This window comes from Psittacula echo, assembly GCF_963264785.1.
Source record: "Psittacula echo genome assembly, chromosome: 11".
In the NCBI taxonomy this organism is placed as follows: Eukaryota; Metazoa; Chordata; class Aves; order Psittaciformes; family Psittacidae; genus Psittacula; species Psittacula echo.
Window position 1 is genome coordinate 12,682,469 of NC_137746.1, and position 72,089 is coordinate 12,754,557.

At 38.4% G+C, this 72,089-nt stretch overlaps 1 protein-coding gene across 1 annotated transcript; it reads left to right on the top strand.

The window, feature by feature from the left end:
* Window positions 1-11,898: 11,898 nt before the first annotated feature.
* Window positions 11,899-29,306, top strand: GABRA6 (gamma-aminobutyric acid type A receptor subunit alpha6; the record flags this gene model as incomplete). Its single annotated transcript, XM_080626925.1, has 10 exons — window positions 11,899-11,936; window positions 12,136-12,254; window positions 12,527-12,594; window positions 13,723-13,943; window positions 14,049-14,131; window positions 14,739-14,882; window positions 15,294-15,446; window positions 19,852-20,111; window positions 25,275-25,532; window positions 29,256-29,306. The coding sequence occupies 10 exons, from the start codon at window positions 11,899-11,901 to the stop codon at window positions 29,304-29,306; spliced, it is 1,395 nt and encodes a 464-aa protein (XP_080483051.1).
* Window positions 29,307-72,089: the final 42,783 nt, after the last annotated feature.

Consider the following 72,089-nt stretch of genomic DNA (forward strand, 5'->3'; position numbering starts at 1 on the left):
ATGTATTATTACATATATGAAAAGATAGCAGAGCTGATTAAGATTATGAATTTATATGGCTATATATAAAAATATATTACCTACTGTACGAGAGCTAATAAACACAAAGCTGCCAAGATAGTGGAGAAAATGGAAACGTTTTAGGTGATCCAAATACATACTTTCAGATGGATTTAATTTTAAGTTGATGAGTTATTTCACAATTACCAAACTTGAATGAGGCTAAAATTACCGATGGTGAGCTGGAAGGAAATGAACATACTGAAGGTTTGATGGCAAGCATTCGAAGAAATCTGCTAAACTATAACCTGACTTGATTGGAAAAATATGAAATAGTATGTCCATGCTTATAATTCCTCCCCTATTTTTCTTACTATATGTGACATAACACAGCTATTGACTTATACTTTCTTTCTCCAAGGTTCAAAGTAGCAACCAAACTCTTTCAGTCACTGTGTACCTGAAGTCTAGAGTTCACTGCCATCCCTTCATGTTGTTCAGAAAACTCAAGAAGCTGTATTACATCTCTCCCTCCATAAATCTATACATAAGAACCAATGTTTAGGATAGAATTTCAGAATCCTTGTCTGATTTTATTTGCAAGAGTCCTAATGATTATAATAGAAGATGGCAGAGTTCACTAAGCAAGATGAACAGGGCTGGAATATTTGCTTGGAATAGCATCTATATATGAAGAAGTATCAGAAATTCACCTCAATCCAGCTGTTGACATTGTGTTTATATATTTATCTCTCTATACCAAAACTGAAAGAAAAATACTTTCATTAGAAGTATTAGCAACTTGAGAACCCTCTGATACTTAATCTATTATAACAAAATTATTCTAGAATATATTTCATTCTTTCACCATCTATCATGTCAAAGAAAATCTGGCAAGTAACTGAAGCAAAGAGTTTCTCTATTTTTTCTCTCTCTGTGTCTTTCATTTCAGCCCCTGCCAGATCCCCTTTCTAGTAAAAGCTATAAATATCTAGAAAGCACTTACTCTAATTAGTGTTTCTGTATTTTAGAACCAGTGACAAATTACTTATTCCAAGATGCTCATCTGAGAAATATGATTTTATCTATTGTAAAAATAGGAGTAAAGAATAGTATATACAGTACCATAAATCTTTGAAGATGGTAAAAATCTGCAATAAATTATAATTTTGAATGCTGTTGCAGTAAAGAGACAGATGATACAAAATTCCTAAGAACTGTGAAACTCTTGAACAGCAAATGATTAAAATATTAATAGATTATATGCTTTTTCTGTGTAATGCATCATAAAGTAATTTAGGTTAAATATGTAGCAAATAACATGAGCAATCTAATGATCTTTTTGATGCACATAATTTTCTATACAAATAATTCTGCATTAAGTTTTTGAAATAAATGTGCATCTTTAAATTCTTTTGTTAGTCATGATTTTATTAGGAAAGAGTACTTATAGTATTTACTGAAAGCAATTTATGTTTCTATTGTGGTATTTGGCTTTTTTTATCCCTACAGCTCATGCTGTTGTTTTGGGTAGTTTTTAAAAAATATTTACATGTAAATAATGCTTTTTATGCTAGGAGAAGGTGCAAAAATAGACATGAACTTGTGTCCTAAAACCGTTTTATCACAGAATCAACTAGGCTGGAAAAGACCTTTAAGATGAGAGTCCAACCTTTACCCCAAGAATGGCAAGTCCACCACTAAACCACGTCACTAAGGGCCTCATCTACGTCTTTTTTGAACGCTTCCAGGGACGATGACTCCACCACTGCCTTGGACAGCCTGTTCCAACGCCTGATCGCCCTTTCAGTGAAGAAATCTTTCCTTATATCCAGTCTAAACCTCCCCTGGTGCAGCTTGAGGCCATTAACTCTTGACCTATGACTTGCTACTTGGAAGAAGAGATCAGACACCTCCTGGCTCCATCCTCCTTTCAGGTAGTTGCAGAGAGCAAGAAGGTCTCCCGTGAGTCTTCTTCAGACTAAACAACCCCAGTTCCCTCAGCTGTTTCTCATAAGACTTGTGCTCCATGCACTTCACCAGCTCCATTGCCCTTCTCTGGCCCCACTCCAGCATAGTAGTTGATAGTATAGATGGATAGTTAGTGAGGGGCCCAGAACTGAACACAGGATTTGAAGCGCAGCCTCACCAGTGCCAAGGATAGGGAATGATCACTGCCCTGGCCCTGCTGGCCATACAATTTCTGGTACAGGACAGGATGCCATTGCCCACTTTGGCTGCCTGGGCACAAGCTGCTCATGTTTAGCTCAGTCAGTCAGTACCCCCAGGTCCTTTTCTGCCAGGCAGCTTTCCAGTCACTCTTCCTCAAGCCTCTAGTGTTGCATGGGGTTGTTGTGACACAAGTGCAGGACCTTGGCAGTTAGTCTTGTTGAACCTCATACAATTGGCTACAGCCCATTGATCCAGCCTGTTCAGATCCCTCTGCAGAGCTCCCTACACTTCCAACACTCCCATCACTCAACTCGGGTTCAAAATTTGCTGAGGATGCAGTCAATTCCTTCAAGATTGTCAGTAAAGATATCAACACTGGTCCTAATACCTAACCTTGAGGGACACCACTAGTGACTGGTTACCAACTAGAGGTGACACCATTTACCACCACTTTTTGGGCTCAGCCATCCAGTCAGTTTTTTTACCCAATGAAGAATCCACCTATTCAGGCCATGAACAGCCACTTAATTATAGGCTTCATGTGAAGTCTTCAAATACATGTGTCAATTGACCGAGATAGCTAGCTCCTCTTTATAGTACGGCAGTTAGGGACAATCATTACAGAAATATGCAGCAAAATAACTAAAAGTTTTATGTTCTCTGAAAGGCTTAACAACGGTTGTTAGAAAAGAAATAAGTGCAGCACATTGGAAGTTATTATATAGTGATTTAACTGCAACATAACAAAGGTCATATAGATTTTTGCAGTATGAGAAATTAGTGCATTCATTTGCTAGTCCAAAATGTTTGCAGACAGGTAAGCAAAATATTTGAGTATAAAATACCTCAGAAGGAGATTTACAAAGACAGGTTACATTTTTCAAGGCTTTTGGAAGGTCAGCCTCTTACAATATGGTAAATTTGATGATACTTCAACACAAGATAGATGCACAATAACAAGTACATTTCAATACTATTGCAAAATAATATGCAGGTTACGTGAATACAAAGGTTGAAAGAGAGAAAAAGCTGCTAGCTCCATGGGTAAAATCTGTGATCTGTCATTTGTAATGTTCTTAATGTGCTGGGAAAATTGAGACTAAAACTTTTTTCTTATGCTTTTTACTAATACAATTCATTAAACACACACCTTAGTGGTTTCTATAATGCGACCATAAAATCTTTCGCAACAGCTTCAGGCAACTGTTGAGAATGAACCTAATTAAGGAACACTTAACCTGCTTATCTTTAAGCAGTCAACAAGAGGAAAGAGTCACATGTCAAACAGGGTATTCTATGCAATCATACAAAATCATCTCCAACACAGGAGGTGAAAGAAATTTCAATATTGAGAAACAAAGGAAAACAAGGAGAAACTCATAAGGAGTAGAAAAAAATCCACCAGTAATAATTTGAGAAATCTTACTTCTTCCTCACCATCACCTTTTTTCTTTGGAAGAGTTAAAACTGACAGTTATGATTACATGAAAATTATTTGCCACAATATAAGGGACAATTAAAAGCTTTTCATTTCATGTATTGATCTTAATACATTTCTTACAAACGATGCTCTATAATAGTTAATATTTAAAAGATGGTTTAACTTCTGACTGCCAAACAGCTTCCATGAGGTGCTTGCTTTCTGTTTAACTGAGTATGCAGCTAATAGCACCCTCTCAAATGTACAGAGATACAAGCACACACCTTTGCAACTCATGCATTTAAATTATGTATTTCAATTATATAACAGTTTGTGAGAGAATATATAAACCAGAGACAAATATAAATGAATTAATTTTACTAAAGTGCTTAGGTCAGTATCTACAGGGAAGTGACATAAATCCAATCTTTGATCACAGTCAAGGAGTGTGAGCTAGAGAGGATATTACTGGTTATCAATGTATTCCACAGTTACTCTAAAGCGAATCATTAATGCTTTTAGTAGAATAAAATACATATTTAAGACATCCTGCATCTAACATGTATTGATCTTATTCAGAGCTACTGCAATAAATCAACACTTCTATATCAGGTTGTTAATTAACATACATTCCAAAACCAGTGAAATGTAAGATTCTGGGAGAAAAACATGGATTCTCTAGACACATAAAAGCAAGATAGAAGTTTAAGTGACTCTGAATAAGAGGCAAACAAGGTCTCTTTCCCCTCCATGCCTTTTGTTGTATTTCACTCTTGGGTAAAAGCAAACGAATAAACCTGTCTGAAAATTAAATAAGTACATTTTTTCACCTTCCTTTAGCTCTCAGATGAGTTGAAGGTTTTTAATCATACTTTTGCAAGAAAAATTAAGTATAGAAATATCCATATCGGAGAACTAAGTTTCGCTTAATTTAGAAAGTTAGCTTTATACAAAAAATCACATGAAACCAGATTAAATTTGACTCTAATTCTCCACAATAAAATAAACCTCATTAAGTAATATTTGGTAAAGAATTATTAAATACACATCTGAAAAGGGAGTTTATTCCTTTAGGTTGATTTTTAAATGTGTATTCCTGAGGAAACATGCTCAAGGAGAGAATATTAATCAGCACATTACAATCTTCTGAATTACTTGTGTATTGTGCAGCCTTATGTATTCTTATCCAGGCAGCTTTATATCAAAGACAACAATATTGAACGTGACTATGCTCTGCCTGTAAATCCTTCTTAGTCTACCATCTACAACAACTGAACAGAAAGCCATCTACTACCACACAACTAATAAAAGCACAGCATAGATTTACTGAGCTTTATTTCATTGTGCATTTGGGCGGAGCATTTTCTCTAGATAATGTAGAAAAGGACTGACCTACAAAAAAAGCAGAAATCCTGAGACCTAAGAATCTGTGTTCACTGATCCTTCAAAGATGAAGAAGAATGGCAGACTAGAAACCATGACTGTCTCAGCTCTTGTTCACTGTAAAAACAGAGCCACCACCGTTACTATTATATAATCACAGGGATTACTAGTACCTAATAGTGTTGAATTCATTAGGCTTCACACTAATTCAGATGCAGCAAACCTGAAATTGCCAGGACCTCCTACCGCAGGTGCTGTTGCTGGAGAAAGGTTTGCTCTCAACTGGAGCTTACACCTTACACCTGTGCTGGAAACACACTCAAACAATCATAGGACCAATGTTCAGCTGACAGTCACATACAGAGACCTTTCTTCTTCTAAATTAGGGCTGGGACACTTGCCAATGTAATCAAGATGGCCAAGTTTATGCAATATTCAGAAAAATATAGAATATAAAGTAGAACCTGTTTTGCTCCTACCATGACTGTCCTGAGACACAAGATACTATTTTCTTCCTGATATTAACACCTATTTGTTAGTTGTGAATGGCTTTGTAAATATTGCTTATATTGAAATAATAATGGATGATAAACACCAAGGACAGTTAACAATAACCTAGTGAACCAGATTTTTGTTTTCCTTATAGCACCACTGAAGCATGAGAAACCATCCTCTTTTAACACAGGCTTGTCTTTCAAACACACACTACTGAAATAGCATAAGAAAATTGGGAACCTGACTACATAAATGAGATGATCTGGAGACCCAACAAGGTTTCAAAAAGTGAAACATTTCTTCCCTTATTCACTTACAGGATGATCACTCAGTCATCAGCTGATGGTGCTTAAAAAAAGGTGAAACACGTGGAAGCACAGGATGACACAGACTGTTACGTTGTATTGCTATCACTCTCTCTCTGCCACTAAGAATGGGAAACAGTTGCTGCCATGAACTAAGAGCCCTCTTGACAGTCGATATTCAAAGGTGGCTGGTACGGCAGATGGCAAAAATGCTGACAAAAGATAAGGTTTTTCAAGTACTGAGGCAAGGGAGAGTTACACAGCTTACTTCTGTGTGGTTTCTACCATCTCTGTTTTGCAGCTTTTCACCTCTATGCAGCAGGGAAGGAGCCTATGAGCTTCAGTTTGGTTTAGGTTATTTGTAGATGGCATGTGTACGTAGAGAGAGCCATCAGCTTCCATGGAATGATTCAAGGATGCTTCACATTTCCCAGAAAGCTTGAATCCTTACGATGACTGATAGAAATCACTAAAAAATAACCCCCAAAAAAGAAACCACACAATACTTTTATTGATTTGTACACCACAGAGTCAGTTCTATTTGTACTTCAAAATGTCATTTATATACCTGCACAGTAGGTGGAACAAGTACTAACAACTGAACAGCAGTCTGTCCTATGTCCTTCAAAAATGTCTAATGAAGGATTTGTTTAATTAGCTGCCCAGTAGGTCTGCCAAAAGCAAGTTTCCTTCCTTTACTGAAGTGTTTATGCTAGTCTGCACATTGAATAATGTCAAAAAATCAACCTGAAATTTTGATCCATATGTTATAGTTTCTGACTGGTTTTGATTTTTGGTTTTCCTAGACATAAAATCAAACTCAAGTTCAAACTCCTATGTATACAGACTAAAATATTTAAGTATTTAATATGTAACAATAAGAATGTACATTTGTATATGTGTTTGTGGGTGCATAACTCATATTTGTACATATCAATTAGAAACCAACTTTTCCCTGTGGTCAAGCTCTGTACAGAACATGGGTGAGTAGCACAAAGTCACCTTTATTACTGTGTGCTGCCTCCATTCTGAGAGCTACTCTGTCCTGTGCCAGCTCCCGTGTTGCAAGGTACCAGTGAGGCAATCTGTGAGCAGATGACTCATCCACACTGCTCACAGTGGCAAGGTGGGGTGAGCAGCATAGGTACCAATATATGAATATACTGTCCCTGAAGATTTCTGAAGGTAGAGGAAATATGCTGGAAGGGTAAACAGGATAAACACTGTCCCGTGACAGAAAGATGACCATGAAGGTATAGCAACCTGGCGTGCATCTCCTGTACACAGAATTGTACAGGGATAAAAGTATTTTACCTATATCTCTGCTGTAAATCCCCCACAGAATTAATTTCATCAGTGGGAAATAAGTACAGATAGTAAAAAAAAAAACAACAAAAACAACCAAAAACAAAAACCCACCAAAAAACCTAAAAAACCCAAAACCAAACGAAGCAAACAACCGAAACCCTGGAATTCAAATTTTTTCATTAGATTAAAGAAAGTTTCTATAGGTCACTCTAATTAATTTAGTAATCAGATCCACATCATAAAAGCTTATTTCTTCTTATCTGGTATGTAGATGCTGAGGAAAAAGAAATTGGGGGGTGAGGGGGAAATCTGTCAGGAGCTGAACTATTAGCATGTATCAGAGTAACTACAAATACAAGAGATTTAATTGCAGTCTTGTAGCCTTTGTGCCAAATTTGTCACATTTTAACTTGCTATTTGCCACAGAACTTCTATTTTCATTTCAAAATTCCTGTTTCAAGAAGTAAACAAACACCTTTCTCGAGAAGTTTTCAGCTGCTGGAAAAGTCATCTAATTTTCAGCAATAGTATTCCCAAATTAATCAGAAATACCATCTTTCATCAAAGTGCTAATGACATCCTACAAGGTGATAAAATTAGCAGCTGGAAAGTGTAATCTTGCCACCACACTTCTCAAATTGCCATTCACTTTTTCCAAGCTGTTGTCCAGTTCATGCCACTTTCTCATTCAATTTTCAAATTGTTTGTTTACTTAAATGCCCAAAGCATATGTTGCTGACAAGTTTTTTGTCAGATAAACATTTTCATTATTCTCATGAGGTTTTGTCTCACAAGAAACTTCTCTTGTCTCCATGATCACTATTCCTTTACAAAGCTTGTTCAGATCACTTACTTATAAAATGTTGATTTCCAAATAATTTTCTCAGCTATGTTTACTGGCCTGATAACCACAGTCTCATTAAAACTTGCTGGTAGTTTGATCTTCTCTGATAAAGGAATTGTGTGTTTGATACTGCAAGCATTTATCTTCATAATTAGAAAACAAATACAAGAGTACAAAACTTCTTGGTTCAAAGAACTCCAAAACTGCTGAGAAAGGGAATATATCTGTTTCAGCCTTGAAAATTTCAAATCCACAAAAAGAAAACATGACTTACGTAGCTTATGAACTAGATGATTTATCGGTTTTTGAACTGAAAGTTCAAGATAAACTAGCTTTAAAAAATCTATCCAAAGCCTATTTCAGCTCATGAAACCATTTAGCTCTGTGACAGACAGTAAAGTCCCTTCTACTGCCTTTACCATGGTTTTAGCTGGTTTAGCTGGTTTTAGCATTTTAGAAAGCAGTGCTGGAATATTTTGAATGGCTTTGAGACTTTTTTTATTTTTGCCATCTCTGACTCTTCTCTGCAAATTCCTTACAAATAATAGTCATGTAATTTTCCTGCAGGGAAATTCCAGACTGCAATTATGCAGCTCATTCAAACACTGCAGTCCACTTGTCTGTTCAAGTTCTCTGCCTTGCCATCTGAGATCCGTTCTGCCATACGAGAACTGCTGAGAGGTGTTAGCTCAGAGGTGAGCTAACAGTAGACAACTAAGGGAGTCCGGGAAGCATTCAAGCTGATGCACATGTATGCTTTCCTCTAGCTTCTTCAATACACACATTAAGCTGGATTTGCTTTAAACTTATATTGATTCCCTGCATTTGGACTCACACCCAGCTCCCAAACTGCAACTTGCATTCCTTTATTTATGGCATTAATTAATTAACTTCAACAGCAGTATAACAACAGAGCAAAGCCCAGTGCTGTGAAGCAGTCCAAAAGCTAGCTCAGGGACTGAAATGGAATAGATGTGTAGCACAGAATCCCTTGCTAATTTACTTTGCTACTGCTGTAAACTATCCTCTTCAGGATGCAAGCTGGCATCAAGAGATGTGCACTGTGGTCCTTACAGTAGCGATACTAAGTTTGGATAACTAAACATGCCGCTGTTAGACCTCACATTTCTGATGGCTGGGATTCAACACAACTGTCCAGTTTGAGGACAAGTGTCACAGTATATATTTTCTTTTTGAAGGCAAGCAGCGAATTGCTTATCTGTTAAAATCATCCCTTTAGCTTGCCTTTCCTTGAGTGAAAGGATAAACTGAGTACAGTGAATTCCTAGAACATTTAAATTCATATAGTGGTTCAGTTCTCACTTTTCTTTCTTTGTTTTCTCCACAGAGCACCTATCTTTCAGTCTAAGTAAGTGATGAAGTAGGCTTCCACTGATGGGCATATATCTAAACGCAAATTTCTTAAACCCTGTACTTACATAGATGCTTTATCTATAAGACAATCACAAATGTCCCAGAACAGCTTCCATGCTGCAGGTCCAACTTGGTCCAAAAAAGTAAATGTATTAATCTCCCCAGATTTCCAGGGGGAAAGCCCCAACTATTCCATTTCTCTGACTCACATCCTAGTCTACTCTTAGTGAATGAAACAGACTGTCTTTTTACACAAGAGAAGTCTAATTTGGAGCAGGTGGCTATTGAACAAATGGCAGTTGTAAATTACGTGATTAACAGAAAATGTGTTCTTGTCTAATTCACAACAAAGAAAAGTGAAGTAAAGGAATTTAGGAGTGGTTGGTGGCCCAATGTAACATTGGGCATCTAATGCTCAGGAGATGCTTATTAAAAGAAGCTGCTAAAATAAACCTTTTAAAAGAAGACAAACAGGATGGGTGCAGTTAAGATGAGAGATGCTGACTAGACAAAGCATCTGCTTAATTTTAAAAAGTTTGCTCCTTTTGTACATTTTCTGAATGAAATTAAAATACTCTTGCTAACATTATGCCAGGAATTCTTTTTCCTTTCATTTGAAAAGAAAAGGGACATTATTCCAGGAAGAGATATAAGGCAAGCTACAGAACACTGATGTCTTAGAGGGGAACAAAGTGATCCAGTGGAAGCAGAAAAAGAAAAAAAAAACCAGAACTTTAAAATGTTTTTATCTATTTAATACTAATGGAAGCATATTTGCAAAAATGGGTATTAGTGGTGTTTATATGCTAACTGTAGTTTAAATGTTCTGAGAAGACTGGTGCACACAAAAGCCTCAAACATCTCAGTAAAATCAAACATATTTGAAAAATGGGGTAAAGTTTCAAACTAGCAGGTTTTAAGTCAGGAGCAGATAAAAGAACATAACCCCCAGAAGGTTCTTATTTGCTGATTTCCTTTTTCTACTGTTCCCTTTTCTAGCTAGTGTTTCATACAAGCCTTTGATTTTTTCGTGAATGCCGCACTATTGTCTGTGAATAAATTCATGCAGATAAATGGTTCCAAGTATCCACAGAAATACAGAACACTACTAGCTCATGATGAAGTCACAGAGATCACATCTGTGTATTCATAAAGCACCAAAGCCTCTCAAGAATTTGGGTTCACCACTGTTCGAAGGCAGAGCCAGCACTTTGGTTGTGTGCAACCAGCCCATCTATGTGGATTATATGATGCTAGAGCCCACGACAACAGGGAAAGGGACTCAGTGACAGAGGATAGCCTGTATTTTTAATCACATTCTTATATTCTGTTGGTTTTGTAGCATCACGACCTCTCTTAAACACAAAACCTGGGCACAGAACCCCAGTGCTGGACTTCAGCAAGTCCTACTACTGAATAAATACATGATTCTCCTAGTTTCATGCAAATACTTACTTTCCATTGCTGGATAATTAAATGTATGTGCTTAGAAGCTCGTAATGCAAATGGGGTTTATGCAACTAAATTTTATGAAAACAATTAATTTCCTTTGGTCTAGTTATGTGTTCTTCTGCATTACCATAAAGACAATTGACCAAATAGCTTTGTTTACAGTGCAGCAAAATGACATATGTGCTACATCATTCATTGGCTTTATAAGAAGTAATAAGGTCACAGGAAAAGCTGGAGCAGCCTGAACTTCTTTTCCTTCAAGACTGACTACATTAACACACTTACTGAAGGAAGGAACAGTAATGATCCAGTCAGTACTTATCAGGACAAAATTAGTAATGATCTACAATCCCAGTGGTTTAAAAGTAAGGAGCTCGAATTCTAACAAAAGTCCTAGTAATGCCCTGCTTTAAAGTCCGAGTGAAATCTGTGTATGTAACCTTCCAAAACAGCTTAGCATTAAAAAAATAAAAAAAACCCCAAAAATCCAAAAACCTGAACCAGAACCAACTTTCAATGGTCAGTGTTCATGTATTAATGTTTAGATATTCAAACACTCTGTACATTTCTGAAGGATTGATCATGAGAAGCTATGTTGAGAAAGGTCAATAAAAACAGTAAACTGGAAAGTGTAGGTTGTTTTTGGTTTTGTTTTGTTTTTCCCCAAAGTTCTAATGATGCAGAAGCTGCATAATAATCTCCCTGTGAACCATAAACATAATAAAAGCTGAGGCCATTTCAAACATAATCTCTATCAGCAAGATGCCAGCGCTTTTCCAGATTTCCTAACGGGTCCCTGCTAATTCCATGCCAAAACTAGCAGTGGATTTCTTCCTTTTAATCTCCCCTAATGCCTTATTCGATTATTGTCACTGCTCTCCGGCCACGCACCGTCCCTTCAGACCAGAGCTCCCCACCGGAGCAGTCAGAGGAGGCTGGAGCCAAAGGACACCAGCGGCTACAGACTCCCCACCTCCTCATCCGGGCAGAGGGCGGCCGAGGGCCACGGGGAAGGGCCTAAACTACCTCACTCTGGGCATCCCCGCCCGGTGGAGCCCCTGGCCGGGAAAGGAAGGATGAGCCCCGGCACTTGCTCCAGCTGACGAGTCTGAGGGCATCTGAGAGTCCTGGCACATACCTGAGGTATGGCTCTGCTCATCGCCTGGGTATGCCTCGCTGTGAGGTGAGTGAGCTTCCCCCGAACCCCCTGAGGCTCCCTCAAGCCCCGCCGCAGGCTGCAGGAGCGGGAGGGGGGAAATGGTGGCGCCCTCTCCCACCTCAGCTCTCCAAGAGGGCCGGGCCCCCGACGGTCCCACGCAGGGCGGAAGGGCTGAGTCGCGGGAACGGAGGGGTCTGACTGCGGGACTCGCCTCTCCCCGCAGTTCAGCGCCGGCGCTGGGGGACCAGGGCGGCGGGGGGGACCTCTACTTGGAAAACATCACTCGGATCCTCGACAAGCTGCTGGACGGCTACGACAACAGGCTGCGGCCGGGGTTCGGAGGTACAGGGAAACTCCCGTCCCCTCGGGGAGCCAGGGAGCGCACGGCTCGGGGAGGGGGGCACGAGCGGGTGGCCCGAGCTGCCGAGGGGAGGAGGGTCCCGTCCCGTCCAGTCCAGCACCCTGCAGGAGGGAGGCAGTGCGACCCAACAGCGGGCGGCAGAAGAGGACAGAGCCCCGCCAGCCCCGAGCCCGCCTTCTCTTGCTGGTGGTCCCGGATCCGCGGTGCCTCGAGGGGCCCCGCTCCACGCCCAGAGTGTCTCCGTGTCTCGCAGGCGCTGTGACTGAAGTCAAAACGGACATCTACGTGACCAGCTTTGGGCCGGTGTCCGACGTGGAGATGGTAAGGGCCCCACTTGCCGCCCCTGCTCCCCTTTCCCGGGATTCATTATAGTGCCATCTGAGTTGACCGTCATTAAAGCAGATTACGAGGCTTAATCTTCCTGACAATCTCTCAGGCCCAACAGAGTGGTTTGTCTGGAACTGCATATAGATATATCCCCAGCAGAGTCAGCCAGGGCAGCCCATGGCCCAGGCCTAAGCACAGAATGCAGCACTAGCCCCAGGTGAGAGCACTGACGGGAGGTCAAAGATGCCTCTTTAACCTCATTAAGAAGATTGTAAGCATCTGTGGCCCAACACATAGGTTTGCCTGACACCATCAAGTCTGCATGGTAGGAAACAACCTGACATGTAGCTGCAGGGGCACAGTGCGGTGTCTGAAATAGTTGTCTCTTGTCATGCTGGGTGTCCCCAAAGTCAGGTAGCTGCAGACATGGGTTAAGTCTGTCAATTACAGCAGCAGCACCCCCCCTTGCAATCCAGCTTGCAGGCTAGGAACTATGGGCATCAAGATAAAACCAAAAGCTTTTTCCACCTCTCTTCATCAGTCAATCTACGGGAAGGCATAACTTTGCCACCTTACAAAATTTGCTTTCAGCCAAAGTTTAGCTTCATTTCCTAATTGACTTTAGAGAACTCCTTGGACTAATATTAACCTGACACCATAATCTTACTGTGATGTGACTCATATGAGTCCTTTCTTTGTCAATATCCAAAGAAACAAGCAGAAGCACTGAGCATGTCTTTTTGTTCCTAGCAATTAAACATTAATTGGTTTTGCACTTTGAATGGATACTAAATTAGACATTTGTATTTTCTTAGACCTCAGTCACTTTGAAATAAATTATTATTTCTGAGAGGACAATGATTTTTTTTTCCTTACTCATATAAAATTATTTGTTCACTCATTAATTTTTAGCAATTATTTAAATAAAAAGAAATTAGGGTATTTTTTTTAGGCTTTTTTTTTTTTTAATAGCTACTTAATGGTAATAGGATTAAGTGTTTAAGTAGTAAATGAAATGCCGTTGGCACGTGTGGTGGGTTCTTTCATGGAGTTACTGTATATACAGTAACTTGGGACTGCTGACCCCCACACATAAGTCAACCACCTATTTATTTTCCATAGGAATACACAATGGACGTCTTCTTTCGGCAGACATGGACTGATGAGAGGTTGAAGTTTAGTGGGCCAACTGAAATTTTGAGATTGAACAATTTAATGGTCAGTAAAATTTGGACACCAGACACGTTTTTTAGAAATGGAAAAAAATCAATTGCTCATAATATGACAACTCCTAACAAACTTTTCAGAATTATGCAGAATGGAACTATTCTTTACACAATGAGGTGAGAGCCTGTTCTTTCACTTTTGATTGACCCTTCTTTTTGAGTCTTTCAGCAGTGTTCCCACATACCACTTTTTTCATTGTCATCTACTATAATGTATTCTAGACTAACCATTAATGCTGATTGTCCTATGCGGTTGGTGAACTTCCCTATGGATGGACATGCTTGTCCATTGAAGTTTGGAAGCTGTAAGTTTTTCTATATCTTTCAGTTTTTTTATAGTAATACATTTGGTCTACCTGTATGTGAGAAGATTAGAAATGAGATCCTAGAACACTACTTAATGACATGATACAGCTGAGATATTTTATTATATTTTTTTATACTAGAACCTTACTTTCTCTTCTGAGACTCAGACTATTCATAAGGACATGGATTTATTCACTGAAGGGTGACTGTTGTAGAATAGTTTATTGTTATTATTCTTACATATCTAGTTGTCAAAGTGGATCCTTCAGCAAGTCCTAAAAGCTGTGATACATTTACTACACTTAGTTTTGCAAATATTTAGTTGATCTGTGGTAACTGATTTTGAAAATATTTAGTCGAGCTGTGGTAATCTATGCATGTCCTTCATAGCAAATTCAGAAAGAAAAGCTGGTGTCTATGTGGCCCCACCTCAGCCATTCTCTTATTGTTGATTTTTTTTTGCATTTTGTCATTAATGAGGCTGGGAAATTGTTGGAGCAGGATACATGTTGCTGTAGGTATTCAAGTCACAAACAGGATCAGGTATTTTTTCAATTGTTTATAAATTACATGATTAATAATTTAATTTCCCCCTCTATAATTCAGATGCTTATCCAAAAAGTGAAATAATTTATACATGGAAAAAAGGACCCCTGCATTCAGTAGAAGTACCACAGGAGTCTTCCAGTCTCCTTCAATATGACCTCATAGGACAAACTGTATCTAGTGAAACAATTAAATCTAACACAGGTAAGATGTAGCCATGTGAGAACTACTGAAATTATAAACATCTTGAAAATAAATTGCAGTTCTTTTTCATGTAGAACTGAATTAGTTTAAATATCATTTGCCATTTTAAAAACTAAAATACTTGCCATTGCCTCTTTAAAGATTTTCCATACAGTCTCTTTAAACATACAATTTTTCTTGCAATTCTTCAGAATTTCCCCTGCCTCCCTGCCCCAGTAAAAGCAGTACATAAAATGAATATTATTCTCCCCTGTTTTCATAAGGTCAGTTACCTTTTTTTAATCAGCTTATTTTTATTATGCACCAGAAAGCCTGTAAGTGCTTTCCTCAGGACATAGCATGTTGGGTTTAAGCCAATAATGCTTACTTATATGTTGCCAAAATAATGCTGACATACTTGTCTCTTAACAGGTGAATATGTAATCATGACAGTTTATTTCCACTTACAAAGGAAGATGGGCTACTTCATGATACAGATATATACTCCATGCATTATGACAGTCGTTCTTTCTCAGGTGTCTTTCTGGATTAATAAGGAGTCTGTTCCAGCCAGAACAGTTTTTGGTATGCTGCGTTAAGGTCTTTGAACAGCCCAGCATCACATATACCATTCATTCATTACTTTCATTGCTTGTTTATTTTAGGCGAATATTCACTTCAGCTGCTCTATTTCCATCTTCAAAGGAAAATAGGCTACTATCTCATTCAGACATACATTCCATGCATCATGACTGTAGTCCTGTCTCAAGTTGTGTTTTGGATCAACAAAGAATCTGTTCCAGCGAGAACCGTGGCTGGTATTTGTGTTTTGTTCTTTTATCATTCACTTCATTCACTGTATGGAATCCATTGCATCAAACGGCCACTGTAGTCCAATGGGGACTGGAAAAGACAACTAGTAGGTTTCAGTAAACAAAAGTAAATACTAAAATTAAACCAAATAATATTCAACCTGCCCACAAGGGTCAAAATTCTTTACTCAGAATTTTTGGTTAACCAGACTTGTTTGTGGTGTTTTTCTTCTCCTCAACGTATTTTCTGTATGCAGGAAAGGACAATTCCAGAGCAAATGTCAGCCTCTCAATTTTTTAAAGTGGTATTTTTCTATTGATTTATTAGCTTCTGAAACCAATCTGAGTTAAAGCTTTAGGAAAAAAATAAACTACATGGGGTGGAACTAACCTCATCTGACATAAGGTACCTCATCTAGCACTCTGAAGTGCTCTCTTTCCCTTGTCTACAAAGTTATCTAAACAACTAGCAAGGAATTTAGATGAATAAAGTAAGGTGAGATGAATCCTGTTCCTAGCACAGGATGGAGTTGTAATGTGAAAGGCATGTCCACATTGCAAAATCTTTGCAATGGTTTGAATTAATGCTCCCAAAGCTGTGAGTTTTGTCTCCTTAATTTTTACTGTGTGCTCTGCTGTTAAATTGCACAAACCCTGCCAGTTGCAATATTGATAGGCTCTGCAACTGCACTCGTTAAGAGGTAACTTCCACTAACTGAACTGTTGTTTCCAGAAAAACTATGAGAAAAATACTAAGCAAAAGTAATAAAACTTGCCAAAAACTTCATGAGTCCACTATTCATACACAAGCATTTTGCAACCCTATGGTCTCTTAACATAGTATTTGTTTTTAAAAAATTCCCTTTATGAGGCTTGTCTTCAGTAACAAAAAGGCAGCTATATGTTCCCTAAGCATAAATGATACATGTCTCATAATTAAAAACAAGTTATAATTGTAGTTAGCAAGCTACGGATTTTTTACTATTTTATTTCAATTGGTTGGCATTTCCTACTTGCATGGAATGGTATTCATAAAAATATTGCAGACTTTTAGGAATGTGAAGTGAGCACAACTTCCTCAGGTGCCTCTGAGGGAAGATCAACACTTGTTCTTGAAATTCTCATTAGGAGCTAGGATACAGTTTGGGATCATTAAGCACTTAAAAGTATTATTATCTGGCAATTGGGATTTCTTTAAATGCTTAAAAATATAAAAATATCAGGCAATAGATTTTCCAGGATTTTTTTTTGCAGTCGAAGCATAAAATATATAGGAGGTTTGTACACCAAACATGACGCCACCTGATTTCGCTTTATATTGCACCTCTGGACTTTACAGTTACATCCTCTCCATTTTGAGTAAAACATATTTGTTACCTAGTGGGCAACGGAAGTCAGTTCTATATGCTTAAGTAATGTGCAAATAAGTCTTTAGCTGATTCAGAAATAAAGACATAGATACCCCAAACACTGGAATAACAGCTCTTAGATACCATACTGAAGAGTAAATATAGAATTAGAAACAGATTATATTTTATGAAAATAGTAAAACAGACACCTGTCTTGGTATTGTGAAAAATTAGTCATGTTGGCATTTTTGGAGAATATTTCAATCCTTGCTCCGTTCTTATTTCTCCCAGGCACAGTCTGAATTTATAGTCCTTACTAATTCAAAATCCCATGGATTCTGAATAGCTTCATCTGAGGAAAAGAGGACAAATTCCGTATAACAAAAAAAAGGCTTCCAGTACCCAGAAGAAAAAAAAAACAATAAACACCAGGTTTAAAATGGAGAAGTCAGTACCCTTTCTGCATTATATTGCAATTACTTGAATTATAAATTTTCAGTTTTACTTCTAAGTTCCCAAACTTTGAGAGAAGAGAAATTAATAGTAGAAGAATAACAACTATGTGCAAAAACCATTTTTCAGACCAAATTAATTTAGCAACAATATTTACCTCCAAAATGGATGCCAATTATCCTTTGCAGGATGCCAATTATCCTTTGCAGGTAATATTACAACAAATACTCTGAACATTTTTGCAAAGATAAATTAATGATCTACTCTTTACAGACCTGCAAGTGAAAAATGCGAGCTAGAAATACTTGAAGATGCACTCCTGTGTTCTTTATAATTGTGTCCTTGGAAACAACAGCAGATTGCTGGTATTAAGTTCCTTATTTAATATGGAGCTATGTATGTAGCTACACATACACATATATATGTATATACATGTGTGAAGTTTTATGAAGCATGGCATTATCAAAGATAACTTAGAATAAGAAGCATGGTTACTGGAGGTCTAATTTTAAGTATGCTTTGACTCCAAATAACAATGGCTATTATTTCACATTTTTATGTGTCTTTATCTAACCTTTTTTGTTGCTAGCAAAAAGTTCATCTGTTATTTTGCGGAAAGATAGTAGTCAGCTTCTACCTTCCCAGCAGGTCACCCTGGGAATTTTAAATTAGTATCTAGTCTCAGATAGCAAAGGTGTTTGGGGTTTTTTTGTTGTTTCATTTTTTAGCAGGAAAAGATAGTGTATTTCAATATTCGCATTATGTAACAGATTCTTCAAAACTTACCAAGAAGTGTTCAAAGTTGAAAGACAAGGGTAAACAATCATCAGTTACACAGTTTACGAACTGTAATTTAGCATTCAGTTTGATAAAGTAGTTTTCCACAGTGCAGAGCATTTCATCAATATTCACTCCACATTGAGAGAAGTCTTATCTATATCTGCAATAGAATACGAGTCCTATTCCTAAGTTTAAATTCCCACTGCAGTAAGTTTTTATTCAGACACAGAATATATAATTTTTATTACTAACTAGCATATGGACAGATTCTAATCTAATCACACATCATATTGAAAAGTTAATTCTGGACCTTTGAAATTGAAATATATCTCGGCACACTTGTATTCATATTATAAAACGAGCCTGGCAGATTTGGGAGAAGTAGAGATCCTACGTATTTTTATACCATTTCCTATTTGCATTTCATTAAAACATGTTAAGTAATGACATTGGGATGTAGTTAACCTCAGACAGCTGGCAAGCTACATCATGTGAAACAGTTGCAAAAAATCCTCTGAAAATAATCAAGTCACCCTGTCTTGATGCTGCAATATGCAATGACACTGCATCCTTTCCACTGAGCATCGTTCATAGCATATTGATTCATCATCACAACATGGCATTATAACATCTTTTACTTTCCCACCTACCCGTTCCCAATTGCAGAAAAAAAGCAGAAGAGGCTATTCTCCACCTTAATGCCTTTAAATACCAGCAGTTTTCACATTCTAGCAGGCATAATTATAAGTAAACATGAGTCACAGAGGCTTATATGTTAATGAGTTTGTTCTTGCGCTTTTTGCTTGTATCAAGCAGCAGTGAGAAGTGGGTATAGTTCCTACATTATTAATGTTATACACTTCAAAACAGAGAGAATAAATTCATGAATTTACTTGAAGAACACTATGAGGCCCATGAGCAACAAGACCAGCTTTGTGAAAACAGATAGGCAGCTCTAGAGAAGTAGGTTTTCTGTCCTTCCATATTTGTAACTACGGAGGCTTTCAAATCAAGGTACTGTTAGTGAATCTTAAATAAAGTATCCAGTGATGAAAGACAACAGCACGGAGGACCAAACTCTTGTTTTTTTTGAATATTTGGACCATAGCCTACCACTGATTTTTAATGCAGAATTTGATTGATTCAGTGAAGGTTCTGTAAGCCACAATCTGTCTTGTGCAACAACAGGAGAAAAGAGGGGATGATTTTTGGGAAATGACAGTCTGTTAATTTAGATTTCTGCAAAACAGTCCACTTACTAACCCCTCAAGTAAAGTGTCTTTCATAGTTTGAGCCTGCATTTTGATATACATGTTTATCACAAGTCTAAGAAGCTGCACCGTGTAGTAAGTAGTTATCTTAATTTTCAGTCTGCTCAATGTACTAAAGTTTGTTCAGAACTTTTAGATGCTTAAGACAGTGAATTATTGAAGAGTACAAAAAGCAGTCTTGTTGGTTAGCTGCTACGTAGAATGACAGCTAAAACCAAAAAGGAGTTGTTGGATTTATTTATTTTTTTTTTTTTTAATATATATGAATTTAAGAGTAGCAGGGTTGAAGCAAAGTTCTAATGCCCCCATTTTCTTTCTCTTCAAGGAATCACTACAGTTCTAACAATGACCACCTTAAGCATCAGTGCACGCCATTCTTTGCCCAAGGTGTCCTATGCTACTGCCATGGATTGGTTCATAGCTGTGTGCTTTGCCTTTGTCTTCTCTGCGCTTATTGAGTTTGCAGCTGTCAACTACTTTACCAATCTTCAGACTCAGAGAGCAATGAGGAAGGCAGCCAGGGCAGCAGCACTGGCAGCAGCACTATCAGCAGCAACTGTACCGGCAGAGGACGAGATTGTCTCGGTAATTGCTTGCTTTTCTGATAATAAGCATCATATAGGAAGAGGCAGCTGAAGTAGTAAATGCAAAACAATATTAAAATGATCTTAACCTGAAAGAGATTATGTAACCAGATCATGTCTACTTATCAAAGATATTGTTCTTATTTGAGAGAATGAAAATACTTCCTTTATCCATATTGTCTATTTAAATTTGAGATATGATTTACTAGAGAGATGTTTATTTGGTAAGATATTTAAGGAAAGCCATTAGGCTGTTATGCATAATACTTCTCTTGAGCAATGCTGTAGGCAGCATGGTCAGGCAGCTGTGGTTCTCTCAGTAAGTCTGAAGAATTTGTGGGATGCTGTACAATGCAATGAACATGTGCATTGGCCAGATGATTATGGGATCACTGTAGTACACTGATACATACTATAAGTGGGTCATCTGAAAGAAGAGGAATTAGCCTTTATATAAACTTGGCATCTGTTATTTTCATAAAAATCTGTGTTGGTGGAAGCTTGGGAAAATAAAAAACCATAAATGTAAAGATTAAGGATAAATTTTAGTACATGCAAAAGACAGCAAGGCTTTCTAGTATCAAAAAAAATGTCAGAATTGCTTATAAATATTATTCCTTATAACTTGGGATAAATAATGAATGCTGTCTCACAACATATGTTAATAAATGTATCACTATAGCCCTCCTGTTTTCAGGATCAAAATTCCATTTTGAGAGGAATAACAGAATTTCAATAACCTTCTGCAAAACCTTTGAGTCTCTAGTTGAATAAGGAAGTCAAAGAGCTGTTTGAGTATCATCATCAGGGCAACACCTTACTCACCATAAAGTAATTTTCCCACATTTGCCTATAAGTAGCAGTTAAAGTTAGAACATTTAGGTATATTTAACTGTTAAATTCATAACTGGTAAGTTCCATATAATAGCGAAAGCAAAGCTCCACAGCATCTTGTTCCTGGTCCTCACTGGAGCTAATCAGCAAATGTTCTTCCACTGGGAAGAACTGTGCTTGTAAGGCATATTGTATTTTGCTTACAATTTTATTAATATTAAAAAAATAAATCTGAAGACATTGTAAGCTATATTAAAATAATGCACTTTATTTTTACTAAATATATAAATGCAAAACCAAGCAAATCTTTACATATTTTAGCTCAGAACCACAGCTTTTTCTTTTTTTTTTAAACCACAGTTACAGAAAAAAATACAAAAGAAAGGCCAAAAAATTTAGGAGCTTGGAAACAAATATTTGCAGAACCTTGCACTGATTTTGAAGTGACAGCAGAAAGGCTGATTGAGATTTGCAACGTTCACATCTGCATTTATTTTAACTCTGGACACTTCCTTATTCAAATTTGAGTTAATCATAAGAAGGTTATCTGAACTAGAAATTTCTGTATGATAGGAGACCCATTCTCCTGTTTTGCCTAAGAGAAGCCCAGGAAGACAGTTTTGCTATGAAAGAAAATTCAAAGTTATGAACCATCCAGTTAAAAGCTGCTGCTGCTTGATTGAGAACCTAAACATCAAGATAGATGTATTTGCAGAATACTTTTTTAATTTCAAATTAACTATCTTCCTGAAAGAAAAAACTCAAAAATCTTTAAAAATAGTACCAAAAAGCCTCATCCCTCCTTCAATCTAGTTAATTTTATGTAAAATCTTGCTTTATTCAAATTAACAAAACTTTTTTTCACAGACTTTTATATTGTAGCCAAAAAACCTATGCACTCAGAAAAGAAAGATGGCAGAAGACCAAATTCTGTTCTACTGTACTAATAAAAGTAGGAGAAACTCTACTCAAGTAATGACTACACTGGTTTCAGTAAGAGAGACAATGGTCTGACTGTGTGCTCTGTTAACTGATGACAACCCAGCATGCCTGGTCTAGTTCCAGGAACACCACTCTATTTACCTCAGTTAACTGAGAGCAGAATTTGGCTTGCTCTCTTTGTCAGCTGCAGGCAATCCCTGCATGAAATACAAAACTATGGGTGTTCCACTCCAAAATACAATGGCAACAAGCTGAGCAGTCATCTGGACCTTGACAGAAACCTGGTTTTATTCATATGGTGATCAAGCTTATTCTAGCATGTCAAAAACAAACGTGTTATATATATATATATATATACACACACACACACATACATATATAAAAACCATTATGGCATTCATCTTTTTAATACATTCCAAATTGTATATTTTCTGTATCAATCATATTATTTCATCATTATGGCTTCCTTTGTCCAGGAATATCCTAATACTGGAAATATGCTGGGGCAGGGAAATTGGTGATGCTGTCTGTAGTACACCATTTGAAGCAATGCTCTGTGAGATGGTCAGGGAGTACACACCATGGATCAAAAGACATTCTTTCTATGTGAGAGGGTACATGTAAAAGACAAAAGATTATTACAGGGTGGTAGCTTGATTATAGTTATGTTCCGAAAGACCTGTTGTTTTAACAGAAAACAGCAAAGAGCACTGAAAAATACTGCTGGGAGACTTTGCTTTTCTCTACAAATAGCCTTGTCCCTGTGTTTCAAAATAACATGGCTTGGGCAGAAAAGGGTTCTTATTCTCTTTAATAACCCCGCTCAACTGCAGAGCACTTTGGTATAGGGGATTTAGTTTTCTATAATTGTGTCAGAATATATTGTGTATGTTTAATGAGTACTCTAGCATAACTAAAAACAAAGCACTTTTATTTGGATTATCAACAATTCTTTATGAAATCATCCTGGAAACAGCTATAGGTAGTAAAGTTTTGACTGAGAAAACGGCACTGTCAACAAATTAGGGAGATCTTCCTGTGTCTACACAATTGGAGGTTATCAAGTACATTATTTAAAACAAACCTCAACTTTCAGTTACGTTGACTTTTTATTATCCCAACAAGGAAAGTAGATGCTGATCATTTGGTTCCAAGTTAAATATTTGTCTGATTGACAAAGCCAATGGAGGATAGAGTAAGGAAGGTTTGGAAGTAGTCAGTAACACACACCAAAACAGAGAAATTCAAGATGAATTGGATTTAGACATTATTTTTGTTCAACATGGAAGTCTAATTCCACTACCTTTTCTGAAGGGGCAGATTAGGTACAAAATTATATTAAGTTAAATTTGAGAAAAACAAACAAATCAACCTCTCTAGTGCTGTTTGTGTAATTCTGTCTCATTTAGACACTCAGAGCAGTAGTTTCTCCATGCTACACAAATTTAGCGAAGTAAACATAGAGACAGGGGTAGTTCTGGACAGACACTGGTAAGTTTAAGAGCCAAACATTACTTCAAACATTTAAATCTGTTTAACATGAATATATTTTTTGACAGAGGCTCTGTCCTAATTACATTATTATTTTCTTGATATGCTACATAGAAATGTTAGGAAGAGATTCTACCACACATATTCACATTGAAAAGAGAATTACTAGGATTCCAGCCTCTGCTCTCCTTAGTGCTTAGCTGTTTTATATGACAGTGATTTTAATACAATGGGTGCATAGTATATTTTTCAAAGCTATGCTTTCTGCTTCTAATGGCTCTTCAGAATTTCCATGGAAAGTAAAACAGCTTTGAAGTAATAAGGTAACAACCTCTCCCACTAATCACCTTCACGTGATGGTTAGGTTATATTTTGAGAGGTGAATTTCAATCCCTTAAGGTTAAGAAAGAATTTTAACATGGCTTTCTCACGCTTTGAGTGAGTAATTAACCTAAATGATTTAACCCTTTTACTAGGCTAAAGCACAGAGAAAATAAATTTACATGTTATTCCTCTTAATATTTCTAGTAAAGGACACAGGATTCCTAAAAGATGCTATTGTGGTTTAACCCCAGCCAGCAACTAAATACCATGCAGCTGCTTGCTCACTCTTCCCTGCCCCCCAGAGTGGGATGGAGAGGAGAATCTGAAGAAGATAAAACCTGAAAAAATAAAGAAGAAGATAAAACCTTAGCCTGTAAAAAGGGCTAAGATTCACCTTAGCACTTATATTTTTAGGAACCACTCATTCTCCACAAAAGGTCAAGCTATCTTGCAGTAAAGTGAAAAGCAGCTACTTTACAACTCCTACAATTGAGTTCAAAGCAGGGCATACAAGCAAAACAGAATAGGAACTGTAATGAGAGCAGTAGCCCAGGCTTGGTTTGTCAGTCAGTTTATAGAGTGGGATTATTATGATGATTAGCGCAAGTGGACATGAATAACCCTCTTTCTGTTTCTGTGACACATCTGTAGATCATCCTCCATTAAAATCTGTCTGTTGTTTGCTGTGTTACTGGAAAAGACAAAAACAAACATCTGTGTTCCAGACAGACACAGCCCCAGAATATGAATGCCACTTCATATCTATCCAAAACATGGTACTAATCATTTAATATGTAGATGGCAAAGTGGATGAAGGAGGGATATGACAAGTTGGAAGTGTTGCTAGGTTATAGAGGAACAAAAAGAGCAATATGTAAGAGATATATACAGAAAAGTCATTACATACTTGAAAATGAAATTTCACACTAGGAAAAAAAAAAAAAAAAAAAAAAAAAAAAAACAAAAAACCACAACAAAACCAAAAAACCCAACATAGGACAATTTAGCATTCCTGTCTTAAACACCTGTAAACTTAGCCCCTTTCTTTTCATGCAGCAGTTTTCTAGTTCATCAGCAGACAGTTTGGGGACTAATAACAGTGCAACAATTTGACTCCATTCAGTGAGTGTCTACTGAAACTCATCAATGGGCTCACACAGTGAAGACTGAGCTTGAGCCAGCCCATATGTGCTGTTTGGTTTAAACTTGATTCATATCTACAGAAACTTCAGTCATACCAACATACTACAATTTAGATAGACCATTGTCTTCTTTTCCTTTTGGCTCCATCTTTTCTTTTTCTCTCTTTTAGTTTCTGTTTATTACCCTGTTAAATAAGGAAAGCACTTTTTTTTTTTTTTAATGTTTTTACAGCAAAGCTTTAGGCCACAAATGTACCTCTGTATATTTGCATTATTTCTATGATTTCCTTAGGTTGCTCTATAGCAAAGCAGCAGCAATAAAATTAGGTTGAGTAAAAAGATGGAAAGAAGCCTAATGATCACAAAGCCTAAGACTGTTTCCGAAACTCACCTTTTTCTTCCCTTCCCCTTTATCTTTTTTTCTTCCATAGCATTCTGACTCCAACTGTAACTTGAAGAAGCGAGTAAACTCCATAACATCTCAGGCAGATCAGTCTCCTGAAGCCAGCATAATATCAAATAGTGCATCCCAGTATCAACCAGCATCTGTTCCTCCACCAGTCCCACCACCACCACCCGTTGGAGGCACAAGTAAAATAGACCAGTATTCTAGGATCCTCTTTCCAGTGGCATTTGCAGGATTCAACCTGGTATACTGGGTTGTTTATCTTTCAAAAGACACTATGGAAGTGAGTAGCAGAATTTCTGAATACTTGCTTTAACATATTAAATGTTTACTTGACCAGTATTATTTTCATTGTTCATTTACTCCTGAACTGCAGTTAATTGGTCCTTTCTGAGCAAAGGTTTTTTTAACAGTTTTCTTTTAAAGTTTTCTTTAAAAGATCAGCTGTGGCTTCCAGTAGTAGTGGCACTCACTACAATGCAGAAAGGCTATTTGAAGATGAGAAATGTAAACACTTATCTCTCTGCCACATTCATGCACTGAGCAGAACACATTGTGTAAAACAATGTATGATGCCATTCTCAGCAAACAAACTAATCTTAAATCTTCCATTTCTTAATCTTCCTATCTGCAGTAAGGAATGGTAGAATTATCTGTTGAAGCAATGCAGGGAAGGAGATAAGAACTTCAATATCTCCTAAGGCTTGCTCAGTGAGGTAATAAGATAACAGTCTCCCGAAAGAAGGTTGTTGTTCATTATAAATATTTATGCAGTGTGAAAAATTGACAACTATAGTATACAGTTTGTGAATCAAGAGTTCCTGGTTTTATACACTTTAACACTGATTTTCCCCATTTCTTCATACATCTGAACTGTTTTATGCAGACAAAGCTGCTAAATTATTTTATTAAGTTTGTTCATGTCAGGCAGAGAATGATCATGCCTTTAGATATCCGTAATGTCCAGAAGAGATGTGTGCCCTGCCAACTGAGCATGTCTAGAATAATCAGTCAGTAATTAGTCATTAAAAGCTTGATTCTTATATGTTTTAATTCTCTATTTTTCCCCCTTTTGCCTAAATACAGCTAATAGTGTCCCATTTCCTTGGTAAATATATATATACACATATATTGATTTTCTTCATTGCCATAGAGGTTTTGAATCTCACTTTATATTACAATCATTATGATTGGTACATTTAGCTTTATTGAGGACAGCTAAAGAGATAATGATGGTATTTAGATAGTACCAAATGCACCAAGTCCCTATATCAATAAAACCAGAGGCTGGCAATCTGGTAGGAGTGGTGAGCAGACTGTACCGTTATTTCTAAGATTAGAGGTAAAGCAGGCCAAGAGAAATCTCATGGACAGCCAAGAGATGGTGCAGTTCTAAGTAAACGAGACAGTGCTGATAAGCTGATTGGTGGCATCTTGCCTCTGCTTGAAGCAGAGGCTACTAGCCTCTAATTTTGCTGATTTTTGCTATTAAATGTATGATCTGGGAATTGCTGTCTCTCAAAGATGGAGTGTGCTGCCAAGCAGCTTATACATGAAATCAGGAGCGCAGGAAGATAGGAGGCACTGTCTCTTACAAATGTTCCTGCAGATGTCTCTCTCAAGAGGTCACAGCTGCTAACTCCCGGCCATTCAAAATCTGCCCAATGCTAAATTTAGCATTTGTGCCAGAGTTACTGATCCTGCTATTAAAATATTGACTATGTGTGCAAATTACTTATCTCAATCAGAGAAGGGAAGTATCTAAAAAGCACATAATCATTACAGCTTCTGTTTAGAAGCCAGTTCCTCAGCTTGTGTAGCTTACCATTACTCCAGTGATTTCATTCAACCGTTCACATTTTGGATCTAGAAATATTTGGAACACAGTTGCAATTTCCCTTGGTAGTGATGAAATATTTACGTTTAACCTTGTATATTAATAGTTATAGTAGAACTAAGCTTTTAAAATACTTCTAAAGTCTAGGACATAGTGGTGACTATAAATATTTTTCAATGCCACTTTCGCAAGCTAAAAAACATGCTCACAAGCTCAGAAATTATGTTCTGTAGCCTAATAGAATGACAGGAATCCAGCATTAAGATTCATAAAATTACACAGAAGTTTTAGGATCTGCAAGTCTGTATAATGAAGAAGGCATTTCTAATAAAATGCATGCCTTTAAACATTTGGATACTATTTTTAACAGTAACCAGGACTAGGAAGATAACAAGAGTATCTTGGACTGAACTCTGTATTTGTACTTCCAGATGTACTGAATCAAGTCCAGCTTAGCAAACCCAGAAGTTTAGTAGTACACTTTCATTATAAAATTAATCTTTTGCTACATTTTAAAGCAAAACAGCAACATTATTTGAATGAAAAAAATCCCACATTGAAATTAAGTGCTTCAACTGAATACTTTTTATATGTGTATGGGGCCTTAATATTTAAATAAAAGGTTTTATTCCGCAGGGGAAGAAATGGGAAAACATTCAGTAGCAGTCATTGATATGTGACTTGATACATGAGATTCCTTGTAAACTGGTTTGCACATGGAATAGCAGTAGCATTGCAGAACAACGGTTACATTGCTAAAAGTATAGAAATGAAGGTACATCATTCTCTGCTTGCATTTTGCTAGACAGCATGTTGTTGGAACCTGATGCAACCGAAGGACACCCAAAAGAAAACAAAAGGAGGTACTTGAAAATTCATGTAGGAAAGAATCCCCAGCTGAAATACCAGATGCCAGTTTTCAGACCACAGAAAATGCTGACACTTGTATGATAAGCCTCCCTTCTCTCAAATGGTTTTATAAATGTAATGCTGACAGATGCTTAACTATTACGATAGTTTATAATATGAAAAAAACCCCACACACATTAGAATTACTCTAAGAGGACTTAGTCCCTCACTAAGGTCAGTTTGTAATCAATTTAGATGGAAGCTGTGACATTCCCATGATTTACACATGCAAAATGGAACAGGCAGGTTTCTATGGAGCACATTGTCTGTTAAGTACAGTAGTATCTGCCATCCACAAAAAGCTCTATACAATAATAAATAATACGTATTTGTCTAGATTAGCCAAGTAGAGAAGTTCTTGACAGGAGAACTATCTGGCAAATGAGAAAAAGTTGCTCTAGATTTTTATTTTATCATACATATTTTTGTTTTAAATCTTGCTAAATCCTCGAGCTGAATACTAATTTCTGAGTGTGACCTTGACAGGTGAATTGCATACTTAATTTATTTTAATATTTTCTTGATTTAGAATGCAGAGAGTGCCCTTTTAATGAGAAAAATACAAGTACTTTGTCTACCTTTGCCATATCATTTACAATGCATATGCTGTTCTCACATCTTCTTACACATCTTTCTAAAGTAATCTCTCAATTTTTATATATAACTTTATGTTAAAAATTTTAATGTAATCAAACACTGAATGATGGAGTGAATCAAACTAAAGAAAGATATGATTTTAAAGTTTTAATGATAAACTGCAGAAAAACAAGCAGATGCCAGCCTTTATGTTTGGGAGCAGAGGAAGGCACAACATCACTAAATGTGCTGAGTGCTGGGTATTGGATGCAGAGAATGCATGGTGGCAGGAAGAGAAATACATAAGTTGAAGGAGAAAATGAGATGCTGATGATTCAACTGGGAATAAACAAGAACAGAAGAAAAAAACAACGAACACTGGAGAAGTATATAGCTTCAGCATGTTAATATTCATAAAGCTTGCAGTATGTATTGTTACATTATGTTTCAGTTTAAATACTGGAAAAATAAAGTTCAGGAAAAAGTAGCCACTGCCATACATACTTATAATTGAGCTTTGAGCATCCAGGTAATCAATTTGAACATCAGATACAAAGAGGATTCTCCCTTGTAATGCAGTCTGGTTTTAAGTCTAATGAGACAGTTAGAAATGAGGTGATTTTGTTGGTCAATTCAGCTGTCAGCAACCCACAGCTTAAACTTCTCTCTAAACTTTTCTCACAGTTTTTTGAACCTACTGCTATGCACTTTCGAAGTGACCTAGAGTCCTACTGAAGAACAGCTCAACATTTCAAAGAAATCAGTGGAGCTCATGTGGGGTTGAAGGGACTCCAAAGGATTTGTCTATCCACAGGTGCTCTCCATTTTGAAACATTGGAATTGTTTATATTGGGCATCACCTGGAAACTGGACAAATGAAAATGACGGAAACTGCAGAGGGTTCTAACAATACTTTAGGATATCTTAGATTGATTCTGCTGTAAAAGTTCTTGTTAATTTATTTTGTTCAATTATCAAAGAATGTGCATTTGATATAATTCTGTTTTAAAGAGTTAAATGTTTACATTGATATAAAATGTCAATAACAGGATTATTTTTTTTTTTTTAATGCAATAAGCATTACTAAAATAAGCCTGATTCTGAACTGGTATAACTGAAAGTTTAAGAGTTGCACTGATTTGCAGCACTTAAAATTGACTCAAAATAATGTTAAGAAATCCTATGAAAGGAGCTGCAGTCCCATCACTTCTTCATAAGCCTTTCATAGAAAAGATGGAAGATGAATTCTGATTTTCTTTAATTTCATTTTCATCTCCTTTAATTTGTAACAATATTTATAAAGAACAAGTTAAGAAAAAAGGAAATAGAAACTGGTTTTTATGTACTTTAGCTGGTTACTTATCACAGTGTAACATTTTTTGTTGTGAGTGACCATGGACACAACCAGACTAATAACAAGAAATTTCTTGGCAGGACCTAGAAATACAGGACTGAGATGTAAGGCAGTTTTCAAAGTCTAAATCTGAATAGACAGAACAAGGCAGCTACCTATCAGGCTGAATGCAAGCCCCCAGCTCCAAGGAGCTTCCTGGAAGCAAGTCTTGATAGCTAGTTAGGGAACAAGCTACATTTTATCAGCTGATTCTACTGAATTGCCCATAGCAAACTCCTAGAAGTTTTATCCAGAGACAAAGTGCTGTCAGCATATTCAGAGTTTATAAGTAATATTTTGTTACTTGCCACACAAAGGATTTCTCATATTTCATAGTCATCTATTATTTTATTGTATATTCACCCTTCATCTCCACAATCCTTCTGAAGAACGTAATTAGGAAAGACATGCCTAATCAAATCAAACCCAAACCAACTTTGTTGCGGGTATAATGGACACTGGAGGAAGTCAAAAAGACACAAGGAAGTCTTACATGCAGACAAACAAAAATTAAAGACTCCTATCTTGAAATTAATTTTAACACATTAAAATTAAATTAATTTTAACAGAAACATGAAATGCTGTACTGATTCAGGAAATTCAGGGTATTTTCCTTTGCCTAAATATATATCTTAGTCGCTGTGATAAAGTATTTAGGTGCAAGCTCACTCAAGTTGTCAACTGCTGTATTTGCATTACAACACTTTCAACTATCTGGTGACCTAGCTGCAGCTGTTTTCCTCCTTCAAGAGCAGTATGTACCATTTACTAGTGCAGTAGCTGGACTGAACACGTGAGATCACTTTTTGTACTCCCTGTTCTTTAACTCCGAAGAGCTTAGATGGGGAAAATTTAGGTAGATTTGAGTCAATAATAGCTATTGTTTGCACAGACATGTAATGTTTGCAGGTTGCTTTTCCTGAATCTCTGCAGGCCAGTACATTTGGATGTATTTGCAAGTGCACTGAATTCTATCTTCATTTTGCTTTGAAACTAAAACTGTGACAGTTTTTCCCATGTTAAATCTTTACATACTATTTCTTTAAAAAAAAAAAAAAAAAGAAAGAAAGAAAAAAAGTATGGGCACTGGACAAGTATTTTATATTCAGTAAATACATCTTATTTTGCAAAAAGTGAAGTATGCTGTAGGGACCCAGAGGTTATTTTTGAGTATAACTATACTCCTTGCTTCAACTTACTGGTTTGCTATTTTGAGTACATTAATATCTATAAGAGTTGTTAGAGTACTTTAAAACTGGTTTATGAACAACATGAAAATGTTTAAAAGCTATGAGAAAACAAATGACATTGAAGAAGTTAAATTTTGTATCCCATCTTTGTTTAAAAGAAATCTAAATTTGAATTTTACAACAGATGCAGACTTACTAAATAGTAACTATTTCCTTGGGGTGTAGTATTTCAGTGCATAAAATAGTGGTAAATTCCTGATTAGGAAGCTGTATCAGCCATTAAAAATGTACTAGCAACAGTATATCTCAATATGACCACAAAGACTGCTTACCTATTTTAAAGGAGCTTTTCATGTGGAAAAGCTAGAGTTGGTTCTCCACATCTCTTCAAATGGTAGGAAGGGAATATGTATTTTTTCCTATCACATGCTTTGTAGAGACACAAGTGTAATCAATAATAATGTTAATAATGTCAACTTATATCTTAGAATAAATGTAATTACAATTAATGTTAGTTATTAACAATCCTGATTATAGGTTAGGTTGAACACTAACCAAACAAGCAATACAGTAAGAAGAGCAGATACATAGAAAAGGTTTTTTTTATATCTATATTTATGTATACATATATATACAAACATTTCTGTAGAAAATAATTTACATATATTTCTCTAATACAAATTTAAAGGAAATCAGCTATTTATTTCTTTCAGTATTTTTTCCTCTTTTGCAATAGGAAGAGCAGGAGGTAAAGTTGCTGTAGAATGGAAATTTGCATGTGCAAAACAGGACACTGCAGGGGAGAAGATGGGCAGTTACCTTGAGCTATTGCACTCTGTTAATACATTATTCAACACTGACCTAACTTTCTATGTATCCCAGTAGAAAAGATACTCTGGTTTTAGCCCACAAACCCCTCAAAGGGACAGAGTGTATCTTAAATTCATCTTTAGTGCTTTCTGCTTGCTCAGAAGTGCAAGAATTAGAAGAACTAATAACACAATTACAGAATTATGTCTTAGTACAGTAGAAACCTCAATTACATATTAGTCATATTATTATTGATCTGTGGGTTTGTCCCCCCTCCATTATTTTTTCATAATTCCTAAACCAAATAATCCAGTAGTTTTAAGATACAGAAACTATGCAATGGCACGCTAGATCAGCCTTGAGATCATCTATTACTGTGCTCAAAGGACAGTCCTTACCAGAAGCTAAAGCAAGAGTCGGATAAACCCCAAATATGTGAAGATGAAAGTCCTCAACATTCTTGATATAGTGTACTGTCCAATATTTTGATGCATCCTGTCATGTTACTAGCAAGGCCTTTCACTTAGTACATATGCAAACAAAGTTCAGAGGTGACTTTGACATTGCTTAGTTCATTACCTTCTTGTTTCTCTACCAGTTCATGACAAGAAGAGCATTCCTCATCTGCCTTCTTTATAGAAGTCATTCTTGAAGGATTCTCCTCCAATCAGTAAGCAATAAAACTCCACATAAATGCTGTCTGTCCCCTGGCTTTATGGAGAAACCTGTGAAGGAAAAAGTCCCTATCCACCAGCAGACTGGGTAAAGACTTGGGGAGTTAACTATTGTGTTCTGCATCACTGCTTCAGCAAAATCATCACTCAGCCATAGCTGGAGTGTGATTGCGTGCAAATAGAGATCCACAGTTCATTTCCAGAGAGCAGTTTGATGCAGTGATACCAAGTGTCAGCAAAGTATATCAGAAGTAGTGACAAAGGAATACTACTCAACCATGCTTTCCGAAATGCAAGTCTTAAACGAGAAAGTTTGACCAAGAGAAACAAAAGAATCAAAGAAAAAAAACCCCAAAGCATCCACATAACTGCAAAATAGGAAACAGATTTCTGTACATCTTGAAGAGTCCTTAAAAAAAAAACCAACAAACAACAAAAACCACTGAACAAAAAACCAAACCAAACAAACAAAAAACCCAAAACACACAAAAACCTCAAACCACAAATAACCCACAAACTATAATCAATCGTATCCAGAACTGAAATATATGTAGTCTTTCAAACACAGATTAGGTGAAACCCTCTCCCCCACCCAACTCTCGTATTTGATGTACTTGTATAAAAGACAGCACAAGAAATTGCAGAACTTCATAAACCATGTAACATGCATTTTTGCCAAATCACTTCTCAACACATTTAGGTTGTTATCACAGAGGTCACTAGTTGACATGATCTGATCTCAATTACGAATAGACTATTTTTTCTCCATAAATAAGAGTAATTTTTAATAGTTTTAAGGTATTGAATTCTTTACATGCGTCAAGGAGCAAATAAGCACTCTTTAGGCCATACATATTCAAGCACTGCTGCAAAAGCTTTTCTCGTCACCCCACACCTGCTTTGTTTATAATAATGTTTTCACAGAGTAGATAGATAGAAATATTTTGTAATTTAAAACTAAATAAAACTAACAAAACTGTTTACTGGAATACTTACATCTAGTATTCCTGTACATTTAAAAGCTTCATTACTATATCTGAATGCCAGTTTTGCTTTAGTTGAAGTTAGCTAAATATCAGGTTAGGAAATATCAGGTGTTAGAAGTTGACTTTTCTTAAGGCTGTGACTCCAGCATGCTCAGTTAAACTACATGGAGATATGGTGTTCCCAACAGAGATGAGGGGAATAGTTAACAAGACTTAAAAGTGGGTTCTCGGCAAATAAGTCACAGATTCTATCTGTATGCGAAACAAATCATAGTAAAAACCAAATACTAAGGCTCAAGCCATGCCCCTTACTGACTGCTCTCATTCTCATACCAGAAATATCTTGGTATGAAAAAAACATATGGGTTTGGTCAATAAATGTAAGCAATGGATAGTCTCAAGTTTTAGTAAGATACATTCCTTATGGGCTAAAACTTGGTATACTTCCCCCACAATTTAGATAATTAAAAGTTTCTATTTCCTTTCTGACCCAGTCTTCACATAAAATCTAAGTGCTTGGTATGAGATGTCCTCTTGGCACTCAGATCTATTCAAAAGTAAAAACATTTTTTCTTTTGAAGTTTCATCAGTTTTAAATTTTACCCAAGTACACTTTACTGTGAAACATTCTTCAGCCTTTCATTTGTTTTCCTGCAGGTTTTTGTGAACTAAATGAATCTACTTGGACAAGTAGAACTTTTAGAATTGAGCAGTAAACGACTATCTGAATAACTGAAGTTTATATAGCACTACCAAATTACACCAGATCAGCTACACAGCCCTGAAGGAGTAGCTGAATAAGTATTAACAAAGAGTAGGTTTAGTGCTATGAATACATACATGAGGAATCCAAAGTGCAGCCTCCTAATTACCTATTGAATTAATTCCTGCACTACATGCTGCCAAGAGCAGAATTTCTCTTTTGTTAAGTAATTTAATTCATAACAGAAAACAGAAAACATTATTACAACAGTAAAAAAAATACTTTGCATTAAATCTCTCAATGTGAGAGCCAGGGCTCAAAACATGGACTGAGGGCACAAAATTACCTTACCTTTATATCTGTAAAAGGCACACATAGCAGGAAAAATCAATAAATTTAATGTTACCTTTGGATTTGTCTGAATTTTACTTCATACAGTTACAGTTCTAGGTAGGTTTTGTTGTAAAGAGTAAACTGCTGAATCACTGACAGGCAGAGTAAGACCTTAATAACACTGAATACTGTCTCTGTAAAACAGAAACATTTCAAAGTAGATCAACCATAGTATTCCTGTTTTCAAATTATTACTTCCCAGTTTAAGAAATAACAAGCACATCACCTTTGTAGTCTTGGATTTGCAATCATTTGGAAATTTATACTTCAAGTATAATTTGTCTACAGATTATACTACATCTATCTCCCCCCAAAATGTTCTTTTCTGATAACTTGGACACAGCATTGTCTGACAGAAGTCAGTGTATGTGTCTGACAGCTGGAATCGAACTTCATGCTTACAAATTGAAGTTATTTCAGTTAGCTTTCTAAATCAACATGACAAAGCAGTAAGTTTTGCCCTTGCTACTTTAAGGGCTTTATTCTGATGTCACTTCCAACACCATAAAAGTGGAGTAATTCTACCAAAACAATGAATAAAACCAAAGTGAAAAGAAATAACTGAGACTAACTAGTGCCATTATTTAAGAAGCCATTTCAAATGCCAGGGTTTAAGCCTATATGACAGCTTAGTTATGAGAGTACTGTATTATAGTATTGTATTATTATATTATGGACCAACCTATTACAAAAATTACATAAATCCATTTACCATAGCTTAAAATGACTTAAAAAGACCAGCTGAAAAAAACTAGTGTCTACAACTTTCAGTAATTACATGAATTAAGGCAAATGTATCCTTAAATGCTATGTTTAGGAATGCCTATCGTAGCTTTTTTTTCTTTTTAAAGAATGAAAACATAAAACAAACCATCCTTTATGTGCTCTATGAAGGCAACATGAGGAGATTATAACAGTGAATAAAAAGGACAAAACCCTTAGGGGTGCAGGAATTTAGAAGCCAGAAAGACCACAGATGTCTTTATAGGAAGCTCCATATAGAGTATACCTATTTGCACTTCTATTCTGCAGGCATACAAAAATTCTGCGGCAGAAAATCACTTATTATGTTTGAGATCTGTTCATTAACAGCTCTTTACAGGGCAGTCACAGGAGTATTATTGTGCGCTTGAAATAAATTAAAACCACTCGGTAAATGTGCTCTACTCAGGACCAATAAGCAGCAACCAAAGCCAAGTGAGTTTAAAACTCAAATTCCAGCTGTACTAGAAGTTAAAAGCCACATGACTCCAACATCCCACCTTTATTTTAAGACTGGAAAGTAGTTTATTCACTCACAAGGTATTGTTTCATTGGGGCCTGATTGAGGAGTCACGACTTTTATAAGTAAGCACCTAAACGTACACAAGTCACAGTATCACAGTATGTTAGAGATTGGAAGGGACCTCAAAAGATCATCTAGTCCAATCCCCCTGCCAGAGCAGGAACACTTAGATAAGGTCGCACAGGAATGTGTCCAGGCGGGTTTTGAATGTCTCCAGAGAAGGAGACTCCACAACCTCCCTGGGCAGCCTGTTCCAGTGTTCTGTCACCCTCACTGAGAAGAAGTTTCTTCTCAAGTTTAAGTGGAACCTCTTGTGTTCCAGTTTATACCCATTACCCCTTGTCTTATCATTGTTTGCCATTGAGAAGAGCCTGGCTCCATCCTCATGACACTCCCCCTTTATATATTTATATACACTAATAAGGTCCCCCCGCAGTCTCCTCTTCTCCAAACTATAGAGACCCAGCTCCCTCAGCCTTTCCTCATAAGGGAGATGCTCCACTCCCTTAATCATCTTTGTCGCCCTGCGCTGGACTCTCTCCAGCAGGTCCCTGTCCTTCTTGAACTGAGGGGCCCAGAACTGGACACAATATTCCAGATGCGGTCTCACCAGGGCAGAGTAGAGGGGAAGGAGGACCTCTCTCGACCTACTGACCACCCCCCTTCTAATACACCCCAGGATGCCATTGGCCACAAGGGCACAGTGTTGGCTCATGGTCATCCTGCCATCCACTAGGACCCCCAGGTCCCTCTTCCCTACACTACTCTCTAACAGGTCGTTCCCCAACCTATACTGGAACCTGGGGTTGTTCCTGCCCAGATGCAGGACTCTACACTTTCCGTTGTTATATTTCATCAAGTTTCTCCCTGCCCAACTCTCCAGCCTGTCCAGGTCTCGCTGGATGGCAGCACAGCCTTCTGGCGTGTCAGCCACTCCTCCCAGCTTAGTGTCATCAGCAAACTTGCTGACAGTACACTCAATTCCCTCATCTAAATCATTGATAAATATATTAAATAATACTGGTCCCAATACTGACCCTTGAGGCACTCCACTAGATACAGGCCTCCAACTGGACTCCGCCCCATAGACTACAACTCTCTGGCTTCTGTCCTTCAGCCAGTTCGCAGTCCATCTCACTACCTGATCATCCAGGCCACACTTCCTCAATTTAGCTATGAGGATGCTGTGGGAGACTGTGTCAAATGCTTTGCTGAAGTCAAGGTAGACCACATCCACTGCTCTGCCATCATCCATCCACAATGTTATTTCCTCATAAAAGGCTATGAGGTTGGTCAAGCATGACTTCCCCTTGGTAAAGCCATGTTGACTGCCCGTCATAACCCTCTTATCCTTGACATGCCTTAAGATGGCATCAAGGATAAGGTGCTCCATCACTTTCCCAGGGATGCAGGTGAGGCTGACCGGTCTATAGTTACCCGGGTCCTCCTTCTTGCCCTTTTTGAAGACTGGAGTGACATTTGCTTTCCTCCAGTCCTCAGGCACCTCTCCCGTTTCCCAAGACTTGGTAAAGATGATGGAGAGTGGTCTAGCAATGACTTCCGCCAGTTCCCTCAGCACCCGCGGGTGCATCCCATCTGGACCCATGGATTTATGGATGTCCAGATTGCTCAACTGGTCCCTAACCCATTCCTCATGGACTAAGGCAAACCGCTCCAGTGACCTGACTTCATCTGAGGTCTCAGGAGTACAGGGCTCTTCAGGACATCCTCCGGCAGAGTAGACTGACACAAAGAAGGCATTCAATAACTCTGCCATCTCAGTATCTTCTGTCACCAGGGCACCCATCCCATTCACCAGTGGGCCTACCTTGCCTCTGGTGTTAGTTTTATCAGCTATGTATTTGAAAAAGCTCTTTCTGTTGTCCTTGACCCCTCTTGCCAGATTTAATTCTAAGGAGGCCTTAGCCATCCTAGCTGCCTTCCTACATCCTCTAGCAGCAGCCTTATATTCCTCCCGAGTGGCCAGCCCCTCCTTCCATGACCTGTAAACTCTGCTCTTCCACTTGAGCATACCCAGCAGTTCCTTATTTAGCCACGCAGGTCTCCTGGCCCTCTTCCTTGACTTCCTACGTGTCGGGATGCTCAGCTCTTGAGCTTGGAATAAGCAATTCTTGAATGTCAACCAACTATCTTGGGCCCCTTTACCTTCAAGCAGCCTTGCCCATGGGACTTCCCCTAGCAATTGCTTGAAAAGGCCAAAGTTTGCCCTGCTAAAGTCCAAGGTTGCAATTCTACTTGCTATTGTACTGGTCCTACCACACAAGATCCTGAATTCCACCATCTCGTGGTCGCTGCAACCAAGGCAGCCCTCAACCTTTACTGCTTCGACCAGACCCTCCTTGTTAGTGAGGATGAGATCCAGCAGCGCTCCTCTCCTGGTTGGCTGATCCGCCATTTGAATGACGAAGTTATCATCCATACACTGGAGGAACCTCCTGGACTGTGCCTGGGTTGCTGAGTAGTCCTTCCAGCAAACATCAGGGAAATTAAAATCCCCCACGACGACCACGTCCTGTGACTGTGAGGCCGCTCTCAGCTGCCTGTAGGCGGCCTCGTCAACTTCCTCACCCTGATCTGGTGGCCTGTAACAGACACCCACAACAGTATCGCCCCTGCCAGCCTGCCCCTTAATTCTCACCCACAGACTCTCAACTCGCTCATCCCCTGTTCCTGGACAGAGCTCAGTACATTGCAGCTGCTCTCGCACATAAAGAGCAACCCCACCACCCCGCCTGGCTGGCCTGTCTTTCCTGAAAAGGACATAGCCCTCCATGAGTATATTCCAGTCATGCAAGCTGTCCCACCACGTCTCTGTAATTGCCACCAGATCATAATCTCCTGACTTAACACAGGTCTCCAACTCCTCCTGCTTATTTCCCATGCTGCACGCATTGGTGTACAGGCATTTCAAGGAGGGAGCTGAGCTCACCAATTTCACCCTAGGATTATAGGAGGCCTCCCAGTCTTCATCAATCCTAGAGTGCTGCCCCACTGGGGCAAGCCCAGTTACAACCCCATCCCCCTTCGAATCTAGTTTAAAGCTCTCCAAATGAGCCCTGCTAATTCATGCCCCAGCATCCTTTTGCCTCTGTGAGTTAAACCTTTCCCATGTGCCATCATCCGGACTGGAGCCTTATCAAACCAGCTGTTATCAAAGAACCCAAAGCCCTGCCTAAAGCACCAGTCTCGTAGCCAATTGTTTACGGACTGAATTTTCCCATTCAATTCCACATCATCACTGGAAGATGGAAGAACTGAGGAGATCACTTGAGCCCCAGACTCTTTCACCATCCGCCCCAAGGCCCTGTAGTCTTTCTTCATCCCCCTCAGACTGCGGGAAGCAGCTTCCCCCCCACCTGTCTGGAAGACCAGCAGCGGGTAGTAGTCTGTCGGGTGCACCAGGCTGGGGAGCACCTTGGTGATATCCCTGATCCGGGCTCCAGGCAGACTACACACTTCCCTATGATGAGGGTCAACTCTGCATATCGGGCCCTCTGTTCCTCTCAGAAGGGAATCGCCTACGACAATGACTTTTCTTTCTTTCTTGTCAGAGGCAGTCTTGAGGTGCGAAGTCGACTGCCTTTTCCTATGTGACCTTGTAGTTTGGCCTTGCACCACATCCTCACTTACCTCTCCATCAAGATCCAGGGCCTCAAACCTATTACTGAGGGACACCTGGGGAAGCAGGGCAGGAAGGGAGGAAGGTTGCCCACGGTTCCGAACTGGAACTCGCTTCCAGCCCTCATTGTCTTTTTGGTCCCTTACCTCTGCACGACAGCTACAGAGCAGGGGCTGTCTTGGGTCATCCCCCTCTGTCTGAGAGGACAGGGGGTCCATCCCCTTGTGGGAGGTATCTCCCTGGAACCGTTCCTGCTGACATGCTAGGGAGTTACTCCACCAGTCGATCTCCCTTTCACAGTCCCTGATGGTCCTCAGCGTCTCGACCTCCTCCTTAAGTTCTGCCACCAATCTAAGCAGATCTTCTACCTGCTCACACCTCACACAGGTGGAATGCTGGCCTCCCTCCCTCGGCAGCAGCAGGCTCTGGCACTCCCTGCAGCCAGAGACCTGAACAGCCACGGTTTGGGGCAGGGTCTCTGTCTGAGTTGCTACAGTCTCCTTACTGCAAGCTCTCCTTCTGGAGGCGACCATATTGGTCAGCAGTCTGAGACACCAGCAACAGAGTCCACAACACAACCTGCTTGTTCCTCCCTGCGCCCGGTGGGCAGCGACCGGTCGCTGCCCTCCCAAAGGCTCTTTCAAGGCAAGGGGCAGGGGTGCGGTCGCCGTTACCGCGGGAACGCCCCCTGCCACGTCAGCCGCTCTCTCGCAAGGGCTGCTGGGGCTTCGGGGATCGGGAGATGTCGGGAATCGTGATGTCTCTGCGCTGTCCCCTCTGATTTTCCTAATCTCTTCTGACCCTCGTGGTCTCTGAAGCGTGCCGGCTCCGGCTCTAGCTGTGCTAGCTCCGATCAGCTGACTGACTCCATGGGACCATGACGAAATCCATCCACGGGTCCTGAAGGAGCTGGCGAATGAAGTTGCTAAGCCACTGGCCATCATATTTGAAAAATCATGGCAGTCAGGTGAAGTTCACGACGACTGGAAAAAGGGAGATATAGCCCCCATTTTCAAGAAGGGGAAAATGGATGACCCGGGGAATTACAGACCAGTCAGTCTCACCTCTGTGCCTGGCAAAATCTTGGAGCAGATTCTCCTGGAAGACATGCTAAGGCACATGAAAAACAAGGAGGTGGTTGGTGACAGCCAGCATGGCTTCACTAAGGGGAAATCCTGCCTGACCAATTTGGTGGCCTTCTATGATGGGGCTACGGAACTGGTGGACAGGGGCAGAGCAGTTGACGTCATCTATCTGGACTTGTGCAAAGCGTTTGACACTGTCCCACATGACATCCTTGTCTCTAAATTGGAGAGACATCAATTTGATGAGTGGACCACTCGGTGGATAAAGAACTGGCTGGATGGCCGCACGCAAAGAGTTGTGGTCAATGGCTTGATGTCCGCCTGGAGACCGGTAATGAGTGGTGTCCCTCAGGGATCGGTGTTGGGACCGGTCTTGTTCAACATCTTTGTCGGTGACATGGGCAGTGGGATTGAGTGCACCCTCAGCAAGTTTGCTGATGACACCAAGCTGTGTGGTTCGGTTGATACGCCGGAGGAAAGGGATGCCATCCAGAGGGACCTCGACACGCTTGTGAGGTGGGCTGATGCCACCCTTATGAAGTTTAACCATGCCAAGTGCAAGGTCCTACACCTGGGTCGGAGCAATCCCAGGCATGGCTACAGGTTGGGCAGAGAAGAGATTCAGAGCAGCCCTGCAGAGAAGGACTTGGGGGTGTTGGTCGATGAAAAAATGAACATGAGCTGGCTGCAGTGTGCACTCGCAGCCCAGAAAGCAACCGTATCCTGGGCTGCATCAAGAGGAGCGTGACCAGCAGCTCAAAGGAGGTGATCCTGCCCCTCTACTCTGCTCTCGTGACACCTCACTTGGAGTATTGTGTGCAGTTCTGGTGTCCTCATCATAAAAAGGACATGGAACTGTTGGAACAAGTCCAGAGCAGGGCCACGAGGATGATCAGGGGACTGAAGCACCTCCCATATGAAGAGAGGCTGGGAAAGTTGGGGCTGTTCAGCCTGGAGAAGAGAAGGCTGCGTGGAGACCTCAGAGCAGCCTTCCAGTATCTGAAAGGGGCCTACAAGGATGCTGGGGAGGGACTATTCATCAGGGACTGTAGTGACAGGACAAGGGGTAACGGGTTCAAACCTAAACAGGGGAAGTTTAGACTGGATATAAGGAAGAAATTCTTTAGTGAGAGGGTGGTGAGGCACTGGAATGGGTTGCCCAGGGAGGCTGTGAATGCTCCATCCTTGGCGGTGTTCAAGGCCAGGTTGGATGAGGCCTTGGGTGACATGGTTTAGTGTGGGGTGTCCCTGCCCATGGCAGGGGGGTTGGAACTAGATGGTCTCAAGGTCCTTTCCAACCCTAACTATTCTATGATTCTATAATGTTCTCAAATCACCAGGAAAATACTCATTTCAGTGATGTGCAAACTAATACCTTTTGTCTCCACAAATTCCATTTAAAGGTGCAGCAATCTCAAAACATCTTCCAGTACACCCTCACAAGAAAAAATAACTCCTGGAGACACTAAATTGAAAAAAGTAATTGAAAACAGTTCTGATTTCAATGCTAAAAGGAAAAAGCAAAAACTGGATTTTGTTACTTACATATTTCTGCCAGGGACAGTGTGGCCATTAAAATTATTCAAGCAAATGTCGTTTGTAATGGTCTCTGAGAAGGTATGCTGATGATAACAGACAAATTAAGACCCAAATTTACCACCTGAGTCATATTCCTTATTGACCACACTACTCACATTCCCTTAAAGGCTGTAGAGATAGTAAAGGCATTGGCATGATTACAGAGAAAATACGGATCAAAGAGCAGTTCTTTTTATGGTGTGAAGGACAGTGAGCCCTCTAGTTCCTTCCCACTATTTGAGTGCAATCTGAATGCTTCCTGCAAAATGCACTTGAACTGCCATGTCATGAGTTGTGAAAGCCAAAACATCACATGAAAATTAGGATAAAAAAAAAGGGGGTAAGCAGACACCATTCAAGTCAGCACAACTCTGCCTGACATGGTTTTTGGGGTGGGGGGTGGGGGAGGGCAGTAAGGAGGGGATTAATATCTAGAGACAGTAAACAATTCACTCTGAAATTGTCAGAAAACTGTCCGTTTTCCTCTGTCAGTGCTCATATTATTCTGCATACATTTCTAGAGAATTAAATAAAAACTCAATAGGTTAGGTCAATATATGACCACCAACAGTGACACCACTGATGTGTTAATGCTTTCTTTAGACAGAACACAGGTTCTAAGTAGGGTTTTTATTGCTGTGCAGTGCAGTGTGTCCCATGCCAAGGCTCAGTTTACATCTGCATGACAGGACTGCACAAAGGCTGGATGGATTCTTCAGCAAGGATTAAAAAACGTGGTTCTTGCGCTCGAACGCTTAAATGTAGAACTAGACATAAAAATTATTCTACCTTACCTCCCCTAGGAGATTTTGGTCATCACAGATTAAACCAGTACATTCATACAAGTTATTTTGTGATTTTACTAAAATCAAAACATTAGTCTTCCAAATCAACTTTTTTCTTCATTGGAATCCTTCTGGGTAAAATGTGTTAGATTTGGGCCTAAGTTATATCCCTATCCCCACCACAGCATCCCTAAAATAGGTGGATGATTTGCCAGTGAAAACCAAACCAAGCCGAATCAGCCTGCCACAGACAAAAAATTTTGTTTGTTGAAAAGAGCAACTGAAAAACCTAATGACCTAATTTCAGAAAATGATTATAGCCTTTTTTAAACAGTCAAAGGTCTTCTGTTCTAGACACTCCCTGAAAGGGAGTGAATGCTCTGTCACTGATGAGGAGCTGAAGCTAACTGGGATGAGAGAGTCATGCAATTGACTTTCCCACAACTGTGAAAGTAAGCACCCTTGACTATTTCAGTCAAATTATCTTGATGAGTCTATTTAAAGTTCATTCTTGTCTTAAGAAGGTGTTCAGGGATATCCGAGTCCTGTGAAACTGGCTGGTTCACACACTGCCCCATCCCTAGCACTGTTCAAGGCCAGGTTGGACAGAGCTTGGAGAAACCTGCCTAGTGGAAGGTGTCCCTGCTTGTGGTTGGCGGTTGGAACTAGATGAGCTTTAAGGACCCTTCCAATCCAAGCCGTTCTATGGATTCTGTGATTCTTCAGTTGCTGAAGATCACAGCAGTTAGTAGTTTTTCTGGTTCATTCAAAAAAAATTATGTGAAGAATAGCAAACTCTGCTAGTAACTCATTGGTTTATATGTGATACATATGGTTGTGGCTTTTCTGAAAGACTGTAGCCATCACCTGCTGTCAGCCACTCAAGCTATGGAAGGCAGTTTCAGCATTTCCTTCTCGTTTCCATAAAATGCAGTTCCCAAAATCACATTCTCACTATTTCAAATAGCACTAACAGAATTTTCTTCCAAAGTATCAAGCCTATTTTCTTTTATAACAGTAACAAAAATATTACTCTTTATAATTATTTCATCTACTTTTCACATTAAAAAGTCCTTCGACACATGGCTGAGTAATACAAATCACTATGACATTTTTGTCAGCTGCCAAATACATTATTTAAAAATATGTATTACTGCTGAACCAGTTCTTGAAAGAGTGGGACAAGGTGCACTAAGTAGTTTTATCATGCCTTTTATTTTTATAAACTAAAATAATTTAGGAGTGTGTTACTTCTTTAATACAACATGCTCTGCTCACTTTAGGGAGGAGGCTGGAACAGATCTCCTGATGGCTGTTCTAAAAGCAGAAAGAAAGCAGTCCACAGTATGGTGCCATCCATGTAGCTAAGGGCACCAATAACCTTATGCCTAAATCCCACAGCCCTTTTTGGGTACACAGTTCAGACAAACCTTTATTTTACTGGAAGTGCTATGGACACATTTCTGCAGAGACATGATGGTACATTATAACTGGACAAGCTAAGTTAGCAATAATTACTCTGAGATCTTAAACAGGCCTTTTATTATTTTACTACTAATTTAATACCAATTTGTAACCAAGGATAACAACACAGTTTTAATAGTACATATCTGTCATATAAACAGTGGTTTATGTCCACCTTAGAATGCACACCTGTGGAAGAGAATTTACCTCTTTGGTATTATTTAAATATAGTACTGTTTTCCTTGGGCAGAGTGAGAGGAATCCCTAACTTTTATAGCATATACAGTCAGGGGGCAGGGGGGAGGGGAAAGGGAGAGAGAGAGGATACTTTATTTAAATTCCATCACTAGCTTAACTATTCAAGCATGTATTATCTGCTACTAGAAACTGTATCATGTGGTACCTATGATATTTCCAATGAACTTTTCTTCATCGGCATCATACATCCTAAGTCTTCATTCTGTTTCAGTCCTTACCTTTACTCATATTACAGCAGGTTCAAGAAAGGAGACTGGCAACTTAGAAGAGGATAATAGGTAAAGACATTTTAAGTTTTCATAAAATAGGAAAAGGCCACTAATAAATCCCAAGATTCTAAAAAGTGCCAATCCAGTGCATAACTATTCACAGAAATCTGTGAAAGTCACTTAGCAATCAGATTCAAACACATTTATAGTAAATCAATACTAATTTACTATTGCTTAACCTTGTACATGCCTCAGATCATGTGGATGTTGTCACTTTGTTTTACAATACACTAAAAATGGCTAAAAGATACTTTTCCACAACAGTTTCTTCAAGAATTTATTTCTACCTTTTAACTTTTAAATGCTTTGATTAAAATGCTTATTACATCCCTGTAATTTATAGGACTTTTATTTACCTTCTAGACACACTTGTGTTTATCTGTTGTCTCAGTGTATGCAATTAAGAACCCATAATGCATGGTTTATTGACTAAAATGCCAGTTGTTTGCTGGAACCCAGTCTTTCAGGTCAATAAGAGAGCTGGTGCTCCTCAGTAGTAGAATGATGTTAGAGTGGTTTTCCTTACTGTATGTGCCAGACAAATCCACAAATTAATTAGCCTCATGACTAAGTAATTACACAGAAATGTGTTATTTAAGAGATGTTTCCAGTCAGAACAGTTGCACAGGCAAATGTGCTGAGAAGCCTCTAAAACACCTCATCGCACTACAGCTGGATTAACAATTGGAATTAAACTCTTCAACACTGTTTAGATGAATATTGCACATATAAAGTGTGTACTAATCTGTGGTGAACAGGTTGAAGAGAAGACAGGTGGGAGAAAAAACGGTACTTTTCAACAAAGAGCAAAAATTTGAACACACTATTTTACTGTAAAAAATAACTTATTGGTTACAAGATCATCAGAAACATATTTGTAAGTTTTAAACATACCAAGGCTATCTAGTTCTAATACTGTGATTTTATGTCATGCAATGCAGGATATAAAAGTGCATTCAAGTACGTAATGAAGCAGTGATGGGTCAAAAGTTCACCACTAAGGTATCATCTGATATTCAGTCTTGTTGAGCTTCCAGTCAGCCAAATAAGATCAAGTTAAATTGGGTCTAAATAACACCCATTGACTTTACTTGGTCTCTATGATGAGTATTTTCTCATGAGAAATATTTAGAGAAATAACAAAATGGATTTGTCATTTTCTATTGCTATGAGCAAAGTGGCTTTCTTCAGAAAGAGACCTGGGTAACTTATTTGCCTCAAACATCACTTTGCAAGTGACAAGGTCCAAGAAAATATTTCTTCAAACATATCTTTTATACCTTGTTTTGATCTATTTGGTATCCATTTTGCACATTTCTTAACCAGACTGCTTTATACTTTAGGTATAATTGGCATTTTAGAGAAAGCACTTTTATACCCAGTTTATCACTCATTTTTCCTGCTTCTGTTTGGGTACATTGAAAATGTCTCCATAATGCTAACAAACCGGCAGAAAATATTCTGCAGTCATCCTCATCTACTTCTAAATCTTTAAGCAAGAGTTAAACATGGGACATTTCATTCCCACTGTGGGGACATAAGGACAGTGAAAATAGAGCATTAGTACATTAATTCCTTAAGTCTTATGGGGGAAGAGAGAGGCGAGGAAATGGGAGAGCAATGGCATCATCATACACACAAAATGAAACAAACAAACCAACCAACCCACCAAAACAAAGAAAGTTCATAAAAATCTGACCTGGGAATCAACAGCATTGCAGAATAAGTTATTTCATCATCTCACATACTGCTTCTGAAGAGTGCCTTTCCCTATCATCGTAGGAATGGAGCAGGTAGCGAGCTGTATGATAATCCTCAACATCCCTGTGGAGACCCCCATGGCAGTATTGTTCTGCCATTTGGACTGAGACAAAGAAAGGGTGCAAAATCCAGTATTTCTAAGCAAATAAGCCTGTATTCAAAATTTCCAAGCCAAACAAAGACTATTTGGGAAAATAATTCTCAAGCAATTTCCAAGCTCTCTAAACGATTCAGGTTACAAAACATTACACGGAGTTTCTTGAAGAGAATAGGGTTCCTGCTTTAGGCTTGTTGGTCTTATATTCCCATCTCATTACTTCCTTGCAACAGCTGCAAAATTTGCCGTTGCCTACTAGAAGCTAAAAGCTGGTATAAAAGTCCTACTTTAATTAACAGAAAACAACATTCACAGAGCTCAGGGGGCTTTACTCATTTTGCTAAATATAAAAGTTGTCAGAAGTGCTTGTTAACATGAGAGGATATTTATGGAAACTCGTATATAAACATACGTTTCAGACAAATTTTCATTTTGTGCCCTTATGAAAACAACATTAGGTACTAGTAAAAGAGGTGCAAAGACTGAAGGGTGGTTAAACACCTATCTGCTAGCTCCATTCAGCAGTTCCAAGATTTAACTGCCACATTTTTCAAGGATTACAAGCAGCAAATTTCATATATTCATCAATAACTTCTAACAACTTAGGTCACATTCACTGTATCCTTACAATAGGGCACTTTCTAAGGGCTCCAGCAATGTCAAGTTCATTTACCCACTTCCATAGAGCATGAGAACCCCATACGGATTTGGAGGAAGCTGGCTGTATAGTTCACATCTAGTTTCCAATGGCACAAGAGAAAAATGTGAAACTTTCAAACCTAAGTTCTGCATGCTACTGAATTACTTTTAAGTAATTATAATCTCTCTCATAATCTGCTCTGTTTTCTGTTTCTTTTTCTTCCTGACACAGCTTTTGGTATGTAATTCTGAAAACTTGCATTTGTTAAAACTATTTAAAGATGAGACTGTCAATGAGAATACAACATTCCATGCAAAATTATATGTCTATTAAATATAATAGTAGTTTAAACATATTGTGATGACAGGTAGCACCAGACAGTGCAGTTAGAGGTAGTATTATGTGTTCATTTTCAGCTCTGAATGATCTATTTAACAAAATAAAATGTAATGATTTGTTTTGCAGTCCAGATTCTATTGGTCACTCATTTTGAAAGAAAATGGAAGGTTCTCTGATTTTTTTATCAGAGTGGTCTTGGTATGGAGTTACAGCCCCCCTCCCCTGCCAGCCAATAAATTAATGTTTGTATTATACTCCTTGATTAAACAAAAGCAAAAAAAAGCTATGCGTTTATTCTGTTGATGAACATCTGTTCAAGACAATTTTATGCACATTCATGTCTCTTGCTTAATTTGCTGGGCGGGCTTAGCATCACTGAAATCTCTCCCCATGGGAATACTGTACCTATTGATATTCAGATAGGCTTGCATGGTTCACCCCTCACCCCATTCAGCATATCCAAATATTGAGAGCTTTCTTTAACCACTACCACACCTGTAGCTGCACTGAATGAGAATAAGCAATGCCCTTTGTAAAAAATAGCATTGATTATGTCTATAAATCAGATATAGGAAAGCAAATTAATATCCATTTTGGAAACAAGGGGCTTTGGAAACATTAAACTTGAAAGATTTAGGTCCAAAGTGCCTGATGTTTTTTCATAATATTCATCTTTAAAATTAGAGTAATCATTTAAGATCTCTTTTTTTCCCCTTCCATGCTTCACAACAGTTATTATTTTTAGTAATAGATTTTTTCAGATGAATTTTCAAGGTAACTACTTAATTTTACACCATTCTTGTGAGGTTAATGCAAAATTCTTGGGTTTTCTTGTTTATCTTTGTGGGTTTTGTTTGTTTATTTTATTTTGTCATTGGTTTTGGTTTTAACTGATGAGAAAACTAAGATGTCAGAGACACCAGCTCCATATGGCTTTCAGCACCAGATGCACTGGAAAATTCTAACTCTCATTAATTTCATTTGAGATTGTACGTACAACTCAGCTGATACAAGACATTCAAAATCAGACTGCTTTTAAAGATCTCAATGCAACTTTCCAAGGTCAGATGAGTCAAGTCAGAACAAAAAAAGAGAATTCATGTTTCCTCCTTTGTGGCATGTTTTATGATTACCTATAGACTAGCTATAACCATACAAGGAACTCTGAGTGCTGTACAACTGCAAAATAATACATTTTGCAGAAGGATAAAGTCCACCTGCTCTTTTTTTAGCTGGAATTTTCCAAACTACTTTTGTGTGTAGGAATTCAGGTTTTGCTGAATTCTATTTTAAAGAGACAAAGGAGAGCACTCACCTGCCAAATAGGAGGATTTGCTCAAACATTCAAAATAGCGAAGAGTTAATGTACAGTTTTCAACCACAATCCAGGTACAGGTACAACAGGGACCAATTTTCAGTTAATGAAAGGAAACAAGTAAGATACAGGACATTATAGTACACACACTAAACCAGGATTGAGGGTATTTACATTTGTTCCCTGATGCTGTCAAAAGTCTTACATATGACCTTGAAAAGTTCACATTCTCTGTTGAATTTACATCCACACAAATGACTTCTGTCTTTTTTACATATATTGTTAACTTTTCAAATCATGGTCTGCCTTATTACACACTTAACACAGCAAAAATCACCAATTAAGTACCAAAACCACCACTGTTCTCTGGGTTTCCACAATATATAAATGCACTAAGAAGAATTTGAGTATTCCAAATCATGTAAGTCGATGTCAGGAGACATTCTGTCTCATTAAAGAGAATGTCAGGAGCCTCTTCATCCCACTTATTCTGCAATTGGTTAACATTCATCCACCTCACTGTGGGTAGAAACACCTCTCACTTTCACAAGATATGATATTTTTATGCACACACTTATATGCAGCTGTTAAGAATGCAGTCACATCATTTTTTATTCTAATAGTGGGAGTACATAATCAGTTCAAGTGCTGCACTAGTGAGGAGAATTCAAGACAAATTATAAGTCATAGATAATTACTATTAATAGAAAATATGCCTCAAGGAGAATGGAGTTATTAGATAAACATCATTGCAGTGCTTAGTAGCTCAGGAGTGGATAAAAGAAAGGAGGATGAGCTGCTTTGGGATTCCTCCGCCCTGTAGTAGTTGAAGGGAATTTTTCATTTTTTATTTTTTTTTTCAGAATCCTGTGTTCCCAGTCACATAAATTCAAATTTCATCTTAGAAGAGGCATGAGAAACTACAGAACGGTGCCATTGTGAAATAGTGCAATATTTGGTAATTGGTACAGGAGATTTAAGAGCAACTTAGCCAAAGCAAAGGTTCATTCTTACTCTTCCACACCTCTCCTGCCTCAACTGATCATGGTTGAGCATCCTCACAGCAACACTGTTGAAAACAGGAATTAATTATCAAAAGCAAGATTTAATGTATAAGACCTGGCTGCTTCAATTTGAATTTGCATAGAAGTAACATAATTTCCTTGCTGCATTAAGTTTTACACCTTGTACTGGAATAAATCTTTTTAAACCTGTCCTCCTACCTCTCAACCATATTTCAATTGAACAGTTGCCTGCCAGTCTATCAGACAGTACATACTTTACCTATACTTAGTATTAAAAAAAACCCACCCAAACCAACCAAACAAAAAAACCTAGAGGAAACATCCTTTCATCTTGAAGCAAAGTCACGCCAAGCCACCCCACTTTCAGCTCCAAAGTGGCTGGCTGCTGGAGCACACTACTGAATCACATCTCAGGTGGGAGACAAGATGCCAGAATAGCAATGTATTTGACAGCCTGAAAAATAAATAATAGCTTAATAACAGACACCCTGAATTGTCTCAATGCTGATAAGGGACAGATTATTAACCTGACACATCAAAAAGTTTTAACATTAGTGTCTTTTCATTATATTGTCCAAACTATTGAAAAAAATTCCTTGTTTAAACTCTCTTTTACAGAGCAAAAGAGGAAAGATAGCTCTGCAATATTTCTTTTTCTACATTGGACATATCTGGATTTATTATAAATTGCCCCCCCTTCTGTAGCTAAAAGGAAACAGACTTTTCCCCAGATATTTTTAAAAGTGACCTGCAGTTGCTTTAGGCTAATCCTTTTGTGCTATTTGAAATCAACATGTTTGCTGCAGACAGGAAAGGTTTTCTTGAGTTTGGCCTCTGCGTAATGAGAGGAAAATGGAAGGCTAAAAAGGAAGATGAAGATTGAGGAATACACGTATAGGTTTTCCTGGCAGATACAGAGGGGCTACCATATGATCTATCAGGAGGGTGCCTTTGGTAAGCAACAGCTATCCTCAACTGCTCCGTTTGCTTGTTCAGTTGAAGTAAATAGAGCAAGATCATACATAATTTCTATTCTTAAAAAGAAGTTCCTTTCTAATTAAGTTCTATCCTTAAAAACACACTTCCAGTATTTCTGGCAATCAGTAACCTCACACTTCAGAATAACTTTTGATAAATAACCCTGATTTCACACTGCTCTGCAGTCAAGGACTGCAGAAGTGAAACATCTGGCATTTTCTAGTCTGTTTGCCCGTAGGCAAAGTAAGCATACAGAATATTTCCCATAGAAAATTTCCTTGGCTTACAAATATTTCACATTTCACAGAAGGCTGATCCATTATCAATTTACAAGCCCCATTCAGTACAATTTTTGTAAAAGCAGAAGGCTAGGTAATTGTAGAAACAAACATTGTACGGGGCATCTAGGAAAAGTAACATTACAAGTGTTCATGCTTGGAAAAATGGAACCATTGCTGCTTACAACACTGTTGATGTGCAGCTCACAGACAGTGATGCAACACATGCTGAGAAAAAGCTATTTTCCACATTATCCTCTTCTAAACATTGGTTCTTTCTGAAAAATGCATGGGGAAGGATTCACAGCCTCCATGAACACAAGTACATCCAAATTGTCTTTTCTACCCGTGAAGTGTCTCATAAGCCTTTTGCTCTTCCTTTCCACTCCACCTCCAAAGCTGGGTAGGGTGTGTAACTGAGTTGGTTGAAACAGTGGGGAGCTGATCTCTATGGGATATTGGCCAGCACAAGGCTGTTAGAAGCTGAGGAGGAACACTCAGGCAGCAGCAATGTGAGAGTTGGCACAAGCTCTCTCTTCTCTGTGTTTTGGGAGTGAAAAACAGTCCCCAGGGATTTACACCAAGAATCACAATCCATGTAACTGCTTGTTTGAGTCTGTCACATTATATGTGACTCCTCAGACATAGTTCTGTGGCTTTTTTATCAACACATTAACATAAGCTCGCAGACACGTAACTCCCCCGTTGTATTGAGCGACAGTAACAAGTTTGGCACCGTTTGATCCCCCTGTGTGTAAAGACATGTCTCGGAAGGGACATCTGTGAACTCAAGTGGGAGGCAATGACGGACCTCTCCTGCCAGCTGGCCAAGAGGCAGCATGGATGTCAGTGGTGAAACATCTGCTCTTCCACCTGCAGGAGTCATGGTGGCAAGCTGCTTTCAGAGCAGTGGGGGAAAGATAAATGTATATTTTCTAATTATGTAATTGCACTCTCCTGCCTATTTTCCATTTGAGAAAGGGAGCAAATTGGCACAACTAGAAGTTTTGCTTCGCTAATACACACGTGGATCAAATGGGAGTCTGCATTACAGATGAAAACCAATAGTCAAAATAATTCTAAGCTACCCACTGTAACGACAAGACCTAGGATGTCTAGTAATTTGATGCAAAGAAACTTAATAGTGCTGTAAAAGAAGAACTGACATGAGGAAACTTTTAAAGTGAAAGGCTAGACTCCATGATATATAAGATTTTTTCTTTTTATAAGTTACAGCAGTCAGTAATTACATGAAGTGTTTTTGAGACACTTCACTGAAAACAGAGTTCATCCATTCGGAAACCACTGATAGCTTTATTTATTTGTTTATTTATAGGAGGTATGGCAGAACAGCCATGTACATCCCTGCTTGTTGCTTTCATTGACCACAAGCAAACCTGTACAGAAGTTTCATGGTGCTTTGCACAGTTTTACTCTTAAATCGTTGGCATTCTGCACTATAACACTGGCTAGGTACACAGATAGGTACACCAAGTAGAACACGTAGCTGCTAGTTTTGGTCCTTGAAGCATGAATATGCTCCACCAAAATACACGGCACTGAGAACCTCTTATGGCACTAGTGGACCCTTAAATACTTCTGTATACAAAATATGAAGTAGAGAAGCATGACAACAAAGACCGAGCAACTTCAGCAAGCCTTCTCAATCACAATGCGATGTTCAGACTCTGTCCAAACAGCAACCTAAAATTTGTAATTGGTCATTCCTATAATCATTTGAAACCAAATGCTATATTAAGAATAACCACATAGTAATAAATTACTTCCTTCATCCTTTTAGTATTTTAAAAACCAGGTTCTAAATAAGTGATAGTTTTCAAGTAAAAGAAAACCTTTTGAGACAGAAACTTGGGCAAATAAAATACAGAAGGAAAGCACATAGCTCTTTCTGCCAGTGCCCTAGGTCAAAAGCCTGAACAATGTGCACATGTTCAGAAAGTGGAAGGATCCATAACAAAAAAGGTGAAGAGGAAATCATTAGATAAGGACTTAATATTTCTCAATTACTCCTCCCTTTGAATCAGGGGGTATCCACAGTCAAATCCATCTGTGGAGTTGAGCTTGTCAGAAGCTCTCAGAACCAGATTTTCAGACTCTCCCTGTTGATGTTTGGAGCTGCATTTCCAAGAGAGGACAGCTGACAATGAAACGCTGTCATTAAGACCATAATACCAAACTTTTCTTTCAGGAAAAAACAACCAATGTAACATACAAAAATAGCTACAGATATTCTGGATTGTTTTGCTGGTTTTTTATGTTTATTTTGTTGGCTTTCTTAAAGATGGGAATATCTCTTCCAAAACCAATGTTTGAAAAGTGTTCTCACAAGGCTGACTAAAATTAGAATGAATAGATCTAGAATAAACACAATTTCATATTAGTTTTCATCTGTTATTATTTTCAGCTCTCCATTTAACTGTGAATGATCATGAACAAAATTTGTTTCTCTTACTAATGATACAGTCCTCTTACTCTTTCATGTGGGATCACTCAGATTGAAACACACTAATGAGGCTTTCAGAGCTGAGCTCCTATTTCCCACTTTCTTTGCGCATTGCTTCAGAAAGCAGATTTGCTATTCATGGAAGCAGAGAAAAGGAAGAAGCTTTAGAAATGAACTCAGGACAGTTCCAAGGGATGATCCTTAGGATGCACTGGTGCCTTGTAAAGCAAGGAGGCTGAGGTGAGATGATGAATCTGAACTACCTGCACTCAACAGCATTCCAGCAGTTCCTAATTAGCAGGTTTTCAAAGGTGTACAGCAATCCTTAATTTATACAGAATCAGGGAGGTGATGAACAGCAGAAACCCATGCTACACCTAATTAATTCTGCCGTGAAGCCAGCACTTCCAACAGGCTGAGAAGCAGACACACACAATGAATGGACAAGAAAGTCTACAGGAGTTCACTTGTGCACAGCAGTAACAAAGCACTCTCACTCCAAACGAAAACAAACCCCCAAACAGTCAGGCATATACCTTGTTCCTTGGTAGGTTTTTAGTCAAGACAAAACAGAAGTTAGAACTATGATGCCATGTTTTAAGTAGTGTCTTAAGACAGCAAGACTTGATGTATTAATAAGAGCCTAAACAAGGCTAAGAAGTTTTTTTCTACTGCTAGTCATACACTGCAAATACATTTTTAAAGCTAGAGTGATTAGAAATCAAGAAACCTACAGGAACAGAAAAATTGAGAATCAGAAAAACTTACTCAGAAAAAGCATTAGAAGAATGCAGTTCTAAAAATAGGACAAAACCAAAAACCTGCAAATATTAACAGGAAGGCAGGAAGGAAAAAAAAATAAATGAATACCAAACATCATTCCAAAGCTTGAGAAGGTGATTTCAAAGGAAACAGGGAGATAAATGGATGACAACATGCATATGAATGAGCCCAGAGCAATTCTCAATTACAGTTCATTATCATTAACCATTTGAAAAGTAAAAACCAGATAAACAACTCAGCCTGCTCCAGCAGGAGTTGAAAATTGCCTGGCAAGAGATGCTTCCCTCTCAGGAATTCTAAGTAAAAGCAAAGAGCCTCTGAATGTAACACTTAGGATTCAATTCAGATAATGAAAAAGACTTGGGGAAAGGGGAATTGAGTTGCATTATCCAGAAGGACAAAAAGTAAGACACAGAGACAACACACTACTCAATATTCCAAACCCTCTGTTAAATACATCCCCCTCATGCTGGCTCGCATTAATACTCCAGTCTGAGCACTGGGTTGCAGTGCAACTCCCCTGACCTCTCCACTTTCATTTAACCTTCTCTCACACCCAGCCCTGCTCATTCTGAAATAATGCCCTGTCAGCAGGTTTTGGGCTCTGCTGATTGTTTTCTTGGTGCTCACTACTGTGAAACCTTCCCTGAAGACTGCTGACTAAATACAATTCTCATGCAACTGCATACATGCTGCGGATCTATTCACAGCACACACATTATAGGTTCAATGTCAAGAATTTCTTGCCTTGTAAGTAGAACACAAGTCACCTGCCTTGTTTGATCCTGAATTAAGTTTTGGAAGGAACAAGGATATCAGAAGGGGACAGGATTTAGAAACTAAAAGAGCAAACTAAGGCAGGCAGAGAAACTTTGAAAGGCAAAGATTTACCATACTTGCTGAAAGGAGTACAACATGCTGTATTCATCACACTAACATTTTAGAAACTTCCCTTCTCTCAGAACCTGTGGCTGACCACTGTGACAAGCCTAAATCATCACTCAACCTCCTTGGGAAAACTGTCCAGAAACTGATAATCTGCAAAAACCTGAAGGGGTTTTTGTGACCTTCTGAAGCTGGAAGTGAAGGAGTGGAGCATGCATTGCTCAGCAGCTTTTCATCTCTGTCATCTGTACAACAAGCAGGATGCGCTCTTGAGAGTCTGGCATTGAGTATTTAATTCACAGACCAGACAAAGCACCTACAGGAAGGTGCTGGAGCACTCTCAAGCAAGTTGAGAATTCGGCACTCTGAAAAGATTCTCAGAGCGCTGCCTTGGAGTCAGCTCCTCCACTGACAAGAGGGGTGTAACTGTGCTTCTCCAGGGAGAGAGAGTGCCCTCACTTGAGGCATTCTAGGAAGGTTTGCCTTGTGAATGCTGTGAGTAACCCTGTGAGGCATGAGACTTCATGCACCATCTCCACTGCCCCAGTTGCATTGCCCATGCTTGGCAGGGCCCCACTGTCATGGCTCAGGCAGCACTTCCACATCCAAAACTTCATCAATAGCATAACCTGCTTCAAAACCCTTTCATCTGTTTTCTAAATCTATCTCATCTGTATTAAAAATTAGTTATATCTACTCCAAAGCTTCTTCAATAGACAATATATTAGCTTTTCTACCAGGCTCTGGAACACTGAGAGGTGGGACTGTCATGACAAACAGAACTTCTGTTTCTGTCAGAAGGACATATTTATGCTCTCTCTCTTTAACAGAAAGAAAACAAAGGTAAAGAGGCAGGCAAAGAAAGAGATATCTTGCATTAATTCCATATTAAAACCAGAAAGCTTCAATGGCATTACTTTTTCTTCCAATTTCTTTTACTTTATCTTATTTTCTTTTATTTTCCTTAATTTCAAACTTTACACTTTCGGCAAATTTTATCCATTCTATGCAGTTACCCCTCTTTTGAAGTTACGAAATCTTCCACTTTTATAGCTCCCTTTTCTACAAAGCAGGAAGCCATTTTGCTAGCCTCCAAATTTTTTAAAGACATTATAATTGGAGCTTGAAAAAAGCCACTGGGTCAGTAGTGGAAATATCAGTGATTCCCTTGAGGTCAGAGACATTCAGTATACCTTTTCTGAAGTACGCCGCTTTAAACTTCTATTGCCATCCAGCATCTAGTACAGAGAGAATAAAGCATTTGTTGAACACAAGATAATTACAATTTCTAGGTAGGCTTTAATTGTTAATAAGCTGAGAGTTTGTGCATACCAGCAGAAACAAAGTGGATTGGTTAATGACACTATAGGAAGAAGGTAAGAGACAAAGAATTTGTTCAGGAGTTCCATTTCAACAGAACACCACAGTTCTTGCTCTTTGCACTGAAATTGGGCATTAATCCTGTTCTACACAGTACAGACTTCACACTGCTTTTTTTCCAAAGTTGGTATTGCCTAGTCCTAGTCAGAATTTTAAAATAAGTGTTAATACTTGGAAACCCACCATTTTTAAACCATTTAACTATTGAAATTAGACAAATTGAAGCCCAGCTCTACACAAATACTTTCAGCACCTCTAACTGAAAATAATTTAATTTTCCAAACTTTTACTAAAGTAAACAGGAAATGTACATATATATAGTTGTTCAATTTGTATTTGGTCACTAAAATCTGGGAATTGTATCTTGCCATTAAAAGCATTTGATTCGTTTAAAAATATCCTTCCAAGAAATAATTTCACAACAACTTCTGTGAAGTACAGGATTGTGATTATTTTTGAATCCGGAGTTGGAGCATTGTGTGATGCTTTCTTACTATTTTCCAAAACAACTATTCCTTTCTTTTCTTGAAATGCACATGGTCACCAAAGGCTTTGGGAAAACAGAGCAGAAGTAATTCATCTGGACAAAGAACTCCAAACTGTAAGACTTCCTCATTTCTGTAGACATCCTTCAAACACTGCACCAGAGTTAACCTACCATAAGCTCTTTGACTGAGAAGGGCTCTGATGACATCTCTTTTAGCAGTTAACAGCACCTCTTCTGTATTCAAATGTCTTAAAGCAGGCAGAGTTAGGGTAGAAATTAGGGAATAGAGAAGCACACAACAATTACAAGACCTATTCAAATATCTTATGGTAACTCCCTACACACCAAGTCCGCGACATTCATGTAACAAGTGAGAAGAATGTTCTAAAATCACTTATGCAAGCAGAAATTTTTACATACAAGTACCACCATTTTGTATCTGTTCATTAAGCAATTTTCCACTTCATTTACAGGAGACCTACACAGATTTACATAACTCACTGGCTCCTCACATGCTAAGGAAGTTTCATTTACTCTTCACAGTAGCAGTGTGATTTGTATGACATCTGGTAACATGGGACATCATAAAATTCCTTATCAAAGGCCCTGAAGAAGCTTCATCAACAGCTACTATTCTCCTGTTCTTAAAGTCTCTTCATATACAACATTAGGAAAAAGAAAAAAGCCCGTGATTTATTTGGTATGCATTTTCTCCCCCCCCCCCCCAGCTCTGATTAACAAAGTTTGCTATTAAAAACATCTTTTCCTTTATTGCTCAGAATTACAACAATGCTGCACTGCTTAATTTCTGAAAGACATTTCACTGTAACATCTACCATTTAAAACTTCCAGCAGACTACCAAGCCAGCAAAAGTGTCACCATTAATTTCAATAAGCACAAACTGTCAAATTCATATTAAGAAACATATATTGCTGATGTGCCAGTAAGCAATGTGATTACAGGGGTATTTTACCCATCTACCATTTCAGTGCATTGCTACTGCAATAAAACATTGGGTTTAACTAAATGCTTTGATGTCATCAGCATCCATGAAAATGGAGCATAACGAATGTATGAATGGGAGACCTCTCCAATCTGGAAGTTAATTTGCATGACATTATGACCTTGTTTGCATTGTAGAGTATTAAAATATTCCTTTTAGGAAACACTGGCATTTTTGAATACCCAGGAAATGCAGTCCCAAAAGCTTCCCCAAATTTTTCCAGATGGGTGTAACATAAAAGAAAGGAAATTCTTATTATGGGAAAAAGGGTAGGGTTTTTTCTTTCCTTTAAATATCCAGGAGGGTTTACATGTATTAAGCAAACAGTATTAAGCTGCTGTCAGTCCACCCTGCTAATATTGCACTACATTCTGGAATAATTCACACAGTACCATTTTCCCTAGGAATTTATATTGTTCAGGAGAAAACTATTACCTGTATTTTCAGCTTCATAAAAACCTGAATATTGTTTTTATTATTATATTCATAAATAAATACAATGAAATAAGGCAGGAATACACTTATGTTCATCCTGCAGCACAAAAACTTCAGCACGTACAGCTTTAAGGAAGCAATAACAGTTTATTACCCTCAAAACCAACTAGAAGCAAAAAAATAAACTGAGTGCAAAGCTCTAGCCCTTAGTTATTACTTGCTTTGGCTTGCAGGGATCAGGACCAGAGCAGGTTCTATCCTGCTGCCCTCCCCTTCCAGACTGCTGACTTCAGGCACTCAAGCCCAGAGGTGCTCAATTGAAAGCAGTGAAACGGAAGCCTGTGGCCAAGAAAAGGCTGAGCTGCTCCAGGCTCCTAATGATGGCAGCAGCTGACAACATTCTCAAATGGATCAGCTCAATCGTGCATTAGATGCTGACAAACCTGACTTCTCCAAGAGGAAAGCAAAAAGACGTACAGATGTACACTCATCTGTGTGTTTAGGAAATTGATATTTTGATGCATCATGGAAACTAAGCTCCAGAAGTTTTGGGTAAGTATCATAAATCCTGTCATTGCATATGAATAGAAAACTGCTGGTAGAAAAATATTTGAGAATTCATCATGAGGTTTGGAATGTAGCACATTTTCCCTAAATGCCCGGCTTCTAGACTGGCTGTTTGGAAAGCATTCATTCACAACATAGCTTAAGTACTCCAAACTCTACTCCAAAAATGGACATAAATATCCTTAGGGCAGGAAAAAGATTATCTAATGGCAGTCCACAGCTAAAGACTTCTATTTTCATACAGAGCTATCTACTCCTTCAAAAAGCACCCAAGAGCAATTCCTCTGTGCTGGAAAATGATACTTATTAAATCACAGTTTGATCTCTTACAGATACAGTATCTTCTAAGAGCTAGTTTTCAACTTACTCTTTTGCTTGTATTCTTGCCAATATGTTACCATAGTGCTCTTAATGAAAATATTCCCAGAAATACATCTGTGAGAGCAGAGACAAATGTAGTCAAAAATCAGCTGGGTCATTCACAGCTCTTGAATTAGAGGGGAATGCAGAGCCCAGGGCAAGCCCATGAGCACACATATCGCAGCCCCAGGGGCATGCCCATTCCTACCCCTTTTAGCTGGAATTCACACATCATTCAGACACACAGCACACTACAATCTCCAATATCAGTTGTGTATCTGACATACTCCAAGATTTTCTCCACCTATGCAGTTATTTCATCTGTAAAACAAATATTAGCTCTCTTTAGGGAAGAGGGTGGGCATTTCATTCCAAAATACAGAGGACAAACTGGAGGAGAAAGCTAATGCTCTTTTCAAAGCAGTGCATGTCTCATGCCAGAATGGTGGCTCTACCCATAGCCATGCTGCTGACAGACCTGCAGGGGAGTGCAGAGACGCATCAGTCTCTCTGCTTTCTGTTGTTGCTATTTTCCCTTTGCATTCCTCCTATATTGCTCTTTCCCTGCGCTTCTTGCCTTTGCTGCTTTCTGTACTGTTTAGACCTTGTCCAAACTGCCAAGTATCATAATTATTTGACTCATACCATTTCCTCTCTGAGGAAGTAGAGAGCCTAGGCTACTTCCTCTGATCTTTACCTCAGAGTTGACTCAGTTACCATCATGTGCTAATTGGCTTCAAAAAGTAAAAAAAAGTATTCTTTAGTGACTTCATTTTCAGAAGACGTTGCCAATGCCACAGAACCATGAGTCACACGTAGGACATGGAGCTTTCAGTCAAAGAAAAAGAAATCCTTTCTATTCTTTGTGGCAGAGATGAATTCTGAAATTTCTGCAGAAGTTTCCTGCACTGGCTGACAGCTTCTGCCAGCAGGTCTGAGTTTACGTAAAAGAAGTAATATATCCAAAACACATCACTTCACAGCACAGACATTACCTTTGAGGACTGCTGGGTGCATAGCAGGAGTAAGCACACACTGGCTATATCAGGAGGTGTGATTCACAGCATATCTAAAAGTGCTGGTCTTCCCCCATCATTTCAGAAGAACTTCAGCCTTTATCTCCATTCCTGCAGCACAAAGGACTGGAAAGTTGGCTAGGAGGATTTGCATGTCAATTTTCACCATCACCAGGGGACACCTATGCCCAGATAGTGTTGTGTTCTGCAGTTCAGGCATAGTCCACTTGACTCATTCAAGCAAATGTCATTCAACTGCTGCAGTGGACTAAACACGCCCGCTGTTTCTGACTTCTGCTGCAACATCTGAAAGATAAGAGCAAAACCTCTTCTATTATTTTTGATGGGGAAAGCAGTTCAACCTGAAAAGGAGCAACTAGAGAAAATATAGCTAAATGACAATTTAAAGTGGATCTACAAGATTTGCAGATAACCTACAGAAAGTTTGCTGAGTAAATTTCCAAGAGCTGGATGCTTTGTAAAGCCTCTGAGGTCCTGTAGAGTATTGACCCAGCTACTTTCAGAGAAAATACACTCTGACTGAATCAATCCATTTTGAAAAGATACCTTGAACAGAGTGCAATGTTATACTCTTTTATCAGTGACCTGAAAATGGAGTCACGGCTACTGCTTCCTTCAGTGCTATTGAAAGCCTTATACCCACTTCAGATGAAAATGGGACAAACTAGATGGGCTGTAAGGGCAACTATGCCCTGAAGCAGTTTGCGTTTGGTTCGCAGGTATGGCCAGCACACTTGTTTTACTAATGTTCCAGGCAGAGCCCAGGAACTTTATAAATAAAATGTCTTCTGGGGGGCTTTTTTGGTTTTTTTTTTTTGTTTGTTTGGTTGGTTGGTTGTTGTTTTTTTTTTATTTATTTTATTTTTTTTATTTTATTTTATTTTAGTACTGATACCATAACTTTCAGACAACTACAAAAATAATTTGAAAGATTTCAGCCATGTGAGTATTATGTACTGGCAAAGCACTTTGAGTTCAGTCACACACACATGCCCATATGTAGATCTAGCTTTACACAAGATTATAATTTAATGCATTTAGAAGGAGAGATTACTATTTTCTGTTAGAAAAAAAGACCTATCAGTCATTTCTTCCTTCTTTGCCTGTTTCTGCAAACAGCATAATTGTGTCTGATGTGGACAAAAAAGAATATGCCTCCTTTAGCAGCAGATGGAGGCTACTTGAGTCTGTTTTAGAGAATGAAATATGAATATCTTTATTTTTAATGTGCAGATATTTAATTCCTTCTGCTGAGCAAGCCAGTCATCAATTTGACTGTCCAGTGTACAGACTTTGCCTATGATAGGTTTGTCATACCAAAGGGCCAGAGACTTAGGATGGTCTTTGCTGAAAAACATGTAATTTCAGATTTATTTGGACTCACCCAGTCGTGCTGTTGGCAGGTTACATCACACGAGTTTTTAGTTTGAGTCAACACATCATTTTATCAATACGCTGGATGTTGTTTTCATGTATATTTTTTCCTTTTCCTTAAGGAAATAACCACTGCATTTCTCTTCAACCTTTCATTAATTTCTTCCAGATGGTGGCGGTGCACTTTCCCAAAAGCTTTTCACCAGGAGAAACTTTTAGGGAGGTATCCTAGTGCTTCATGGAGTTGTGAACAAAACTCAGCTAGTATGTGGGGAACAAACTAAAGTCCTCCATCACCTTTTGTTATGACTTAGAATCACTTTTTAAAAGCGGAGATTCATAAATTTGGGATAGCTTCTGTTTTGATTCAGAGACCTTTGTGAAAACATCAATTTCATCACTTTGAAGGGTACGTGAGCCTTAGGGAAGCAGAAGCTTCCTCTGAGCATCAGTTACTTCACTTGAGCAGGTGCATCTGATTTCAGACATGAATTATGCCCATGGTCAGATAACACATCTGAAAAGTAGATGCTCTGTTGCCTTGATATGGCCATCCTCCCCTCCCCCAAAGCTTATATATAGCAAGAATATTTGTGTGTTGTGAATCATTATATTTCTTTGAAACATCTAAAAATACTGTTGCTAGAGGAAGCCAGCCATTTGAACTATGTATATTTAGTCTTCTCCAGCTGCTGGAAATGCTGATAGGATTTGAATTTAATCAGAATTTTGGTTTAGGCTGCAGGTTTTTTTTCTTAGCAACAGTTGCTATGCAAAATATTCACAGAGTTTCTGCTGCAATTGATGCTGCATAGATTTGGGATATCAGATTCTCAAAAATCTTTGCTGTAAAACACCCCAAGTTCTTAACCTTTTCAAGTGTTGGAAGTTGACAGCTGTATCAACAGAATCACCTGCCCTTCCCTACTGCTTTTTGGCAGTGAAAATTTAATATTTTCTTAATAATACACAGAAAAATTAGAGTTTCTAATATTCCCAGTGCTGCACAAGAGAACAACTGAACAGAAATGAAATTGTGCTTTACTCCTTCATTACCAAAGACAGCTCAGTCTTTTGTAAAGAAGAAAACACTATTCCTGTCTAGTGCCAGTGCCAGGCTCTGAAGGGAAAAAGGGGAAAGAGCAGAACTCCCACTTAGCATTAAGCCTATTACTATATTTGTGAAGTTTGGATCAATTTTGCATTCACTGTACAGATGAATAAATCAAGCCAGAACTAGGTTAAATCAGCTGTATTAGAGCTGCACAGTAGAATTTGGAATAAAATAATCCTGAATTCCCAAATTTGCAACACTCCATCAAGTTTTTAATCATGAACTACACTGTACTGATCATATTTCCCAGGTCACCTCTATGAGGTGTTGAATTTCCAGTATCTGCTACTATACATTTATGCAAAAGCATCTTTTTTAACCCATCTTGTTTTGCCAAGAGTGGCAGCAGGGGAACTAACCTAATGTTATCACTGCCATTTAGAAGTATGTACTAGATCTGGGCTGAGTTCTGACAATATTTCAGTCCAGCTTAAGCAAGGTTTCAGTGTTTGAGCTCCTCACTAAGTCAGAATTAAGGCTGCATACTCAGTCAGGACTTTCCTTTCTGCTTCCAAAAAGTGTATAAAGATTTTGTGTTCAGCCTGAAGTGAGAACACAGACCACTAATAGTTTGAGATCACCCCCATAAGGATGTCTCTAGAGCTACAAATCTGAACAACCTTCTCTTAACAGAGGAAAAGGATGATTTAAACCCAAACTTTTAGGTCCCTGAGAAGTTTTGTATAACATAACCAAATTATCCTTTTGGCCATTTTATTTAAATGGGGAGAGTGCATGTGTGGGAAATAATCACCAGCAACCATTCATAACTCCTGAACTTGTGCAACACATGAACAGATGCGAGAACTGCAGGTCTGTGGTTACATTCTGTATATAGCTACAGCACTGATCAACTTAGGGGAAGCCTCAGTTTTCAGCTGGACTCAATAGCAAGTCCAAGCCACATCTAGAGGAATGACTGAAGTGACTGAGGTGAGGAAACGCTGGGGGGGGGAAGTAACCCTGCCAAAGCTTAACTATGGAGTGAAGAGTCACAAGTTTAGAGAGATCTTCAAAAACTGAAAAGAAGCTGGAGTACTTGGAAAATTTCCCTATAAATTATAGTTCTATACTTCTGCTGGGGATATTGAAGTTGTATAACTGCAGAGTTTGAGCTCAATCTCTACATGCCCTTTTGTAATCAGTGATTACTTCTGCAAATGTCATACTGATTAATCAGATTCTCATTGTCAGAGAATTGTACATTTCTGTTTTGTATAAACAATCAATGCACAAGAAGTCCTTTTCCAAGGGCACAACAGGCAATACATTATGTAATGCCTTACATTGAGGAAATAGAAAGCATAACATTTGGGACCTTCTAGACTCTCCGGCTAAAAACAGAGTATCAGCCAAAAAAAAAAAAAAAAAAAAAAAAAAAGACATTTGTTGTTGTGAAGAGGATAATAGAGATTTCAATTATTATGTTAAGTAATGCACAATGGAAATGAATTCACAATTTAGATACATCCTCAACTGCTGTAGGCCACTATGTCTCAGTGCACACTAACTTAACCTTTGTGTCACCTATGGAAGGTGAGCATTTTGAAAGACATGTCAGTGAGCACCATCCAAGCCTTTTGTATAGGCAGCCTGGGGAGGAGGAGGGCAGTAACATGTATTGCAAAAGTTCTTTGTGAACCATTAGCAACGAATTTACTCACTGAACTGAACTAAGAGACAAAATGTTAATAAAAGCTTGCCTTGGGCAACAACTTATTTTTTTTTATTTAAGAAATCCTGTTTCTATTTCCATCACCTCTGAGCATTACGAAAATTTTCATCTTACTTTATTCACAAGAACATTTGTTCCTGTGGCAGAAGAGCTGCAGTACCACACTTGGGGTGAAAGCTCTTACTTGGCATGTCTACTGTTTTGAGCAAGATCCATCTCCGCTTGTGTTAGAGATGGTGCAACCAGCTCCACCTCAACAAGGAGTTTAGACTTCTTTCAAAGACACTGGGGAGAAGCAAGTATATTCTAAGTAAAATTAGTCTCATTCTGGGGTAATTGTCAGAAATAGTAAACATAAATCACATCCTGGAAGTGAGTTTGTGACGCAGTCTGGCTGACCAGCTCAGATGTAGGCACCTGTTTGACAATGAGTTAAAGTTAGATGAGGAAAAATCCCCATCATTCAAATCTGCAGTTTTAGTTTTGTGCATATCTGAAGCCACAACCTATGCAAGAAGTTGGACAGATCAAGTATTACTATTTTAATCATTATTTTTGAACACTGGGAATTACCAGACAGCTTCATTCTTTCCTCTGCTTATTTCCAACACCAGTGAAAAAGGCTTCCTTCTGCCTCTCTTCCATTATAGCTTTAGCGATTAAGGTATTTCTGATATTTTCTTTTCCTCCCAGGAAAAAGCACAGACCTCTGAAGCTTTTTTGTGCCTTTTACATATGACATGCTTCAGAGCCAGTCATGAAACAGGGCCTTTCAGTAGCAGATCCATCAGGTGCGTCACCAAGCAAAAAAGGAAGGGGGAGGAATATCTTGTTATATTGAGTGTTAAAATAAAATAGTCCCATTCCACTTAAGGAATAATAGCATTCTCTAAGTGAAAAGTAAAGAGAATTACTACTCCCTGTTCCTTTCAGAAGAGTATCCACTCCTTGCCTCGACAACACTAGGGAAGTTATTAAAAAAAACCCCCTAAATTAGTTTGGCCATTAAAGTACTGGCCTCTTTTATCTTGCATACTATATGATATGGATACCTAATTTTATCTTCAGTATCATTCCTAGAAACACAATGTAAAAACCATGAAAATACTACAAGTCTATGCGTAGTTATAAATGGTCCCTTCTAAGAGTGAGGAAAGATAATCCTTTCTTCACATAAAAGCTTCATCATGATAGGCTATACTTATTTAAATTTTGTTCATTTTTGATTTCTTGTAGCAATTAAAGTGAACTATTATCATGAGTTAGATAGAAGACTATATAGATCATTATGATGACACTGCAAATTTAGCATTCTTTTTATGACTTTGCTGTTAGAACATAGGTTACCAAGATTCATTGACAGACTTGAAAGCTAAATTTGATTTCCTGCTATCAAAGACCCTTATATTCCTTCCTCCTCCCCACCCATTGCTTAGGTACATTTTGTATTTTTTCTTTTTACATAGCCTCAGCAACCCCAGACTAAGAAAACTAATTGCTTTGCTGTTTTTGAAATTGCTGGGAGCATTCCACTGTAGAGAAGCTGCTTTTCTAAAGCAAACATATATGGGTTTCTGAGATAGAAAGGCTTCAATTGACATCAGAGGGCTTTAGAATTGCTTCTTACTGTTTACATACTTTTTAACAAGGCTGAATTCCCTTTGTAGAAATCATTAGTGCAAAATTCTTTAGCAGACTACATTCACTTCAGTCATTTCAGTTGCTGTTTATTCTGAAGTGATTTAACATTCAAAGCAAATGAAGGTCTGCTGCAGTAAAAAGACAACTTCTTGCTGTGCCGCTCTGTGCCACTGCATGTAGTAAATACAGATCAGACAGTACAACAGAATTATAGCAAGAGTGATTTGAAACATAGCGATTTCTCTAATGTTCTTACTGACCACTACCGCTTGTTATGCTGATAAAACAGCACAAAATCTGTGAGTTTTAATGTCTCTTTTCTTGTAGAAGTCAGATCAACATATCTGACCTTAGTCTCATAGAAAAATGAAAAGCCAAAATCTTATGTCCAGTTAAGGAGTTAAACACATTTCCAATTAAAAGCTATTATTTTTATAAATCTATTTCTAGGGAGAATCCTTTCCTTATGACTTCTAACTCCATAAGATAGGTTTGGGATAGTGTAGTGTCAGACCTTACTCCAGCTTCCACAGGGTATTAGAGGCAACTCAGACTGATGTGATCCTGACAGCTGTTATAAATCAAGTAACAACTAAAACTTTCATCAAATCTCATTTCTGGCAATGACAGGGCCAGCTAGCTGACCCTGAAAATCATAATGGAATAAACCAACAATCCTAATTTCACAGACTCAAGGCACAGGGTAATGGAGGAAGACTGGTTCCAAAACCAGGCTCATATCTATTCCCTTTGTACAAGTGCACTTCCTTAGCAGCCATCAGCTACTGAATTAACAACAGACCTGAAGAAATCCTCATTTTCACACCAGGACTAAATCATATTATGTGCAAAAAATTAAATAGGAAAAAAATCCACCCAAAACATTTATGTCTTCAGCATATGAACTATTGGATTCCTATTAAAAATTTCCCAAAGACTAGTCAAGCACCAGGCAACAGATCAGTGCGCACAGTGTTTTCAGTATTTGAAAACCCTACTGCATAAGTTATGAGCCAGACTTTGAGCATAAACCATGGAAGTTTGATACACAAAGGAAAGCAGGAGCCAAGTGAGTACATTTTCATCCGCATTCCTCCAGCGCTAGCTTTAGTTACCTGGAGACAGCTGGCATGGTCACACATAACCCATTGTGGTGCTTAGAGCAGCTATGAAAAAATCAGAGCTGTAATTTTTTGGCTTATAGGAAGGGTGTTTGCTTACTGGACAGGACAACGTTATCAAATAGAAAAAATAAGACACCCTCAAACAACCTGGGGTGGCTTGTAAAAAATTATTTCCTTTTATCTTCAGTTTCTTTAAACAAAACCAAGGAAATTGATAAAAAGGAATCTGACTCTGCCTGGAAATTTCAGTCTTCAATAAATGTGCATGTGAAGGGGGGGGAAATATTCTCTGAATTATGTTTTTAACATCTTTAAATGTAACATTTCCTGTTATTTCTCTGCTCTTTAAAGTGCTTTTTCAGAAGAGGCTGTCCTACACTTGATAAATTCCACTTTAATGAGCAGGTGTGTCTGTAACCGAGTAGAATAAAAAAAATGGCTAATCAGTCAAAATGTATATAATCAAATAAAGAAATCTCATAGAAACTCCAGGAGACAGTGTCTGGAGGTGATTAATAATTAACATTCCCATTTTCAAAAGGAAGTTTTATTCTTAGAGGTGACTAATTTTCCAATTCAAGATTCCATCTTCCTTACTTGCTTCAATATCCTGCTGCAAACAGAAGTGTTCTTCCCAAAATTTATAACTCTCAAATAAGACTCAAATGCATTTGATAACAGCACTTGCTTCCTAGAGGTTAACATGGAGATTGTTGCCTCCCTTGCTTTATGTATTTCAAGGGAGATTAAGCTGTTACTATACAGCATGAACACTGTTCAGCAATGGATGAAATTATAAATACCGTACAAACATTCTTGCTTGTCAAAATGGCTTCTACCTTAAACCAATACCTATAGCAAAACATTTGCCACAATGTCATCCATAGTTCCCTCTATTCTCTCTCATTCCATGCAGATATATTTGAGAATTAAGATTGGAAATTAAAGGTTTTGTTCCCATTCTAACATAAAATAAAAAGTTATAGGTGAAGTAAGGAATACTTGATATGCAGTAAAGAAATCAAGGAGCTGCAGTATTTCCCCTCCAGAACAGATTAACAGAATTGCTGTAAACTATTTCTGTCTAAAAAGACAACTCTAGTTTACATTTTTTAGAAGACCAATTTTAGTTTAACTATCCAAAACTCTTTAATGCTTAACGCTATGACTTAATGAAAAGCATAGCATAACCTTCAGCAGTAAACCTCTTTCAAAAAGAACTCATGCGTAGACTGACAAGTGAATTTAAATACCTCCTAACAGTGAGAGAAACAGGAATTTCCTGTACTGGCATGAGCAGGCATTAACCACAGGAGTATCCTCTAGTCCAGCTCTTACACACAGAGCACATGAACACAGTCTCTGCTAGAGAGCTCTCTCAGGGGCTCTTACAAGCCCCTGGTTAAAATACCACCACCAAATTGAAGGTAGGATTGACTTCCCCATCTCTGATGGAGTGCGCCCCTTTCTGATTACTGCTTAATCATCCCTGCTAGAAATAACTTTTTCCTGGGGCTTATGAAGAGACTTCTGAAGAGAATCTTTTGCTTTCAGAATGTATCAGGCTGCCCAAATGGCAGGTATTTTCAAAGATGTTCCCAATGAAGGATAACCTCCCTACAAGGTCTTTACTCTTCTGCTTTACCCAGCTCCAAGAGCTGCGCACTGCACCGGCATATTAGCATGCACAGCATCCCTTTATGAAAAAGCATAAACATTTCCAGCAAGGGCACTCCGTGCAAGTTTGTCTGCTAAGTGGCTTTGCCTCCTCCTTAAGATATGCTTAAAATAAAGCAGTTCTCAGCAAAATAGATTCCCTGTTATTCCTTTCCCTGTGGAATGTATTCAAAGCCAGGCCATTTTTAGACCCTTTCCATTAACTCCTGTGCATTTGCATCCAGTCCCTCCATATTTTTATGGAGGGAAGATCTTATTACAGACCAAGGCAACAGTCCCATGCCTGCACTTCACTGATGTGTTAGCAGTATCTCACTGCAGAACCAGCTCCCTCCCCTTCAAACAGCCTCTGTCCTCTGCAGGCAAAAGTAAATCCTGGGAAGCATATATATGTCATTATTTCAAAATCAGTACTGAAAATACTAGTGATCTGATGGTTACATGTGACATTGGATTAGGCTTCAGCATTCCTGCTGGATGTTATATTTTACTTGGAAGAAATAGTGGGAGGAAACCTACTGGATCTGTTTCATTTTTACATGCTAATTAGCAAAATTAAAGTGCCAAAATATTTCACCAAATTCTTTCAGACTTCTCTATATGAGCTATAGTTTCTGGAAGGGTACAGAGCCCCGGCTTACTTTACTAACATATCAAAGGATATTATATGGGCTCCCCTTTCTTGCACTGGGAAAAGACTGTCTTCACAATTAGTTCCAAAGGCTCTGCATCCAAGGCATTCCTTGCGGTTAAAGATAAATAAAACCCTCTGATATGTAGCTATAAATATTAAATAATATAAATTTATATTAATTATTTTTATTATTTTGTCTTCATGGCTACAGATCAGATAGTCATACTAGTTTGCTTTGAATTAATCAAAGATATAAAATGAGACCAACATATATGCATATATATAGCTAAATATACACATACAAGTCCACATCTCTTTCAAAGAATAGATACTGACCAAGACTATTCTGAATATCATTTCTTCCATGCACAGTGGTAGAACAAAATCTACAATTTAATTTACTGAAATTTCAATTTGAGCTACTTAAATTTCATCCAGCAGAAATAACCATTTCTCACTTTGTCACACAGTATGGATTATATACTGTTAGTTCTTAACTACAACTTCAAATATTTAAAGTCCTTTACCCAATTCCTATTAATTTTATATTTGCCATTTATCTTTCACATTGCACAAAAGATCTAACCAGTTAAAAAATTCATATTTCATAAACAGAAGCAACAGAAGACAATTCAAGCGAGAGAACATCCAGGTTGATGCGTCAGTTTAATAAACTACTTAAGTATCAGCTCCTTCGAGTTCACTGGAACTATTTATATACTTTAATAAACCACATGCTTCAGGCCAAAGGCCACAGAACACTATGGCTATATTGATAATTAGTTTGGAAAGGTATCACTTTCATGCCCACCTCTGGCCCCAGCTCAGACTTAAAGTAAGTGAGTGGGCTTCATAAGCCCCACGCGATGTGATCTCCAAGCTGACTGCACAGAAATGAACACAGCTCAGCCACCAAGAGACACTGGAGCAGAACGAGCCTTTGTCCCCTATCCAGGGCCTGCGCAGCTGTCCCAGCCAGCACAGCTAGAGTTACAGGAGAAGCAGATGGAAAACATCAAGACACCGTAGGTGTCTCCTCCTTCACTACTCACAGGTGCTTATACTTGATTATGCTGAGCACAGAATAGGAATGAGATGAGCAAAGAAAAGAATAGAAGCTTAATGAAAACTACCTTTTAAAATACTGACTGATACCTTTTTTTAAAGCATGATAAATATAGACAATACAATCTCTGGCAAAACCCCCAAACCTGCAAATCTATAGTTAGCTCAGCAAGTGAACAGCAGCAGAAGCTAAAAATCAAAATGACGGTATATATTTTAAGAGAACTAATAAATCATTCATCAGCCTTTAATTATTGTACTCCATAATCACAGAGTCAAGCAATAAGCATCTCATATCCAAATCAAACACTTCTACCTGGCCATTGACTAAAATTGGGAAGCACTTAAAAGACTTCTGTTTTGTTTTAATTATAGACAGCCCAATTTCAATCTATTTATTACGTCATTTGCATCTCATCCTGAAAAATACATATGCATTTCAGCATTTTTAATTGTGTGATTAGACCAATGACACTAATATCTGCAAGACTGTTTCTTTGATTTTAAATATTACTACTCTGCTACCAGAACAGATTTGTTCTGAAAATACTTATTCACACTTTACTGTATTTTGAGAATGTTCTTCAGTACTCAAGTTTAGATAAAAATAGAAAGAAAAAGAATTCTTCCTTGACTGTTCCTCATTGTGATTACACACTTTTAAAGCACATTATTTCTACTACAACCCATGAAGTCTTACCAAGGACTCCAGTGAACCTATTATGCCACTATCCCTAGAGTAAAAGGTCTGCTAAGGAACCTGCATGCCCTTGTAACACAGAGCTAGAAATCACTTTGATGTCAGATTCCCCACTCAATCTTTGACATGAGGAATATCACATAAAGAGTTGGGTAGTTAACACATA